At 39.1% G+C, this 72089-nt stretch overlaps 1 pseudogene; it reads left to right on the top strand.

Annotated features, from left to right (window-relative positions):
* The first annotated feature begins 14325 nt into the window (after positions 1-14325).
* On the top strand, positions 14326-50624 carry LOC132155962 (liprin-beta-2-like; annotated as a pseudogene).
* The last annotated feature ends 21465 nt before the right edge of the window (positions 50625-72089 follow it).

Genomic DNA, 72089 nt, shown 5'->3' on the forward strand with positions numbered 1-72089 from the left:
TGTTTGCACTGTTTTTATCAGTGGGACAATATTTATACAATACTATAACCTAGAAATAATTTAAAGGAGTCACTTGAAGGGCACAGCAGCACGAATTATGTGCCCAGCTACATCTGATTCAAATATTATGCTAATTAACAGTGAGCGGTGGTTTCAGACATTACAGTGCTACACTCGCACTGACTCTTTTTCTTTCTGAAAGAATGAAAAGACCGAGCTGAAGGTGGAGCAATTTGACCAATCAGATGAAAGCAGCGTTTCAGCTCCGCCCACAAGTGAGAATGAAATATTGAAGCCATAAACCGAAATGATCAAAATTTACACGGACCAACTGTCTTGTCCATGTTCTCTCACTTGAATCTTCTTGAGTCTTGTCCTTCTGCAAGCCCCGCCTTGTTCACGCAGTGATTGACATGGTGCGAGGGGGCAGAGACGTGATCGGCTCGGAATGCATTTTCAATGTGCACATTGAATTTTGCTACATTCATTGCGGGACATTGAATGAAAATGCAATCGTAAGTGTTTTGACGGTGAGTGTTAATGCAATTAAGAAAAATAGCATTTGAATAATAATTTTGCCACAGTTTTTCCTTGAACATGTTATACATATCTAATTATTTCTGTAATAAATTTTTATTTTAATTTTGCAACTTATAGAGCGTTAAAATAAGTATTAATTTTACATATTAAAACTAGTGTATGGAATGGCAAATGAAAATTATGTAATTTAATTTTCATTTTCATTTTGCACCAAACGTTGCACAAATGTATTGGAAAATGTAAATGTAAATACAGAAATGCATTGCCATTTTACATATTGCAATGTCATTTTGCATATTACATTCCAAATTGAATATTGCTACCCATATGCTTCCATACAACGAGTCATTGTTAATTGTAAATGTATTTTAAATGAAGAAGAAATTATATAGGCTATGAATAATTGAAAAAATAAAATAGAAAATATGGTACATATGGTATTTATTTAAAAAAAAAAAATTTTTATTGGTCTATACAGCTAATTTTTCCCTTCATGACAAGGGGTTGGTTTTTTTTTTATAAGTTTAAAGTTTAAATTATATTAAGCCTTAAAGTTCTGCATAATTAAGGATGTGGCAACTTGAGTGACAGGTGGATTGCTGCTGCTGACACTGCCACTGAGCTCGGTGGGCGTGGCTTCAGCAACCAGCACCCACCTTTTTGACCATTTTCGATGATCTGGGAGTCACGTGCGTTGACGCGCTGCCAAAATGGAGACGACACGCTCCGCCCAGTTTGAGCTTCAAAAATGCTCTTCAGAAAACTACAGTATGGGTGACACCATGGACACTACATCCATGTTTTTAATACAGTCTATGGTAAATTCCCATGTGAAACACATGTGAATGCAATGTGAATGCCATGTGAGACCCATGTAATCACGTATGAAAACATGTATATTCAAAGAACTTTACAATATTAAATGGTAAAATAGTGTCAATAATGAAAAATGACAATAGTAAACTCTCAATTTTTAGTTAATGAAAATCTAACACCAAGGACCCTTATACTGTATGTAAACCCTACTCGAGGGATGATTAAGGGTCAAGTGATGTCATCATCCAGCTCAGTTCAGTTGAAATTTTATCCGTGCAATCAAGTCAACGGTATTGCTGGATATTAAGTGTCCCCAACTAAGCAAGCCAGAGGTGACAGCGGCAAGGAAGCAAATCTTCATCGGTGAAAGAATGGAGGAAAAACCTTGGGAGAAATCAGGCTCAGTTGGGGGACCAGTTCTTCTCTGGCCAGAAGAAACAAGCAGTTAAATTCGAGACTGCAGCAAAGACACATTGTGCAGAGGACTCAACTGTTTCCTGTGATCTTGTCCCTGTGGCCATCTTGGGGACAAGGTCTTGTAGCGAATCAGCTCAAAGGGGAAATATAAAGAATTAATTATAACAAGTTTTAATTAATTATAAATATTTAGATCCGCAGTAAGTATTAAGCTGACATCTATATGTCAATATATATCCATATGTCAATTATAAGAATGTTAATTTCCTGGTTATGGAAATTACAACTCAGAGCATGTAGCAAAAATCTGCATGATTAGTTTCAAGATAAGTTTCTGAGTTCAAACACTTTTGTAACAACTTTGTAAAAGGTGCAAATAATAAATAATGTATCAATTAATAAAACTAAGTTTGATACTTGCACGTCTCACCTGTTTGAAGTAGAGTCCTGATACACTTTGGGGATCCAGTAGGCTAGCTGAAGTTAGGTGATGAGAAAGAACCATTTTGAGTCACAGGATCTTGATGAATGGAAAAAGTAGGCCAAAGCCTGGTGCAGTCTTAAAGGTGCCATGTGCAAAAATTGAGGTAAAAATATTAAAAAATGACCTACACGCATCAAAAGAATGAGAAGAAATAAGGGCGATGATGTCATTAAAAAAATGTCAAGTTATAGTGCTGCATAGATATCAACCGTAATTAGCATTAGCATTACTAGCCCCGGCCCGACAGGTGTCGTAATACCAGTTTCAGCCATGGGAGGCGGTATGCGGGCAACATAACCACCAGCCAACCTGTAATACACAAATAACTCGCACGGCTTGTGGGCGTACTTATACCTGATGTCAATCGTGTGGAAAGTACAGCCCACTACTTCATTTCAGTTCAGGGAAGAGAGCGGAAGGATGACTGAAGCCCTTGGCAAGAGACCACCACCCGCTACAGGGAAACAACCGCGCTCGGAATCATAAATCAAATCCGATAAGAAAAGGAGCCGAACCAGAGTAAACATCGGCACTGCTTTCAATCGCTGGAGACAACTGATGGACCTGAAAGAAATGAGGTTCGACACCGAACTTGCAACATTTCTTTTGGATTGGTAAGTTAGATGCTGTTATTATTTCGCTAGAAGTTTGCTTTATATGTTTGTGTATTTTTTTTCGGGAAGTTATAACATAGAAATGTATCGAAGGCTTTTCGATAAACGTGCTAATGTTAGTGATGGCTAACCGTAGCTGCGTTTGATTAATTAGCTAACGTTAGCTATAACTTACCCATTTTTTTATATCATAACTAACCTGCTCTGTCTAACTTAGTCTGCTGGTCTCCGTGTCCTCTTTGCTTCGTGGTTTTTCTGTACGTGAGAAAATTGATGTGTGGCGTGAAAGCGTGTGAAAAGAGTCAATTGCGTGTGTCTCACGGTGAATGCTTGAGAGTTGGCAGCTCTGGTTACGTTGGTTGGCGCTAGCTTGGTCAACATGATGTTGACCAATGATGTTGACAGAATGCTGTCTGTCAAATTAATTTAATTCAAATAATGTGTATATACAACTCAAAATGTAATATGAACAAAACGAATAGGAACATATTCACTGGTAAAGGTGAAGGGGAGTAGCTTGAAGATGTCATGTTTCAAAATCACTTGACATCACCCAACGTTCCTCTGGAGGCAAAACGTCCTCTTAGGCTTCGGCTATGGCTGTAGGGTTGTTGTGAAGGTAGGGGCGGAGCATAGAGACTTTGCCGTTTCTCGTTTGTTACTCTAGAGTAGACCAATTCACTTTATTGAGGCATACTGCCCCCATCTGGTATGGAATGTGGAGTATGACTTGATTTTTTTGCCAGACATGACAGATGGCACCTTTAAGGGTTGTAGAAGAGTTTCTAGCTCACATCCTTATCTTCTCAGAAACTAACAGAACCACAGACTGGGGTCGGGTCACTGTGAGGCCTTTATCTTCTATCAAGGTCATTCCTCTGGGATTTGAGTGAGCCAATGAGGAATGGTAACTTGGGAAATGTTACGACTGTTTGTCTCTAGCATGATGTTTTGTATTTGAAAAACGGTTGGGTGTTCAAGAGAAGAATCTTCAAGGTTTTTATAAAACTAATGGGTTGCATAGGTATCAGTATATAATATACACTCTCATTTATATCATGAAAATACACACTCATAGTTACCAAACATTGTATACAGTCATGGCCAAAAATATCGGCACCCTTGGTAAATATGACCAAAGAAGGCTGTGAAAATTAATCTGCATTGTTAATCCTTTTGATCTTTTATCTTAAAAAAATTCACAAACATCTAATCTTTCATTGAATAATGAAAATTTAGAAAGGGGGGAAATAACATTATTAAATAAATGATTTTCTCCAATACACATTGGTCACAATTAACAGCACCCTTTTATTAAATACTTTTTGAAACCTCCATTTGCCAGTTTAACAGCTCAAAATTTTCTTCTATAATGCCTGATGAGGTTAGAGAACACCTCACAAGAGATCAGAGACCATTCCTTCATCCAGAATCACTCCAGACCCTTTAGATTCACAGCTCCATGTTGGTACTTCATCTCTTCTGTTCTCCACACTCATTTTCTATAGGGTTCACGTCAGAGGACTGGAATGGCCATAGTAGAAGCTTGTGCTTAGTGACCTATTTTTGTGTTTTGTTTTTAAGGTTTGTGTTTGGATTACTGTATGGTTGGAAGATCCAAAAATGGCCCATTATAAGATTTCTAACAGAGTCAGGCACTTTTTTTTTTTTTTACCTGTTGGTATTTGATAGAATCCATGATGCCATGTATCTAAACAAGATTTCCAGGACCTCCAGCAGAATTATAGGCCCATATCATCAAAAATACAGCAGTATATTGCATTGTACGCATGGGGTACTTTTTATCCCTGTGTGCACCAAATCCATCTTGATTGTTTGCTGCTAAAAAGCTAATTTTTTAGTTTCATCTGACCATAGAGGCCCATTTGAAGTTTTTTTTAAGGTTTTATGACTCAATGATTTTCTGCAATTCTCGAGCTGTGGTCCTTGGAGAGTCTTTGGCCACTCAGACTCTCCTCCTCACTGTGCATTAGAACTATATAAACACACGTCCTCTTCCAAGCAGATTTGTAAGATTTTATGATGATTTGAAATTCTTAATTATTGCCCTGATCGTGGAAATAGGACTTTTCACTGCTCTAGCTCTTTTCTTAAATCCACTTCACTAATTTGTGAAGGTCAATTATCTTTTGCTGCACATCAAAAATATATGCTTTTTTTTTCTCATTGTGATGGATGGATGATTAAGGGAATTTGGGCTTTGTTTTCTCTCCTATTTATATTTCTGTGAAACAGGAAACCATTGCTGGACAATTTCATGTTTATGATCACCCTGGAGTGCTCAAAATTGTTAATATGAATGGCAATATACTTCAGAGATATTTTACTCATAAGAATTTCTAGGGGTGCCAATAGTCGTGTCCAATGTGTATTTGAGAAAAAAACATTTATTTCATTTAAGATATTTCCCCCCATTTTAAATTCTTCTTATCCAATAAAATGTTAGTTTATTTTGAAATTTTTAAAATAAAAGATCAAAAGGACTAACCACACAAATTAATTTTCTCTCCCGACTTTGTTCATATTTACCAAGGGTGCCGATATTTTTGGCCATGACTGTAGATGAGGTTATATTAACTAGTGATCTATCATGCATGCAAAAAACATATAAAATACACAAAACCATATACAAGAAGGTAGTAATCATACGCAATGACTTGAGGGGATATGTGTGTTCATTCAAAGAAAGGTTTTTCTATGGATTAATTAGATAAGAGTCCATTCTTTATGAGAGGCCTGTTCTGCCCTTTAGAGGTGTTAGTTGCATTTCTCATAGTCGGCCCTTTGGTTAGGTGAGGGGGCATAAGATATTATTTGTTAAATATATCAAATAGTTGTGTTCCTGATTGTGTCATGATTCTGCCTTCTTGTCTCTGATTTTTCTCTAGTCTTGTGGCAGGATCATGACAAGCCCATGTTTTATGCGCAAGCACATGGCCATTTGTTTGGGCCATGTGCTTGCGTTGTCTCGTTCCCTCGCCCCGCCCCCCTTGTTACCCTAGTTTTGTCTTCATTGATTAACCTGTTCCACCTGTTGTGTTCATTAGTAGCCTCCCTTTATAACCTCGTGTGTTTCTCTGTCCCTTTGTCGGTTCATTGTTTAAATATTGTCACGTTGTTTAAGATTGTCTACTGTTGCTACCAGTTGTGATTTTGTCAAGTCTTGTCTTAGTAATTGTTTGATCGTGTTTTAGTCATAGTCTAGTTAAGTGCAGTGTTAGTCTAGTTTTGTCTTCCTTCGTCTGTCTAGCCCTTGTTTTGCCTCCTCGTGGGTTTTGTTTTCCTGTTTTTTTGTATAATAAACTGTGTTGCTGTGACTATGCATTTTAAGTTCATCCCTCCACCACCCATCCTGACAGAATGAACCGACCAAGAAGGAACTCAGCAGACAGGGGGTCCTCCGAACTCCAGCGACAACTGGAGTTCCGCAAGCAGTGCTGGCTGTCATCCCCTACTGACAAAAAGAGGGTGACCCTCCCTTACTCGTCCGAGGGTGAGTGGATCCTGCGGAACTATGCCCAACTATGGGAGAGTATCTCCCAGGAGGAGCCGCAGGTCTCCCCCTCGAGGTCCCCACCTTCGGCCAAGCTGCCAGTGATCCCAGAGGGTCGTCTCCTGGCCGTTGTAACACTGGGGGATCAGGCACATCCCTCCTCGAGTCCTGAGGCACCTCCCACGCCTGTTAATCTTCATGGTAAACGAGAGAGACGGACTTCGTGGGATTCTTCGTCGGAGTCATCCTCGGCTGAGTCCGCGCTGTCTGAGACTGCCCATCAAACGCAAGTCACAGATCCCGCTGAGCTTCTCCAACCGGTCACAAGTCCGGCTATGACTACCACACCGCGACCTAAGAGGAAGAGGAGGAGAAAGGGAGCCTCTCGCCCTTCATCTCTGCCGGTCCCAGAGCCCGCTACTGCAAGCGCTGTCCAAAGCGTTGTCCCAGAGCCCGCTACTGCAAGCGCTCTCCCAGGTGCTGTCCCAGAGCCCGCTACTGCAAGCGCTGTCCCAGGTGCTGTCCCAGAGCCCGCTATCGTGAGCGCCGTACCCCAGTCGGCTGCCGTGAGCGTCATACCCCAGTCAGCTGCCGTGAGCGCCGAACCCCAGTCAGCTGCCGTGAGCGCCGAACCCCAGTCAGCTGCCGTGAGCGCTGTTCCAGAGACTGCTACAGACAACGCTACTGACAACGCTGTTTCCAAGGCGGAGATGTGGAGCGTGGGTTCTGAGTCAGATTCTGTGAGCTCCATTCCTCTCTCCGCTCCTCGGCCGCCTGCTACACCCCCAGTCATGTGTCCTGTTGTGTCCCCTGCTGTTTCCCCGGTCGGGCTTCCTGTTTCTTCGCCCTCTGTACCCCTGTGCGTTTCCCCGGTCACCCCTGTCCCCACATCACCCCAGACTGTTCCTCATGTGTCCCCATCGAAGTCTGCCCGGACCCCTCGCCATCAGCCATCGTCCTGTCCACCCAAGACCCCCAGTCCACCTGTTCACCCTGGACTGCCCCCTATGAACTTTGTTGTACCCCCACCCCCCCTCCCGTGTTTGTTATTTTTGTTGTTTAATCCCAACCCTGTTTTCGTGTCTGCCTTTATTGCTATTGGTCATGTTTTGTTGGTTTGTGTCCTGGTCTCAGTCTGTCATGTCACGTGTTTAGTGTTCCCTTAGGGAGCGTCTGGAAGCCGCTCCATAGGGGAGGGGTTCTGTCATGATTCTGCCTTGTCTCTGATTTTTCTCTAGTCTTGTGGCAGGATCATGACAGGCCCATGTTTTATGTGCAAGCACATGGCCATTTGTTTGGGCCATGTGCTTGCGTTGTCTCGTTCCCTCGCCCCGCCCCCCTTGTTACCCTAGTTTTGTCTTCATTGATTTACCTGTTCCACCTGTTGTGTTCATTAGTAGCCTCCCTTTATAACCTCGTGTGTTTCTCTGTCCCTTTGTCGGTTCATTGTTTAAATATTGTCACGTTGTTTAAGATTGTCTACTGTTGCTACCAGTTGTGATTTTGTCAAGTCTTGTCTTAGTAATTGTTTGATCGTGTTTTAGTCATAGTCTAGTTAAGTGCAGTGTTAGTCTAGTTTTGTCTTCCTTCGTCTGTCTAGCCCTTGTTTTGCCCCCTCGTGGGTTTTGTTTCCCTGTTTTTTTGTATAATAAACTGTGTTGCTGTGACTGCTGTCTGCATTTGAGTTCATCCCTCCACCACCCATCCTGACAGATTGGTTGAAATGCTACAGTCTTCACTGGGGATCTGTCTCTAGGGCTCATCTAGTTGTCCTAGTCCCCGCTGACATTCAGGGCTGTGTCTCACAACACAATCAAATACAGAAACCCACTACAAATTCTCACAACACAAATACAGAAATGCGCAAAAAAATTTCACAACACAAATACAGAATTGTTGTTGTTTTTGTTGGTGGTTGTTTTTTTTATTTATTTATTTTTGCAGTGCGTTGAGCTCTCTTAGACACTGTAGTTAAAGTAAAGTCAAGTCACCTTTATTTATATAGCGCTTTAAACAAAATACATTGCGTCAAAGCAACTGAACAATATTCATTAGGAAAACAGTGTGTCAATAATGCAAAATAACAGTTAAAGGCAGTTCATCATTGAATTCAGTGATGTCATCTCTGTTTAGTTTAAATAGTGTCTGTGCATTTATTTGCAATCAAGTCACATTATCGCTGTAGATGAAGTGACCCCAACTAAGCAAGCCAGAGGCGACAGCGGCAAGGAACCGAAACTCCATTGGGGACAGAATGGAGAAAAAAAACCTTGGGAGAAACCAGGCTCAGTTGGGGGGCCAGTTCTCCTCTGACCAGACGAAACCAGTAGTTCAATTCCCGGCTGCAGCAAAGTCAGATTGTGCAGATGAATCATCTGTTTCCTGTGGTCTTGTCCTGGTGGTCTTCTGAGACAAGGTCTTTACAGGGGATCTCTATCTGGGGCTCTAGTTATCCTGGTCTCCGCTGTCTTTTAGGGATGCAGAGGTCCTTGCTAGGTGCTGATCCACCATCTGGTCTGGATACATACTGGATCCGGGTGATTGCAGTGACCCTCTGATCTGGATACAGACAGGATCTGGTGGCTACGGTGACCTCGGGAATCAGAGAGAAACAGACTAATATTAGCGTAGATGCCATTCTTCTAATGATGTAGCAAGTACATCGGGTGGTATGGGAAGTGTTCCCGGTTCCGGTTTACCTAATTAATGCAGCCTAAAAATCCTTTAACGAATTTGGATATTAAAAGCATATTAGTATGTTATGTGTAAGCCAGGTTAAAGAGATGGGTCTTTAATCTAGATTTAAACTGCAAGAGTGTGTCTGCCTCCCGAACAATGTTAGGTAGGTTATTCCAGAGTTTAGGCGCCAAATAGAAAAAAATGATGTGCCGCCCGCAGTTGATTTTGATATTCTAGGTATTATCAATAAAGGAATATTAATTTTGAAGTAAGTGAACAAATATCCAATATGGAATGCAAAAGAAATAAGAAATTATATTTAGTTTAAATGCTTTATTTTTCTTTTTAATAAAATTAATTCCAAATAAACAGATACTGTAAATAAACAAATAAATATACCGTAATTCCGGGCCTCTTATAGTGGCCGGGGGCGTGGTCAACACGGACAAATAAAGGCCGGTCTTAAATAAAGGCCGGGGGAAAATCTGTGCAGCAGAGCCAGATAACGAATGTACATGCCCACTGCCGGAGCGTTTCTCGTTCTCGAGTCAAGAACCGGTTGCATCGGTTTTCGGATCACCAGTACACTGAACCAAGAACCGTTTCTGTCGGACGCGTCCGATTCGAGAACCGAGGAGCTGATGATACTGTGCATGCATGATTCAGCGTGACGCAGACTGACACAGAGCGCGTCTGAACCGAACTGATTCTTTTGGTGATTGATTCTGAACTGATTCTGTGCTAATGTTATGATCTCTGTCCACTGGAACGCTATCGCTTTTAATTTAAAGGGTAACTAAACCCCTGGTCAGAGCCTGACTCCAGGGGATGAACCGAGGGCGGGGCTGAGTGCGTGGGGCGTGAACCTGAGGCCCGCAGTGACGGATTGATTGACAGCTGCTGTCAGAGTCGCTAAAATGGAGAGTGACTGTAGTGACGCAAGTAGCTTTGCAATAGAGCGTTCATTTGAAGTAGAGGACTTTTCTCCCCCACCTTCACCTGAAGTGGAGGATGTCGAGGTGTCTGTTCATATCAATTCGAGCCGCTGGCTCAAACTGCGCTCTTAACTCCCGCACCGCGTCACTTTTCAGCGCGAGCTGTGTGGAGCAGCCCATTTCCACCTCCATTGCGTTGGAGAAGCAATCCCGCGTAAAATGCAGTTTGCACACTCAAGCAATAGGCGGGAACTCGCGGTCTTTCAGGCCAAGTGCATGCAACCACTGGCGCCTAATTTTAAAGTCTGCTGGAAAACTATGCAGTCCAGCAGTGCTGTCGCAACCAGCAACACTACACCTACGTACCATCCTGACCACTGTACTAAATACAGATAAATCTACGCCAACTTGAAGCTATCCTAACTGATGCAATACTATGCTACTAACTGACTATGCTTCAAACAATACTAACGTTCACTAACAACTATGCTAATTAACTACATAGGCTACATTAAATAATCTAAATTACTATATAAATGCTATGCTAAATAGATGCTATAATAGTCTATCCTGGTCGTTTTGAATACTCGCAATTCCAACTCCTGACTCACCACAGTGATTTCTTCTTCTTCTTCTTTTGTTGTTTTAATGGCGGTTGGCAAACCACTACAGTGATTTTGACGGAAAAAGATGGTTTTATACTGCCAAGGGCGTGGTAGCTCGTACCAAGGGGTGTGGTGAGCTGTAAACTGCTTACGTCACCTGTCACCGCTTACGTCACTTGCCAACGCAACATCCAATAGGAAAAATCAACTGCAGTAGCCACCGTTCAACCTGAAGAGGGCAGCACTCAGATGTTTTTACACCATATATTGTAGAATTAAAACACTTTATACTCAAATGACAAAATAGTTACTCGATTCAATGAACAGCACTAATAAAGCCCCAATCTTACAGATCATTAACTAAAAAAAGTTGGTTTAGGGTTTAGTTACTCTTTAAAACGGGTTATTCAAAACAATTACTTATTAAACAGATGGAATTAGAAATAAAGGCCTGCCTCTAATAAAAGCCTGCTTCAAATAGAAGCCTGTTACCTTCTGCAGTTCAGGTAAATAAAGGCCCCGGCTTTTAATTGAGGAATTACGGTAGACCCATTTTCTTTATGCATAATTTATTATATTTTGTCAGATTTTGGGATTAAATATTACAGTGGCATTTTATTTATTTATATATTTTTAGGAGATTCACTCTATTCCTTCTGTGTCAGGTCCTGTTTGTGTCTATAATTACAGCTGAATCTCAATAAATTTGAATGTCGTGGAAAAGTTCATTTATTTCAGTAATTCAACTCAAATTGTGAAACTCGAGTATTAAATAAATTCGGTAGTTTAAATTTTTACTTATTTTAAATGTGATGATTGTGGCTCACATTTAACAAAAAATAATAATAATAAAAATAAAATTCACTATCTCAACAAATTAGAATACTTCATAAGACCAATAAAAATACATTTTTAATGAATTGTTGGTCTTCTGGAAAGTATGCTCATTTACTGTCCTTTTGCTTTAATTACTGCCTCCATTCTGCGCGGCACTGAGGTAATCAGCAGTGGTGTCAAAAGTATTGGCATTCATTACTCAAGTAGAAGTATAGGGTTTAAAAAGACTTTTGTAGAAGTTGAAGTATCAACTCAAGCTTTTTACTCGGATACGCGTTTTGTGTCATTTTCTCCTGATAACCCCGAAAAGAACTTAAATTACACTTTCAGTTTTAATCGTACAGATAATAGCAATACATCAATCGAATCTGTAAAGGGTCTACTTTCTTTTGGATACAGACATAATAACAACAAAACTTTGTGCACTTATAAAATAAAGATAACAAACAAGGTGTGCTGTCTGCAGCCTTTGTCTGCGCTGATCTTCATTTACAAACACGTCATTAAATGAACTGTAACTCCGTGAATACTCAACGGAGAGACATGAGAGAGGTATCTATAGAAAGCTTGACATGTCTACTTTTAAACTAAGCAAGTGCTGCCGAAAATATTCTGAAGATATTCTGTGATAAAGTAATCCATATGAAAACAACGCCATGTCTGTTTTTCATGTCTCCCTTCATTATATCTAATGTGACCACGCCCCCGCGCTGAACTGGCTGTGTCCTTGCTGGAGTGTGATGTGATTTGTGTCATGTGCAGGTGCGATGGATCGCGTACAAACCAATAGGGTGTCGGAATGGTATATGTTTATACTTCTCATCCAACCACAATCCAATTCACTCCATCCGGATGGCGCGATTTATCTGGATAGGTTTTTTTTTTTTTTTTTGAATGATGACAAGCCGGAATGAAAACAAGCCGAAATGAAATAGCAGTAACGAAGCTATTTTTAAAATGTAAGGAGTAGAAAGTACAGATACTTGCATGAAAATGTAAGGAGTAGAAATAAAAAGTCGGCTGAAAAATAATTACTCAAGTAAAGTATAGATACCCAAAATTTCTACTTAAGTAATGTAATAAAGTATTTGTACTTCGTTACTTGACACCTCTGGTAATCAGTTTGTGGCACTGCTGAGGAGGTATGGAAGCCCAGGTTTCTTTGACAGTGGCCTTCAGCTCATCTGCATTTTTTGGTCTGTTGTTTCTCACTTTCCGCTTGACAATAACCCATAGATTCTCTATGGGGTTCAGGTCTGGTGAGTTTGCTGGCCAGTCAAGCACACCAACACCATGGTCATTTAACCAACTTTTGGTGCTTTTGGCAGTGTGGGCAGGTGCCAAATCCTGCTGGAAAATTAATTCAGCATCTTCAAATAGCTGGTCAGCAGAAGGAAGCATGAAGTGCTCCAAAATGTCTTGGTAAACGGGTGGAGTTACTTTGTTTTCAAAAAACACAATGGACCAACACCAGCAGATGACACTGCACCCCAAATCATCACAGACTTAAAAAACTTAACATAGGACTTCAAGCAACGTTGGCTATGAGCTTCTCCGCCCTTCCTCCAGACTCTAGGACCTTGGTTTCCAAATGAAATACAAAACTCTCATCTGAAAAGAGAACTTTGAACCACTGGGCAACAGCTTATTTCTTCTTCTCCTTAACCCAGGTAAGACACCTCTGACATTGTCTGTGGTTCAGCAAATTCCTTGACACGTCTCTGTGTGGTGGCTCTTGATGCCTTGACCCCAGCCTCAGTCCATTCCTTTTGAAGTTCACTCAAATTCTTGAATTGATTTTGCTTGACAATCCTCATAAGGCTGCGGTTCTCTCGGTTGGTTGTGCATCTTTTTCTTCCACACTTTTTCCTTCCACTCAAGTTTCTGTTAACATGCTTGGATACAGCACTCTGTGAACAGCCAGCTTCTTTGGCTATGAATGTTTGTGGCTTACCCTCCTTGTGATGGCTGTCAATGATTGTCTTCTGGACAACTGTCAGCAGTTTTCCCTATGATTGTGTAACCTAGTGAACCAAACTGAGAGACCATTTTGAAGGCTCATGAAACATTTGCAGGTGTTTTGAGTTGATAAGCTGATTGGCAAGTCACCATATTCTAATTTGTTTTTGTTAAATGTGAGCCAAAATCATCATAATTAAAAGAACCACAGACTTAAAGTGATTCAGTCTGTGTCTCAGTCAGCACTGAATCTATTTAATACACAATTTTCACAATTTGAGTTGAATTACTGAAATAAATAAACTTTTCCATGACATTCTAATTTATTGAGATGCACCTGCAAATAGATGAAGACTCCAATAATTTACACAAATCCTACAAATTTCTTTTCTATTGTCATTTATAACTTGTCTAAATGGGTGTTTTTTATTTATTTAGTTCTATTATAATCATTATTATTATTATTATTTTCCATCAGACATTTTGTGTCTGTTACAGAATACCGTGATGGTAAATTCATAACATATGAAGGATATTGTCAGAATTTTGACGCTGTCACATGTCTAATGCAGTGCAGGCTGTCTACTATCACTATAAGTTTTCAAGTGGACACTGTGGCCTCTGAGGGGCACTATGGGACACCAACCACATACTATCCATGCATACTCGCTTTTTCTCTTCATTTATGTTAGGGTGTTTCCTCTAAATAAAGCCCCTAAACACAACACTTCTGTGAGAGCGAAAGTGGGGAGAATAATTTTAGAAACACGTTAAATGGTTTGGCAGAGGAAAAAATTGTGGAGGAGGAGAGTAAATGAAGAGGAAAGGGAGGGGAAAAAAGAAAACGAGGGCAGCTGGCAGGAGTGAAGCATGATATTACAGACCACTGCTTAAAACCAGATGCTCAGGAACCCTAAACTAAAGACTAAATTCAGACAAAAGACAAAGAAGAAGAGAAAGGAAGTTCAGTATTTATGTAAAGGTTGGAAAGAAAGAAAGAAGCATTCACACTCTTAGATTGTTGTGACAGTATCAGACTGAACGATTTTATAATGGCCTTGGAAAATGGAATGGGATGTTTATTTTTACAAATATTTTGCATGGCTTAAAAAAGGTAAGCATGTCTGTTTCTGTTCTTGTATACTGACCTTTTTTCCATTTTGTTTTCCAATCTTAATACTTAATATATTGCATATGAAATACTGTGCTGTGTAGTCAAGTTCATAGTCCCTTTGAAGTAAGCCAGGTTGTGCTACTCAACTGCATCCTCTACGATCACCAATAATTAAGACATTTCAGCATGCTATTTAAAACTTTTTTGGGCTTTAATAAAGTTATTTTATCATTTTGTTTACTAGACATTAATTGTCTGAGGGTGCAATTACTTCTTAATGAATCTGTTCAATAATACCTCATGTGAAATGTATGCAAGGAAATTTGAGATGTGTGTATGGCATTAAAGGTTTATGAAGGATTATAAATGTCATACAGTGTATGAGGACAAATTGTTTACCTTTGTTTTAAACATGCAAATGTTTTTCATAAGAGGCTGTGCAGCCTTTTCTGGGGTTATCCAAAAACATATTTTTTGCATGCTAAGATGCCATGTAATTAGCAAATGGATAGTATATCTCAGCTAGTTACATCTGTATATGCTCTGTATAACAGCACATTTGCTAGCACATTTGCCACAATTGATTGTATTCAACAAGAATATCATATAAAAGTGTTCCCTTCAAATGGGAACTTCAGCACTGCATCTATTGAGATGCTATTAGGGGAATCCTCTCAGTGTGACGAGGACTGGTGTCTGAAGCATGTTATTAAACCCATTGGTTGAGAACAGTCCATGATGCCACTGTCAGTGCACCCAAGAGTATAAGTGAGATTCTGCAATGTACATCATCAGCTTTTTGTCTTCAGGAGTTGTTTGTTCATGAAAGGTATGTCTCTCTTGTGGTTCTCTTGTGGTCATTACCCCCTCATGTGATCTGCTGGATCAGGATGTTCTATCTCTTGAGTATTCTGATCCAGCAGATAGCACTTAAATGGTACCATCCAAACACGAAGAGGAACATACGGCTTAGAAAAGGCAAGGATGTTGCAAGTTAGCTTTCCCAGTCTCCGAGCCTTTTATATGAGAAGTTGCTGGATTTAATGCCCTGCACCAAAGTTAGATTAGATCTAGCTTTGAGGTGTGACAGATGGGAAGTCGCCTGTAGCAGACTTGACAGGTGCTTTCTATTGGGCCATAGCAGTCCTGCGTCTGTGAGTCTTCCGTTTTTCCCGATCTTCACACTGAGTTAGAGAGATTGTTGAGTAGGCAATATTCAGCCTGCATTTATTTCTTCCATTGTTTGAATTATGAAAATGGGCATTGAGCGAGCAGGGATATGCAAGGATGCCTCCCACAGGAGAGATGCTCGGGGTTAACTTTCTCAAAGTGATGCATCTTCTTTGAGAGTCCCAACCATCTAAACCAAACTTTGTTTGGATAAGATTCATGGACTGCCCACTGAGGTTGTTGCTGAATTGCGCAGCACCACAGATCTAGCCCTTTAAGCTACATAACTTTAAACTATATATAACAGAGAGCCACTGCCATTGGTCATTCTGTGGCAGTGATGGTGGTCTCCTCTATGTGCCGGTCTCACCTTCTTAGCTTTGTGGCAAATCTGTACACTCTAAAAACTGCTGGGTTGAAAACAACCCAATTTGGGTTATTTTGGCAACCCAGCGCTGGGTCAAAAAGGGACGAACCCAACGCTGGGTTATTTTAACCCAACCAGTTGGGTTATTATGTTTAACCCAGCATGCTGGGTTGCTTTTTTATGGTTTAAAATTACTACATTGCAAGTTTTCAAGAACCAGAGTGGGTGTTTCTTATCACTGTATTTCAGAAGCAAATCAACTGTATTTAAAAAATGTTTGATTTCATTTTGCATGTAATGCTTGATAAGGCAGCGTTTGTGAGCTGAGCTCTTCTTTGCAGCCGTTACCGGAGAAACCTCTACCTCTCCCGCTCTTAAAGCATGTCCTGCTGGCAGAAAATTAATTTGCGGAGTGCCGCCATGAATTGAGTTTAAAGCTGTGGGAAACACTTTTTTCCTAGATTAACCCAAATTGAGCTAGGCATTAAACCTACAAATCTTGTTCATTTTAAAAATCACTTTTACAAACAAATAATAACTATCAAAAGGTAAATATTTATTAGAAACAAGAGAAAAGTCACAAAGTAACATGCATGTAAGAAGAAATGCAAAAAAGTATTACATTAACAGCTACAGAGTTCATAAATAAATAAACTGTTGAATATAATTTTAAGATCAGATTGGACTTTGTTAAATTTTATATATTGTACAAAAATATATGAAAGCACTATTATACAATAAATGTACAATTAGTTAAGTTCTTTACCAACTATTCTAGCATGACAGTACACAAATAAACCACAGCATTTACATTGATATTATTACATTTATGCATTTAGCAGACACTTTTATCCAAAGCGACTTACATTGCATTCAAGCTAATAATTTTCTCCTAACGTGTTCCCTGGGATATTTTGACATTTAACAGACTAATTGTACATTTATGTGATATCGTTTGAATAAATATATTGCTTTCAGAAAGCTTCTTTACTGAAACATTAAAACAATCATGACATTCACATACCTCTCAAATGTTCATGTACATGGAGGGCTGCTCTTCAAAGGGTTAAGTTTAACAAAAAAATAAAAATGGTCATAATTTACTCTCCTCCATGTTCTTCCAGACCCATACAAACTCTGCTCATTTTTGGAACACAAATAAATATATTTAATATTTCCTTAAATTTTGTCCTCCATTGCTAGTCTGGGAGACCAATATTTTATTTTGAACATACAGGTCAATGTGCAAGGCTCAGGCAATGGTGAGAGCTACCAGAAGTGATTCTCTCATCTAGAAGGAGATAAAGAGTCTCTTGTGTTACAGGTAAAACATGGTGACAATTTCTTACAATTAATTTGTTAAGGTGCATCTAGACAGCATGATATTCTTTTAGCTTTATAGAACATAGTATTTATGGATTGATTACATTTACATTTATATTTTTTTTTATAAAAATAAAAATAAAAGATATATAAAAAGATATACAGTACAGACCAAAAGTTTGGACACACCTTCTCATTCAAAGAGTTTTCTTTATTTTCATGACTATGAAAATTGTAAATTCACACTGAAGGCATCAAAACTATGAATTAACTATGAATTAACTATGAATTATATAATAATAATAATAATAATTCATTACCTTTATATAGCACTTTTCTAGGCACTCAAAGCGCTTTACATTGTCAGGGGGTATCTCCTCATCCACCACCAGTGTGCAGCATCCACCTGGATGATGCGACGGCAGCCATAGTGCGCCAGAACACCCACCACACACCAGCTTACTGGTGGAGAGGAGACAGAGTGATGAAGCCAATCAGCAGATATGGGGATTGTTAGGAGGCCATGATGGTCCGAGGCCAATGGGCGAATTTAGCCAGGATGCCGAGGTCACACCTCTACTCTTTTCGAAAGACTTCCTGGGATTTTGTAATGACCACAGAGAGTCAGGACCTCGGTTTAACGTCTCATCCGAAGGACGGTGCTTGTTGACAGTATAGTGTCCCCATCACTACACTGGGGCGCTAGGACCCACACAGACCATAGGGTGAGCACCCCCTACTGGCCTCACTAGCACCTCTTCCAGCAGCAACCTAGTTTTCTCAGGAGGTCTCCCATCCAGGTACTGACCAGGCTCAGCCCTGCTTAGCTTCAGTGGGAAACCGGTCTTGGGCTCCAGGGTGATATGGCTGCCGGCAGTTGTGGAATTATATACATAACATTATATACATATATGGAATTATATACATAACAAAAAAGTGTGAAACAACTGAAAATATGTCATATTCTAGTTTCTTCAAAGTAGCCACCTTTTGCTTTGATTACTGCTTTGCACACTCTTGGCATTCTCTTGATGAGCTTCAAGAAGTAGTCACCTGAAATGGTCTTCCAACAGTCTTGAAGGAGTTCCCCGAGAGATGCTTAGCACTTGTTGGCCCTTTTGCCTTCAGTCTGAGGTCCAGCTCACCCCTAAACCATCTCGGATTGGGTTCAGGTCCGGTGACTGTGGAGGCCAGTTCATCTGGCGCAGCACCCCATCACTCTCCTTCTTGGTCAAATAGCCCTTGATGCCTTCAGTGTGACTCTACAATTGTCATAGTCATGAAAATAAAGAAAACTCTTTGAATGAGAAGGTGTGTCCAAACTTTTGGTCTGTACTGTATGAACTGCATAGTCATAACTGGCTGCAAACAAAACAACAGTAAATCACATACTGACTTTGTAATGTGAATTCATTTCCAAAAGTTAAAACAGGTTATACATATATAACAGATATAAAAAGACATGGCAAAATATACAGTTCTGCTCATGTATACCTAATGTACCTGCTACTATGTGCCTTGAACAAAAAGGATTTACTATTACTAGCCTGTCAAACTTTGTCAAATCCAATGTATGGGTTCTTACGTAAAAGCACTTATTGCTTAAAACATTCTGAATAAATAAATTTAATTATTATTATTTATTTATTTACATTTTTTACATGATCGGCATATGTTTGGAACGAGATTTAGAATTCTACAGCTGTGATATGCACCTGGTGACTACTGACACTTGAAATCCATCAAATTGCTTTTAAGTTACAGTAACAATAGTTCTCAGGAAGATATTGCAAATTCTGGAATCTGACGTGGACAATAAAAGAGGAATAAAAGAATGAATTTATATTAGCAGTGCATACAGATCTGTTCAAATTGCTTACAAAACTGAACATAATGCTCATAAATGTACTTTTTATGAAGACAATTTGCAGATTTTTTTTTTTTTTTTTTTTTTTTAGCACAAAATAACTTAAATTAAAGCTGTTCATAGCCAAGCCAGTACAATTGCAGTGTTTCATGGAAACAGACAGGGCTTTACAGATTAGTCCTGTTCTGGCTTGTTGGTTTTTTGACAGTAAGTACATGTGGGTGTTTCCGGATCAACTGGGTTGAAGAGAATATAGATTTCTTTAATTTGTTTGAAACTATGAATAATGCAATGTTTATATATATATATATATATATATATATATATATATATATATATATATATATATATATAAATATGTGTGTGTTTAGTCTAACTCTGAATAGAATAATGTGAGTTATTACACTGTAAGTAATTCATACTTTACTCATCATATGCCTCAAATGAACAAACTTAATTTAAACCTGTTTCTTAGGTGAGTTTGTTGACAGATCAGGTGGACGCTCAGTGAGAGAAGATTAGAGACCTGAATAATTCTCTTGAGGAATATCAACACAAGCTCAGCTCTATGGATGAGATGCTTCAACAGGTATTGGTAATATTTATAAAATAAATAAATAAAAAAAAATACCTTGAGATGATTTTCATATTTTTATTAGAACTTATTTCAAGCAATGATAAATTGTGTTAAATACAAAGTATTTGCCTCTTTGCAAAGTCCGCATTAGACTATGTCAGATTCAACAAGCATAGGATACTTAAGAGCACTGAAACATTTAAATATTTACAACATTAATCATCTGCTGTTTATGACTACCATACCTGTTTAAAACCTAAAACCTGCTTACATTGCTTCACCCTAACTGGGAAGGCCCGGTTTCTTAATAGGCTTGGTAGATGTGTAAATGAGCAGTCATGCATTAAAAGGGTTGGTGTGACAGTGAGTCTATTTCCAGGGACCTGAGCAATGTATAGAGATCTATATATCAAAGAGACTTTACATTGGGCATTCTTCTGAGATTTGTGATTCAGAAAATATAAAAATCTGGTTGCTCTAGTTTTGGTCTTTAAACTTTAAATTATTTTAAATTAATCAAATAGCTGCTCTAGGGAACCAGCTCACATTAGTAAGAATCTGCACCTGATGTACCTGAGAAGGAAATTTGGCATCTGTGTGGAAATTATTTGATGGGATTCCAGGAGACTGGCCATTACATCACCTTGGCAACTCAAATATTTAAGTAGCGGAGGTATTCCAGGGCCGACATCGACGTGGACATTGAAATTGAATTAGTTGAAAGCAGGTAACCAGTTTTTTCTTCTGTTATCAGTCAGACAAGGATAGAGTAGGGGGAAGGGAAAATAAATATTCATGTGTCCTGCTAAAAAAAAAGAAAGAAAAAATTTGTAGTATGAAAGTAAGTGAGAGAAGCAGCACAGTCTTGAAGCTTTGGTGTTTCAGTAGACCTGCTAAAGACATTAGGACCATTTATGAAAATAAGATATTTCAAGGCATGGTAAGACTCCTGTACTTATTCATACCATTTTCAAGGGCAAAATTCACATTCCGCTGCTTGTAAGTCTCATTTTCCTCATAAGCTAATTGCATATTTCTGTTTAACTTCCCTTTGCTTTGAAAGCTCTATGGTTGATTAAATCTCCAGCGTTCAGATGGGAAGCGTTTTAGGGCATGTGCCTGTGGTCACTGAGGTTTTGGCCTTCAAAGGCAAATCTAATTCCAGTGACATGGGCCTAATAGTTTCCATATGCCGTCTTTAAAAGACTCAAAAGCTCACATAAAACTCAGCACTAGCTACTTACATTTTGAAGTGTTTTTCGGGCTTCTGCATCATGAAATAGATTCCTGTTCAATGTCTGAGTTTAATTATCAAGATCAAAGAAGACAATATGCTGTTTTTTTTTCTTCTTTTTACACACAAAGAGTGCTCAAAGTTTTATTATAAGAAATCAACCACTTATTCAGTCTATTGTAATCAAGGCTGCAGCTGCCAGTGGCATATTCCAGGCAAGCATTTAGGTGATCATTACTTGGTGCTGATATGTATTTGGATTTCATTGTCATCATTTGGGAAAATATTGTTTCACACAGGTATAATGTGCCAAACATATGCCAAAAAAATTCATTTATTTTAGTTTTTAGCATTGATTTGGAATTTGAGATAACATGATATTTAAATCACTGCATTTTCACACCCTGTCTGTTTACTATACTCACATGTTATGCACTTTTCCCACTATGATGAGAACACTCAAGCTCTCTCTCATGTGTCAGCCCCTGCGAGAAGTGGGTAAATATAGCCCTCATAACCTGTGTATATTTAGCCATTGTGGGACAGCAAAGTACAGAGACTCTGTGCCTATGATTTCCTTCGTTTCTCTTATCTGTCTGTGTTTACATATACATTATATATTTCTATGGACTCTTATAGGAGCTTCTGAACAGGAGTTCTCTGGTGTCACAGAAGCTAGGATTGATGGGGGAAGTGTCTTGTCTAAAACAGAAGCTGGGGAACATGGAGGAGGAACACATTAACGGTGCTGAGAGACAACATAAAGCTGAGGTAAAACTCTGATTCAGCGTCTTACCCCCTGAAACTTACTACTCAGTGGCTGTGTGCTGTACCGTATTTTCCGCACTATAAGGCACACTTAAAAGCCTTTAATTTTCTCAAAAACCGACAGTGCGCCTTATAATCCGGAGCGCTTTATATATGGATCAAGGAGCTCTGTCATAATGTTGACATTCCCTTTAGCACAGCTCCATCTAGTGGATGCATAACGCAAACCCAAGCAATCGTTTGACTGCAGTATCTTCTATTCTATGCGCCTTATAATCCAGTGTGCCCTATATATGAAAACAATTCTAGAATAGGCCATTTATTGAAGGTGCGCCTAATAATCCGGTGCGCTTTGTAGTGCGGAAAATACGGTATATATATATAGAATCAGAGCCTTGCAAACAAAGTCTTGTAAACTCTACTATAAAGTAATTAAATGCAAAACAAAGGGCTACTGGCACAAAAGCATGCTTGTGTAAGCCTGTATAAGTATTCAGACTTATGTCAAATAATATGTCAAATAATTTGTGTCTTGTGTCTTTTAATTTAGAGTGTGCTTTTTTCAGGTAATTACTATGTTCAAAGTGACTACTGTAAGACAGAACTGGTTGATCTAAAATATACCTTCCATCTGAAATTACAATGTTAAGCTGCATGTGTTTGTGCAGCTGTGTACCTTTCATTTGACCATAATGTGCCTCATTAAATACAAGCAGGACAAATTTCAGTGTAATGGTCTTGAGCAGTCTAGTCTTTCTGATGAACAGCCAGAGTGTTTTTAGCATGGATAGAGTGTTAAGAATGACCTCAGCGTGATGTCTGACAACTGCTGGACTACACACAGTGAAAGAATGGCCCCAATTCAACCGTGAGAATTTCAGTTGATCCTTTCTCTCTCTCTCTCTCTTTCTCTCTCTCTCTCTCTTTCTCTCTCTCTCACACACACACACACACACACACAGGCACACACACACAAGTTCTTGGCTTTCTACCTGCTATAGATAGGCCAGTTTACCATCTAGTTTACCATGCTGTTGGTTAACATTTAAACTAGTTTTATTAAATTTAGCCGATGCTACAGGAAAGCTGTTTGACATTTTAATTTATTTGTATATACTTTATAAATGTTATAAATGTCATCCTTGTCTTTGCAGTTGTTGTTTTTTTTCTCACAGCTTTTGGTGCATGACAAAGTTTTTTGGTTATTATAGGTAATGAAGCCATGTTGGTTCAAACATAAAAAGCCAACTTTCTCAGCTAATGACAGCTTTACGCATTAAATTGTGAGTTAACTTGATATGTTTTTAAAGATTAGTGCACAGATGATGGAGATATTAAAAATGCCACATTGGAAAATGGTTTGTTTACCCACACAAAATACAATAAATATATATTTTTTTCTTATTTATTTAACCAAGCTCCTATAGTTGAGACATTTGCTTGTGTGAAATATCAGTGAGATATCTCTTTCTAAAAGAATTGTGGTTTGTTTAAAGTCTAGGTGGGCTATTAAATGAAGTTCATGAACGATACTGAAATGTTCCATTGTATTAAACCAACCCAGTAACTCTCATGATCATCACTTTTAGTTGTTTCTTTTATTTCCTGGGTCCCATTCTCCATACCTCGCTTAATACTGTACATCTGAGATGATTTGAAAGATGCAAGATCTTCTAATCTTGATAACTGATCTTGGTTGGTGTATGACATTATATAATTAAAAAAGACATCTGATGAAAATTGACAAATTTTAAGACCTTTATAAGGCAACAGCCAAGTTTGAAAAAACCTTGCCTGCCCACTGCCATTGGATGGAAAGTAAAGGTTGTTCAACCCTCCAAACCCTGCAGGACGACTTCTGCTCTTAATGGACGAATGTATTCCTCTGCTTGGCAGGCCGCCTCAGCTCTACACTCCATGGTTGTGCTCCAGGTATTTCTGGCCAAACTCCTCCAGGCCACAGATGAGTCAGGACCTGATGATGCAGCTTTCAAGGAGCTGCACAGTGCTATGGACCTGGCTCTAAGGGCTACCAAGGCTGTTTTGATCTGCTGTCGAGGGGTTTGCAGACCGAAAAGCCCTCGGTTGTGCCCTGAAGCACTACGTTCAGTTCTGCCATTGAAACAGTTTCACCAGCTCAAAGCAAAGTCAGGCTTCCACAGCCGTTACTTCCTTATCCCCAAAAAGGATGGTGGTCTTAATCTCAGATGCCTGAACCGTGCCCTCATGAAATGGACATTTAAAATGACTGCACTGAACCAGATCCTTTTGCAAATCATCCCAGGAGACTGGTTCTTTTTGCTGGATCTGAAAGATGCTTAATTTAACATCCAGATAGCCCCCCATCACAGATGATTCTTGAGATTCGCCTTTGAGTGAGTGGCTTATCAATACACGGTCCTGCCCTTTGGACTTTTATGAAGTGCATAGACTAGGCCCTCTCCCCTTTGAGACAGATATAAATCCATATCCTGAATTACCTCGATGACTGGCTCATTTTAGCACAGTTGGGGGCTGAGCTAATAGCCCACAGGGCCATCCTCCTTGGCCACTTAGAATGCCTGGGACTCAGGATAATTTTTGCCAAGAGCTCTCTGTCCCCCAGCCAGCGAACTTCGTTCCTGGGGGCAGTTTTAGACTCAGTCCACATGAAGGCTATAGTCACGCCAGACCGTGCACTAGCTATAGAGAAGTTCATGGCTTCCTGCAGAACTGGAGCCTCCTACCATCTCAAAATGTTTCAAATGATGCAGGGCCTCATGGCCATCAGGTGGGCCTGCTCAGAATGAGACCCCTTCAGTACTGGTTGAGACCTCTAATTCCGCTCCTTGAGTGGCATCATGAATGCATCCGCATCAGGGTGGGGAGCTCTGTGTGAGGGCAGATTGTCCTATGGCTCCTAGATAAACGCTGAAGTACAGCAACACATTAAGGAGGACACATTGGCACACAAATGGCTCAACCTCCTCCTGTATGCTTTTTCCCTGATCACCCTGATCCTCCAGGTAATCAGGTGATTCAGGAAGCACTGGCACAGAGTGCTTCTGGTGGCCCCGTTCTGGAAGAACCATCTCTGGATCTCAGAGCTGTCTCAGCTGCTGACAGCAGCTCTGTGGCTTATTCCCCATGAGGCAGGACCACCTCCCTCAGGTGAACAAAATTATTTGGCACCCTCAGCCTGAGGTGTGGGGACTGCACCTATGTCCTCCCAATCAGAATCAGTAGATCTCCCAGAGACCATCCTGAATACTATCTGAAAACACTGTCACTGAAAAATGCTCTGCCGCTGGCTCTAGCATCACGTTCACGACACTGCAGTGACGCTGCTGACTTACGACGCTGCTGACATGTTAGCTGGTGCACCCGAGCACGTTTACGTCGCTGTGGTTGTTTTTGGCGTTTAGGACATCCGCGACATGCACACTTATGCACCATTTAAAAAAATGTAGAATAGCTTGTATACAGTGTGCGTCTCCCTCAGACTGTAAACGAAGCTTGGGCGCACCAGATAACATGTCAGCAGCATCGTACGTTCTAGGGGAACTAACCCTTTAACATTGAGAATTGGTCCCTAAAGTGTAACCTTTTTATTTTAATGTTCAAGTTTAAGATGAAGTCTGCTTTATTGTCAATTCTTCCACATGTACAGTACATACATACAGAGAATTGATAAATGGACATGTTCTTTTAATCTAGTATATTAGAGTTTTTTTTTTTTTTAAGAGTTAACGAATTGACACCTCTTCCTGTGACTGTATGTGAAAGTTCCAATATGCAAAATATATTAAAACGTATATTTAAACTATGAACCTCATGTTTGTAGTGGTACTAAACAGTGTTGATGTGTAATGACACTGACTGATAGTTATTATTCTTATTATATAATGTTGCTATGCTTGATTGATAATGGTTTGGAAAAGAAAAGGACATGAGTAAAGGATATATCAGGACTTACATTTAGAAAACACAAAGGTGATTTTATAATCAAATTATTGAAGTAATCTCAAGAAAGCAGATAGGAAGGAAACCACTGTATGTCTTCCTCTCATAATCCATTCTTTCCACTTTCTCTTACCCTTTTTTATCTGTTCTTCTCTATCACTATTCCATTCTGACAGAGTGTAGTGAATCTGATTAGCGAGCTTCAGGAGCAGATGTGTAGGATTCGGCAAGAGATCTCTAGTAAGATCCAAGAGAAGCCAGCGGAGATGGTCCCAGAGGAAGGTTGTGGCAGTGAGCCAGCGATTGCCTATCTGACTGAGCCAAAGCCAGCGGTGGGTCAGAGATCTTGACACAATTAAACACTGTGGAAATATGGTCACTGACATCTTTAAAGTCACAGTCTGTAATCTGAAAAAAAAAAAACCTCTATGTGCTTATGATTTGGTGTCTAAATTGGTAACACTTTGACTGTCTATTTTAGACATTATGGTCACTATGAAACTTAATATCAACTACCAGTCAATATGAGTATTAGTAGACAGTCTGCTTAAAATATCGTCTAAAACTTTATTTTAATGGTCCCTCAACAGACATTCTGCTAACTGCAAGTAACTTTACAAGTACTTTTTCAACTTATTCTACTGACCATAAACATAAATTAACAGTCTACGTATACCAGTGAAATAAATATATAATATATATTTAAAAAAATAATAAAATATGATATAAGATCATTGTTCTCCACCATATTACTCAAATTTAACTGTGTTAAGTAAAGGGAAAATGAAAAGAAAAATGACAGCCATATGCCAGTAGAAACATTAAACATAATGTATCCTATGGGAGTGTGTGTACCATGTGTGTGTTTGTGAATGTATGTGTGTGTGTGTGTGTGTGTGTTTGTGTGTGCGCGTGTGTGTGTGTGTCTGTGTGTGTCTATGTGAGTTTTTTTCTACATTGGTGATATTCTCAGCCGTTCGTCTGGGTATAAATCTTTACTAGATTGTCTCAGATTTTGTGTACATACAGGTGGTGGTCATATAATTAGAATATCATCAAAAAGTTGATTTATTTCATTAATTCCATTCAAAAAGTGAAATTTGTATATTATATTCATTCATTACACACAGACTGATATATTTCATTTTTTTTTTCTATTAATTTTGATGATTATAACTGACAACTAAGGAAAATCCCAAATTAAGTATTTCAGAAAATTAGAACATTGTGAAAAGGTTCAATATTGAAGACACACAGTGCCACACTCTAATCAGCTTATTAACTCAAAACACCTGTAAAGGTCTTTAAATTGTCTCTCAGTCTAGTTCTATAGGCTACATAATCATGGGGAAGACTGCTGACTTGACAGTTGTCTAAAAGATGACCATGGACACCTTGCACAAGGAGGGCAAGACTTAAAAGTTCAGTGCAAAAGAGGCTGGCTGATCACAGAGCTCTGTGTCCAAGCACATTAATAGAGAGGCGAAGGGAAGGAAAAGATGTGGTAGAAAAAAAGTGTACAAGCAATGGGTATAACCGCACCCTGGAGAGGATTGTGAAACAAAACCCATTAAAAATGTGGGGGAGATTCACAAAAAGTGGACAGCAGCTGGAGTCAGTACTTCAAGAACCACTACGCACAGACGTATGCAAGACATGGGTTTCAGCTGTCGCATTTCTTGTGTCAAGCCACTCTTGAACAACAGACAGCATCAAAAGCGTCTCGCTTCAAAAAGGACTGGACTGCTGCTGAGTGATCCAAAGTTATGTTCTCTGATGAAAGTAAATTTTGCATTTCCTTTGGAAATCAGTGTCTGAAGGAAGAGAGGAGAGGCACACAATCCACGTTTGTCCAGTGTAAAGTTTCTACAGTCAGTGATGGTTTGGGGTGCCATGTCATCTGCTGGTGTTGGTCCACTGTGTTTTCTGAGGTCCAAGGTCAACACAGCCGTAAACCATTAGGTTTTAGAGCACTTCATGCTTCCTGCTGCTGGCCAACTTTATGGAGATGCAGATTTCATTTTCCAACAGGACTTGGCACCTGCACACAGTGCCAAAGCTACCAGTAACTGGTTTAAGGACAATGGTATCCCTGTTCTTAATTGGCCAGCAAACTCGCCTGACCTTAACCCCATAGAAAATCTATGGGTTATTGTGAAGAGGAAGATGCGATATGCCAGACCCAAGAATGGAGAAGAGCTAAAGGCCACTATCAGAGCAACCTGGGCTCTCATAACACCTGAGCAGTGCCACAGACTGATTGACTCCATGCCATACAGTATCGATGCAGTAATTCAGGCAAAAGGAGCCCCAACTAAGTATTGTATTATGCTGTACATGCTCATACTTTTCATGTTCATACTTTTCAGTTGGCCAAGATTTCTAAAAATCCTTTCTTTGTATTGGTCTTAAGTAATAGTCTAATTTTCTGAGATACTGAATTTGGGATTTTCCTTAGTTGTCAGTTATAATCATCAAAATTAAAAGAAATAAACATTTGAAATATATCAGTCTGTGTGTAAATGACATTCATTCCTATGTGGGTCAAAATGATCAACACAATTTTTAAATTTTTTGACAGATGAAGGTTATTGATAAACTATGTTAGTTTAAGTATGAGGTCTAATAGAATTGACCAGTGACCACCCACTTTTTGTGAACTTTTGTTCTGGAATTATTTTTCCATTTATGTTTGACCATTTGAACATTTTGTAAACAATATTTAGAATGAAATGCATTTCAGATGTTGCATTTTTGATTTTTAATTTCAGATAGGCTGAAATGAGCTTATACAGCAGCATACATTATATAATTGCTTAAGACGTTCTGGGTGGGCCTGGACTTATTGGTAGTGCATAAACTGTCACGGTTCATGAATGCACCGTTTCCTGCTCGTCTCATGTTACGTCATGTTGATTGTTTCATGTGGGTGTTACCGCTGATCAGCAGCTGCAGCTGCAGCTCATTCCACCAGCCTACTTAATGCCCTGTCTTTCGTCTCTTGTTTGTCATATCGTTGTTTGAGGTCCTCCGTGATTCTTGTCTGTGCTCCATCTGCTCAGCTATGTTTGTGTCTTGTTCCTGTTCGGTCGCTATTGGAATTACCAGTCATCATACGGATCCCTCACCATCACCCACCTGCGCACTCAATCACCTCCTCACCAGTCTGTGCTGCCATCGAGGTCCCTGCATCACCCACCATCAACCCAGCCTGGCAATACTTCTCTAATAAACATCATTTACTTGGAACTGCTTCCTGTCCTTAATTCGAATGTGACAGAACGATCTGACCACCCATGGAAGCAGCGAGTGACCCATCGTCGGCGTTGGAAGAGTTCCTCAGCGCCAGTGCTCGAAGGATGGACTCCCAGGAACGGAATCTTAACGACACTGGTCGCGCTGTTCAGGTTTTGGTGGCACAGGTGTCCGAGCTCACCCAGCAATTACAGCTTCTGCGAGCCCCCACTGCGCCGCTCACACCGCCCGTTCCTCCCACACCATCGGAGACCCCCTCCCAGCCGGAACCACGCCTTCCTATTCCGGAAACCTACTCGGGTGAGCCAAATTTCTGTGGAGCTTTCTTAACACGATGCGATATGCACTTCTCTCTTCAACCCAGGACCTTCTCCAATGAACAAGCCAAGGTGGCGTTCGTATTGACACTGCTCACTGGGAGGGCGGCATTATGGGGAATGGCGGTGTGGGAGAATCAAGATCCATGCTTGGCCTCGTTCCAGACACTCTCCGCTGAGATGAAGCGGGTCTTTGAACGAGACGTCACCGGGAGAGAGGCGGCTAGGAAGCTAGCCGAATTACGTCAAGGAGAGAGATCAGTTTCAGACTTTTCTATCGAGTTCCGCACCCTGGCAGTGGAGTGTCAATGGAACGAGGAGGCGCAGTGGGACATGTTCCTGCATGGGCTGGCTGACCGCGTCCAGAGGGAGATCTACGCCCTGGACCTTCCAACCTCACTCAATGGGCTCATTGAGCTGGCACTGAGGGTAGATGCACGAGTAGAACGACGTAACCTACCCAATCCCACACCGAGAGCCCATACGGATGTTCGAGTCAGCGGCGGGGACGCGCCCAGCCCCTCCTACGATCACGAGCCCATGCAGGTAGGGCGAGCTCGGCTTTCCCGTGAGGAGAAGGAGAGGCGGAGGTCCCTGGGTCTGTGCCTCTACTGTGGGGGGACCGGTCATCACGCCTACATCTGGCCGGTAAAAGGCCAAGCCCGGTAGTAAGTATGAGGCTACTATCGGGTGGGATCTCCGTCGAGAAGACCTCATCATCATCTATGCTCCTCCCGGTAAGACTAAGATGGTCAGCACGACTTCACGACTGTCAAGCACTTCTGGACTCCAGGGCTGAAGGTAATTTCATGGACTATGCACTCGCACGCAGACTTCAAATTCCCCTCAGACCCCTCACTCACCAGATCACAGTTCACGCCCTCAATGGACAGAGACTGCTGGTCATATCACACATCACTGAAACCATTACCCTCATCACATAAGGCAACCACTTAGAAATCATCTCATTCTACATCCTTGACTCTCCCCTTTCACCCATAGTACATGGTCATCCCTGGCTCCTCCGTCACAACCCCAAAATAGACTGGCAATTGCATTCCATCCTGGCCTGGAGTAACAAGTGTCAAGATGGAGTAACAAGTGTCAAGAGTCTTGTCTAGTGTCTGCTTGTCCGTCTGTTTCTATATCTGTGTTTCAGGAGGAGGTTGCCTTCGTGAGGGTTGCAGGGAGCGTCGATCTTCACGAAATTGGACTTACGTAATGCTTATCATTTGCGTACCACCAGCTTACAGGAGAATTCATCCCACCTTTCATGTATCTAAAATAAAGCCTGTATTTCATTTCATTCTCCGATTAACCCCCCCCCCCCTCGACTCGTAGATGGGGAACCTACTTATTCGGTCAATCGTATTCTGGACTCAAGACGGAGGGGACGCGGATTTCAGTACTTGGTGGACTGGGAGGCTTACGGTCCGGAGGAGAGAAGTTGGGTGCCTGCTAGAGATATCCTGGATCTCTCTCTTATCGATGATTACAATCGACAGGTAAGGGAGTCTGGGGACGCCAGGAGGCGTCTGTAGGAGGAGGGGTACTGTCACGGTTCATGAATGCACCGTTTCCTGCCCGTCTCATGTTACGTCATGTTGATTGTTTCATGTGGGTGTTACGGCAGCTGCAGCTCATTCCACCAGCCTACTTAATGCCCTGTCTTTCGTCTCTTGTTTGTCAGATCGTTGTTTGAGGTCGTCCGTGATTCTTGTCTGTGTTCCATCTGCTCAGCTACGTTTGTGTCTTGTTCCTGTTCGGTCGCTATTGGAATTACCAGTCATCATACGGATCCCTCACCATCACCCCCCTGCGCACTCAATCACCTCCTCACCAGTCTGTGCTGCCATCGAGGTCCCTGCGTCACCCACCATCAACCCAGCCTGGCAATACTTCTCTAATAAACATCATTTACCTGCAACTGCTTCCTGTCCTTAATTCGAACGTGACATAAACGTTTTTCTTTCTGAAGATTTGAATGTCAGTTTTATTACAGAACATATTATCTGTATGTAGTTTTTTCGATGTGGTTATGTTAACATTTCTTAAAAATAATAATAATATAAATAAATAATCTATTGCTTAACCTTTTCTAATGTTTTACGCAATGGTGCCCAATCCTGTTCCCAGAGATCCACCTTCCTGCAAAGTTCAGCTCCAGCCCTAATTTAATTAAACACACCTGAACCAGCTAATTAAGACGTGTGTTAGGGTTGGATCTAGACTCTCAGGATGCATGAAACACGGGAAAGAACAGTCAAGAAGAATGCAACAATAATAGACCACTCAACTGAATCAAACAAAAGGTTTAAATACACATAGAACTAATCAGGGTGAACTGAAACAGGTGTGAACTTATCCAAAACTATAGAAATTAACTGTTGGCGGGAAAATGGAAACAAAAGAAACTCGGTGGAACACAGGAACAAGGGAAACTACAAACAAAAACAAAACAGAACCGAGAAAGCACGTGATATTATTGAGATTTTAGAGATTTAGGGCTTATTGGAACAATCAGACACACAGGAGATTCAGGGCTGGTTAGAAACACCAGTGATACAGGAGATACAGGGCTAGGCATAGCCAGCACAGATTTAGGGCTGGGTGGATCCAGCAGACACACAGGAGATCCAGGGCTAGGCAGAATCAACAAAGACAGGAGATTCAGGACTGGGCAGATCCAGCAGACACATAGGAGATTCAGGGCAGACTCTAGTGCTTGGTGACACAGAGTATATACAGGGAAATATTTACTCCGAGGCGTTCTGTGGCTCTGGCTCTCATATCATGGCAGGCTCAGCCTCATGGTCTGTGGTGGACTCAGGCATTGCTGGTGCTGGGCTTGTGGCAGCGGCTTGAGTGCTAACCTCCTCCTAACGCTCACAGATATTGATGTGACATATAGCCAAGTATGGTCACCCATACTCAGAATTCGTGCTCTGCAATGCATTAACCCATCCAAAGTGCACACACACAGCAGTGAACACACACACCGTAAACACACACCTGGAGCAGTGGGCAGCCATTAATGCTGCAGCACCCAGGGAGCCGTTGGGGGTTCAGTGCCTTGCTCAAGTGCACCTCAGTCGTGGTATTGCCGGTCTGAGACTTGAACCCACAACCTTAGTGTTAGTAGTCAAACTCTCTAACCATTAGGCCACAACTTCCCCAATATTGAGGGGGAAACAATTGTGGAGGAGCACCCACTCCATGTACTCCATGAAAGTCCTTAGAGGCTTGTTTCTGGGAAAGTGCAGTCTTTATTTTGCGTTGAGACATGTCTGGAATAGCGCACACATAGGCAGACATCATCATAAGGGTCAAGATGACAAAGGTCCAAAAAAAGTCCTGTGTGTGCCTCTCTAGAGACTGGTTTCCCTGTGAGAGGAGGAATATTATCTTCGCTAATTAAGTACTTTATTCTGCTACAGCTGGTTGCAAAAGTAGTAGCTGAAGCTGGATCTATTTACAGCATTATTACAACTTACTGAACAAAACTCAGGATACATGAAACAACCAAGTAGAATGCAACAATAACAGACAACTGAACTGAACCAAACAAAGGCTTTAAAACACAAATAACTAATCAGGGTGAACAGAAACAGGTGTACTAATCAGAAAGTACAGATACTATCAATTGGTGGCAAATGGGAACAAAAGAAATTGGGTCAAACACAGGAACAAGGAAAATTAGAACAAAACCTACACGTGACAGCTGGAAGGTATTTTTCCAAGAAAAGGAAAATGTTGTTATTAATCACTTACCCCCATGTCGTTCCAAACCAGTAAAAGCTCAGTTCGTCTTCGGAACACAATTTAAGATATGTCAGAAGGATGCCCTGTTTTTTCCTTGTGGCGCGGATGACACAGCAGAGTATACACAGCATACAGTGCTATTGAGAGACACAGAGGAGACCGTTGACAAAGGAATTATTGAATAAAGTCGTTATTTTTGTTTTCTTCACTTACAAAAAGTGTTTGTGTTGCTTCATATAACCCATATTGCACGTCTGATGACAGATGGAGTATTCTGACGACAATATTATACATTCATTCATACATTTCATAACTTTCCTGGACCTTGTCACTGTTATTTACCTGGCAGTCAATGGTACAGTCTCAAGCCTCCGGCTTTTCATCCAAAATACCTTGAATTGTGTTCCTAAGATGGACAGACCTTTTGCGGGTTTGGAACGACATGGGGGTAAGTGATTAATGACAAAATTTTCATTTTTGAGTGAACTAAACCCTATAACCATGGAAACCATATTACAGTAATGTAACACAATTGTGGGAGATTAGTATGTACGTCATGCCATATCATTTACAATATAATGCATTTTTTAAATATTTACTTGACAAAAAATATAATTTTGCTGTTTTCTTTTTTAACATGGGAACATTATTTTGGTGTGTGCATTATTACACAGAACCTGCATCAGGAGCTCAAGATGCTCAAGCATCGAGTTAACGAGCTGGAACAGGAGAAGATGCAGTATGTTCAGAAGCTCAAGGTTACACAGGTACTGCCACACAAATGTGATTCATAAGTCTTTGTATCCTCTATGTCCTCACTTATGTATCACAAAGGCCCAGATTTTGGCTCAAAGTTGTGGTTCACTTGACAAGCTTCCAATGTAGTGCCGAAATACATTTTTGGCTATACCACAATGAAGTGTTTCTTCTTTCTTAGGCAGAGATCATGAGTTTACAACAGCTGTTGAGCTGTAAGAACTCTGAGATAGAAAGTCTACGGGCTCAACTGATCTGCAGAGCACCAGTGTCTTTAGACAGCACAGAAAGCGGTACTGCTTTTTCTCACAGATCTATCTAAAGGCCTGTCCTGATGCAGTCAAGACTAATGTTTAGAGCTTTGTGTTTTTCACAGCAGTGTCTATTTAGTTGTGCATGTTAATGCATGTTAATTAGTGATTGGCTGATATTTATCAATTTGATATATTTTTCCCATAACTGTGTGAAGTTGACTAAATAACAAAAATATTAGTTCTGCTTTTTTAAAATCAGTTGTTTGCCCAACTAATGACAGGCAGTGAGAGTGTTTAGGGAATGCATGCATTCCAAATGCATTCAGTTTTGCTACAGTACTATGTGTATATAGCAGTATGTCTGGAGATGCAGTATTCATAAAATAGTAAGTGAAACATAACTAAGTGACCTACTGCTACAGCAAGGTTCTGAAAAGTATGACTGATGCTGAAAACTTTATAGAGCATATGTATTAATGGTTGAGAATGAAGTTCTTCATCAAATGGTGGTATTAAGATACAAACTTAACCTAAATTTAATCTTCATTACATCGGCCATTAGCTGCCCTGCTGTTTAGATTTTGGTATTAGCTTTTGAAAAATATATATAATTCATGTACTAATGTTAACAGCAGTTATTAGCAATTGCTGTATGTGTTTGCTGTGTTTTGTGGTAGCTAACAAAGGTTTTTTTCCTTACTACCATTCACTTACCATTAGAGGAGATATACAGAAGGAGACTCAACACCAAACGTAAGCTTGTTTATAATACACATCCTCACACAAATTGCTTGAAAGATTAAGGCAGAATTGATACTTTGTAGATTGTGAATAGGTTTGTGCATAGCTGTACCATATTTCACATACATATATAATTGTCTATATCTCTTTTTTTCTTTTTCTTTTTTCTTTTTTTTCTTTCAACAGATCAGGAGCTACAGAGGTTAAACACAAGAATGGATTCACTTATTGCAGCAAATCATGTAAAGGTATTTTTTTCTTTTTTGAATGGTTTAAATGCTTAAAAAAGTATATATATATATATATATATATATATATATATATATATATATATAAATATATATATATATAATTTTTCAGGATCGTCAAATAGAAGAGCTCACTCTCCTCCTGAGTCAGTTCAGACAGACGAATGACATCATGACTTTAGTTCAAGGTAAATTCAAAAACATTTTTACCTGTTTTATTAGATATTCAGAGGTCATATACCCATCAAAACTATTAAGATTTTTGAACTGATCATTAAATGAAGAATGATTTGTTTGTTGGAAATGCCAATGTGATTAAATTATAATCAAATTAAATCGTACTTGTAGGGAGTTATGATAACATTAGGTGTTGAAATACCAAATTCCAGGAAGCTGTAGCATAATGATATATGTACTGTATAACTGATGTCTTCCTCAGGCCCTGAAGACAAATCATTACAGATCAGCAATGAAGATGTAAAGCAGAACGGGACTGTAAAGACGAAGACTGTAATACACAAATCTCACTCTGAGGTGTGTGTATGTGTGTGTGTGTGTAGGTTCATGAGTGTAAGTGACTGTTGACTTTGATTCATAATTTCCTGAACCATTTTTGATTTTTTCTTTTCCTTTTTTATCCTCTGGTAAAGTTGACCTTTAGTAGTTCAACTCCTCTACTGTCATCTTCAGTTTCTTCTCAGAAAGATGCAAACTCCAGGTAACATCATCTGTACATCCTCCACATTTCAACCGGAAAATTACATGTGACATATAATTATTCACACTGTTTTACTCAGGTCCGTGAGTGTGGAAGACTTTAAAGGCAGCTCAACACAAAAGGTTTGGCAAAACAACCAATATAATTTATTTACAGCTGTTTAGCTGTTGATAAATAATTATTTTTTAATGGTCTGTGTGTGTGCTTTGCAAGGAGCTTTTGAAATCCTAAATTATGTTGACATGACAAGGTTCCTTCCAGTGATTCACTCTTTTTTTCAGGCTGTTGATGGGAAACTGGTAGAGCCTGTTCTTTCAGAGGAAGTATAGAAATCATCATCTTAAGTTATTAATCTGTCATCACTATATTTACTCTTAACCTTCTAGTTGAATTAAAACTAAATAAGTTGGTATGACTGAAATCATGACCATGTTGTTGTTGGCAGTGATGTAATGCTGATGTTATAATAGGAGACTTTTGAAGATTAAACATGCTAAACGTCTACAACAGACAACATTACCTATTCACTTCTCACCCATTTTTATAGACTCAACCTGCTGATAATAGACATCTGACCCTCCCAATAATGCTGAGTCACCCAGAGAAGAGAGAGAGTGATATGAGTGACACATCAGACCAGAGGACACCAGAAAACAAGGATGGAGACATCAACCTTAGTATGAGACCCTTTCACAATACCTTGTCCTGTAAAGATTCACTGCTGATTCTTTTAAGCCTTTCATAATAAGGCAGTATCAACCTGTTGATGATGGAGGTAAATGTCAGAGAACAGATCATCTTAATTTGACTATTACCATAAAGTCAGTTCCATACTGGAGCTTTTTCAAGCAAACTACTGTCTTAGAAAAGTCCATCTGAATGACTATTTTGACTCTTTATGCAACTTTTATTAGAGCTGGTACTATGTCTTGAAACATATTTTAGGTAGTTACCCATCCATCTCTGGTGAATTTTAAAGTTTGAATGTATTTTTGTAGTCTTTCCTCCACCCTTATTTTGGAGCAAAACCACTTCTACCATTCCTGAAACCCTGTGCCTTTAATAGACTCTAATGAAAGGATCTTCATCAGGAGCAAGAGCTATCATATGGGCCCCACCTGTTGTTCAGGACCCACCCTGTAACTGAAGCTTGACTGAAGGGAGGCAAATCATTGCCAGATGCCCAAACATGTTTTGACAGGCAGGGAGACTAGAGACTGGCCTTTGAAAACCTGTTCCGTTAGTCTCTGCTGCTCCATTAGCATAGCTGCTTAAATTAATTTATTTTAATCTATAAAAAGTAGCTAAAAAAACACAAGAAATTAATTGTCTTTAGTAATTGCATGCACATTCATGTGTATATCATAGCTAAAACTGTGTAATAGGGCTGAATGCCACAATCAAATCTCTCCCTCATTTAATTCCTTTTACTCACTGTGTTAAATTTTAAAAGACACATTGACTGTATTTAAAGGAATAGTCCAGTTTATTCACCACTACTATGGTTTTCTGTATTACTGTATACAATAAATTCAATCCATCTCTTAGCTTGTAAAAAGGAATGGAAACAATGTTGACAGTAATGTTCTTTTAGTTGAGGCCATTGCGGTCAAGCATGCAGTACTGCAATTAAATATCAAATTGTTACACTATTACAAAAGTATAAACAACACTTCACTTTAACATTACAGATGTTAACATAGGATTAGAATCACTCTATTACCTTGTCTTTCTAAAAACATTTCCAGTCTTTGAAGACATGCTATTATTGCTTGTTCAAGATATGCACAAAAATAACAACCAGCTATAATTATATATTATTATATATATTATTTATTATATTATATTAATTATATATATTATTTATTTATTTGCTCGCTGCATGTGTGTCCCCCACAGGAATTACAGAGAAAATAAAGGACACAACCAATTCTGATCTTTCTTCAGTGTCTTCAGGAGTGGACTCTGGCCAGCAGTCTCCCGTGTTACAAGAAAATGTAAAAAATAGCAGCATACGCAAACTTTGGGGAAAGTGAGTTAATTATGATGAAGGGCAATTACAAAATTAAATTATGAAAATGCTACAATTACTTGCGTCTTCCCTGTTTCTAAGTGAAACCAGTGTAAACCAAACATCTGACAGGGTGTGTTTGTTTTGAGGATGAAGAGGCCAGGTGTGCTTTCAGATGACATTGAGCCCATTCAGTTCAAGAGAGGAGGCTTCAGGGCCACAGCTGGGCCTCGTCTAACACGGGCCCCCGATTCTGGACGCTCATCCCGGTAAAGTTCCCTTCATGAACGGACAGGGCCAGAGGCGCAATAGACTTTGGAGGTGTAATACCTCCTTCATATAACAAATGAATGTTATTGCTTTAATTATGTTATTATCTTCTTACTGTTAGTGCACACACGTCTTTCTCTAAGTGGACGACAGAGCAGGTGTGTGGTTGGCTGGAGGACAGTGGTTTGGGGCAGTATGTCAGTTTGGCGCGTCAGTGGGTGGACAGTGGACAAACCCTTCTCTCTGCCACTCCACGGGACCTTGAGAAGGTAATTTTTACTAGTATAATTTTATTTTGGATATGTAGCTGTTTACTGCCACTTTACACTTTTAAATTGGTCTGTCACTATGGATTGTATTTGCAACAGGGTAATCTACTTGGAAAATGTTTGTAAGATAATAAATCTTGAACTCTCCTATCATAATATCAACAAAGCTGTCATATAATGAAAACTGAACAACACAATACAACAATGTAAAATTATTAACCATGTCTATCTATTGTATATATATATATATATATATATATATATATATATATATATATATATATATATATATATATATATATATATATATTTATATATGTATATATATAATTTGCCATTTAAAATCTAAAATCAACCACACAAAATATGCTGGTGTGCATGAAAGTCTCACAGAAATGGTACAGTTCCGGTGACTCTAATGTTCTGTTTTCAACAGGAGATTTGTATTAAACATCCTCTGCACAGAAAAAAGCTGCAACTGGCTCTCAGAGCTTTTAGTAACAAGACAATGGAGAAATCTTCAGAACTGGATCACATCTGGGTTACACGTATGTACTCAGAAAATACTATAGCTAGATTTTCACTTCCCGAAGAAAAGCAAAAAGGGATCATTAAGGTTTAAGGGTTTAGTTCTGTGAAATTACATGATATTTCAGTATTGAAATAAGGGCATGTATTCTGCCAAAATGTTTCCACTGCCCCATTTTCCATCTGCAGACTGGCTTGATGACATTGGTTTACCACAGTACAAAGATCAGTTCTATGAAAGCAAGGTTGATGGCCGCATGCTACAGTACCTAACAGTGGTAAGATCAAAAGTTTCCTCTACCCCTGTGTTAAAAATGCAATGTAACAATATTTTTCAAATGCACATATTTAACCGCTTTAGAAATTAATGTTCTTTTCCAACAGAATGATCTCTTGTTCCTGAAAGTCACCAGTCAACTCCATCATCTGAGCATTAAATGTGCCATCCATGTCCTCCACGTTAACAAATTTAACCCAAACTGCTTGAGACGCAGGCCAGGGGATGAAGTAAGACAAATTGCTTATTAAAAATTAATAATTTCAGCTATACTGCAGACATGCAGAATTATATGGGATACTTACATCAGCACAAACATACGCAAGTGTAATCTATGTAAATATATGCTCATATAAATTCAAAACATAAATTTACATATGCGACCCTGGACCATATAACCAGGCTTAAGTCGCTGGGGTATATTTTTAGCAGTAGCCAAAAAAAAAAACATTGTATGGGTCAACATTATCGGCTCAGAAGAAACTCCTCTCATTTAGAGCAGTTTACATCACTGGGCACCTGAATCAGGGAGCAGACATCCTGTTGAGATAGGGGCTGAGTCCCAGTGAGTAGAGGCCCCACCTTGATATGAAGGAGCAGGTGGTGGGTTTTTGTGAATCTTGAGAATTCACACTATCCACTCTGGTTCTCCCTTTCATATCCATTTCACACTTTACATTTCACGCCCTCTCACATTTTACAATCTAGATTTGAGTATCACTCCAGACTCTCAGGTGCTTCTGTCTGAACTGTGCTTATCATGATTTCACACTAGACAGGCATTTGTCTGTGTGGCAGAGTAGGCATTGTCATTCCCAAAGCGTTTGTGACACAGCTCGAGATTCCTGAAGGGGAACGTGTCTAGGTTACGTATGTAACCATGGTGCCCTGAGGGGAACGAGATACTGCATCTCCCTGCCATACTTCCTACATCCCTATGAGCAGCTTTCTTTGACCTATCAGAAGCTAATACAGTTTGTTTTGAATTCGCTTTTAAGCTTCTTAGTCTCTACGTCACCCCACCCATGACATCTTGCCATTCCATTGGACTGATTTCATCCTGCCTCTCCATCCTGCCCACGCGCTCACCAGTATAGAGAGTTTGTGTGTGGAAAGGAAGAGGACGAGGGGTTGGCTTTGACTGCTGATGATAACTTTATTATTTAAATACACTTTTACTGGCCACTTTGTCTCACACCAACATAAACACGCTATCGTAAACACTTCCGGGTTACTTCTTCCGGATCAGATTCACTCACCAGCAGTCATTCTCTCTCTCACCTACTCCTGTTTCTCCTGGCGTTACATACTCTCTCCACGCCAATTACTGAAACAAGACACAGGTGTTGATTATTTCCGTCCAAACCACTCACTCACCGTTCCCCTCCTAATTCTCTCTCCTGCTGCCAAATTCTCCAGGCAGTTAAATGCTTAAATGCATATATACATATATATATATATATATATATATATATATATATATATATATATATATATATATATATATAGAATGAAGATAGATATAAATACAGAGATAGCAAGTGGGTACACAGTGAGGTAGTGCAAAGCAAAGTATATTGCAGTGTAGAATATAGTGGGTGGGAGAAGTCATTGCACTTTCTTTTCTTTGAGGTAGGTGTTTATTTAACAGTCTTAGGTATTGGGTGGGGCTGGGGGTATGCATTTAAGCATTTATCTGCCTGGAGAAATAAACTATTTTTCAATCTGATTGTTTTGGATTTTATTAGTCTGTATCTTCTCCAGGAGGGTAGTGGGGAGAACAGATGATTTTAAGATGCAGTTGGCCTTCTTTTGAAGTCGGCCAGTGTAAATGTCACTGAGTATGGGTAGTGACAAACCAATGACACACTCAACTGCCCTCACTATTTGCTGCAGTTCTTTCCTGTTCTATTCTGTCCAACTTAAACCACGCCGTGTAACAGTAGGTTTAGAAGCTCTCTGTTGCTGACTGACAGATGTTGGTCAGTAGATTTTGAGGGAGATGGGCATACTTAAACTTCCCAAGAAAGTAAAGTCTTTGTTGGGCCTGGGAGATGCATGTAGACCAGGTGAGGTCAGCCAAGATGTCTAGGCAAAGAAATATAAAAACTCTTTACCCTCTCTACCTCCTTCTTGTGTATGCAGAGGACAGAGTGGTCAGTGCGCTTACAATTTCTTAAATCTACAATCATTTCCTTGGTTTTAGTGAAGAGTAGGTCCAGATTATTGTGAAAACACCATTCTGTGAAATTCTGTCACATTATTTTCTGTTATCAGTCATACTATAGTGGTATCATCAGCAAACGTGACTATGATATTGGTAGTATGATAATAAAACATTCTTCCAGAACCTCACAGGTCTACCCAAATGAATTTTAACATGCTCAAGTTGGCCTTTTATGTTCTCCTTGGTAGAGAGTGGCATTCAGCAAGATGACCCAACACGAAAGCCATGCTTGTCTACTGTTCATCTTATACTCTGCATTGGAATGTTTTTCCTCCTTTCTCTTGGGGTCATCTAGCAAGTCTTTGGCTGTACATTGCATGTTTTTCTCAGTGGCTTTGATCAAATTTATGATGATATTGTTTTTTTTTTTTTTTTTCAACATTCTGAAATGTTTTCAAGCTAAGGACTAAGGCTGCCAGCTGTGTCTCTAGGAACTATTAATGTCACTTTAAAACAGCAATGTTGAATGGGGTTGAATAATTGTGACACAGATGTGTTATTAAAAAAATCCTATAACTATAATATAATAAAAAATATTATTGATAGCAGCTGTATATTATGTTGTTTACATTTATGGTCTTAACATCATATAACATACATTTGCATATGTAACATATACATACTCTCTCTCACACACACACACACACACACACACACACATTTTACTATGGTAGGTCTATTTCATATATGGTATAAGCCAAGTCAAGTCAAGTCACCTTTATTTATATAGCGCTTTAAACAAAATACATTGCGTCAAAGCAACTGAACAACATTCATTAGGAAAACAGTGTATCAATAATGCAAAATGATAGTTAAAGTCAGTTCATCATTGAAATCAGTGATGTCATCTCTGTTCAGTTAAATAGTGTCTGTGCATTTATTTGCAATCAAGTCAACGATATCGCTGTAGATGAAGTGACCCCAACTAAGCAAGCCAGAGGCAACAGCGGCAAGGAACCTAAACTCCAACGGTGACAGAATGGAGAAAAAAACCTTGGGAGAAACCAGGCTCAGTTGGGGGGCCAGTTCTCCTCTGACCAGACGAAACCAGTAGTTCAATTCCAGGCTGCAGCAAAGTTAGATTGTGCAGAATAATCATCTGTTTCCTGTGGTCTTGTCCTGGTGGTCCTCTGAGACAAGGTCTTTACAGGGGATCTGTATCTGGGCCTCTAGTTGTCCTGGTCTCCGCTGTCTTTCAGGGCAGTAGAGGTCTTTTCTAGGTGCTGATCCACCATCTGGTCTGGATACGTACTGGATCCAGGTGTGTGCAGTGACCCTCTGATCTGGATACAGACTGGATCTGGTGGCTACGGTGACCTCGGAATAAGAGAGAAACAGACAAATATTAGCGTAGATGCCATTCTTCTAATGATGTAGCAAGTACATAGGGTGTTATGTGAAGTGTTCCCGGTTCCGGTTTACCTAATTAATGCAGCCTAAAAATCCTTTAACGGATTTGGATATTAAAAGCATATTAGTATGTTATGTGTAGGCCAGGTTAAAGAGATGGGCCTTTAATCTAGATTTAAACTGCAAGAGTGTGTCTGCCCCCCGAACAGTGTTAGGTAGGTTATTCCAGAGTTTAGGCGCCAAATAGGAAAAGGATCTGCCGCCCGCAGTTGATTTTGATATTCTAGGTAATATATAAGCCTATATTATGTAAGCATACTAAATATTTGCATATGTTATTTAAATAAGCTTACGTATATAAATTACCCATATATTGCTCACATACAGTACAGACCAAAAGTTTGGACACACCTTCTCATTCAAAGAGTTCTTTATTTTCATGACTATGAAAATTGTAGATTCACACTGAAGGCATCAAAACTATGAATTAACACATGTGGAATTATATATGGAATTATATACATAACAAAAAAGTGTGAAACAAATGAAAATATGTCATATTCTAGGTTCTTCAAAGTAGCCACCTTTTGCTTTGATTACTGCTTTGCACACTCTTGGCATTCTCTTGATGAGCTTCAAGAGGTAGTCACCTGAAATGGTCTTCCAACAGTCTTGAAGGAGTTCCCCGAGAGATGCTTAGCACTTGTTGGCCCTTTTGCCTTCTGTCATCGGTCCAGCTCACCCCTAAACCATCTCGATTGGGTTCAGGTCCGGTGACTGTGGAGGCCAGGTCATCTGGCGCAGCACCCCATCACTCTCCTTCTTGGTCAAATAGCCCTTGATGCCTTCAGTGTGACTCTACAATTTACATGGTCATGAAAATAAAGAAAACTCTTTGAATGAGAAGGTGTGTCCAAACTTTTGGTCTGTACTGTATGTATTTAAAATAATTTAAACACCGGTAATTAATACAGTCATGGCCAAAAATATCGGCACCCTTAGTTAATATGATCAAAGAAGGCTGTGAAAATCCATCTGCATTGTTAATAACCAGTTAAGCCCAAATGCTATTTGGGAATTTCTGCCTGGAATTTTCCTACCTAAATTTAAAAGCTTGCCATACCTACAGACAGAGGTGTACATGCAAAAGTTTGGTATCATTTTACAAAAAACCCTTTGAAATTACATAAAACGCTGTTGAAATGGATACAAATGATTTTATATGTTGTCTGGGTTATAATAAATAGGGAAAAAATAAGGCGCTTTTTGATTTTTTTTGTTTTTTTTATAAACTGAAGTTTGAAATTGTATAGCTCAGGCAATGAAGGGCCTAGGAGCTTCAGACCTATTTTATGTGTTTCCAGCAGAGGAAAACTAAAAGAGGAAAAATTTTGAAATTTCTTTCTATCATAATCTATGCAAAAGCCTGCCCAAATTTGTAGTGTCCCAATGCTTATTTGCCATGGAATACATGCAATATCTTTATATCATTTTACAGAAAACACTTTGAAGTTACATAAAAAGCTGCTGTTTGTGACAAATAGTATTATTTATGTTGTTTCACATATGATGAACCACCTCAATACAAGCCACTTTTTTGTGTGTGTTCTAAACACTGTCTTTGAAAGTGGATAACTCAAAACTGCAAACTAGCAAACTGCTTTAAATTATAAAACATATCTGGTCCATCACAATATAAAATAGAATCCACAATCTCCAGCTTCATATCATTTCATTTATGTCCATTCTGTATTGGTATAATGATTATGGCCTATGACCTAGTCGTGGCCAAAAGTTTTGAGAATTACATAAATATTGGAAATTGGAAAAGTTGCTGCTTAAGTTTTTATAATAGCAATTTGCATATACTGCAGAATGTTATGAAGAGTGATCAGATGAATTGCATAGTCCTTCTTTGCCATGAAAATTAACTTAATCCCAAAAAAACCTTTCCACTGCATTTCATTGCTGTCATTAAAGGACCTGCTGAGATCATTTCAGTAATCGTCTTGTTAACTCAGGTGAGAATGTTGACGAGCACAAGGCTGGAGATCATTATGTCAGGCTGTTTGGGTTAGAATGGCAGACTTGACATGTTAAAAGGAGGATGATGCTTGAAATCATTGTTCTTCCATTGTTAACCATGGTGACCTGCAAAGAAACGCGTGCAGCCATCATTGCGTTGCATAAAAATGGCTACACAGGCAAGGATATTGTGGCTACTAAGACTGCACCTAAATCAACAATTTATAGGATCATCAAGAACTTCAAGGAAAGAGGTTCAATTCTTGTAAAGAAGGCTTCAGGGCGTCCAAGGAAGTCCAGCAAGCGCCAGGATCGTCTCCTAAAGAGGATTCAGCTGCGGGATCGGAGTGCCACCAGTGCAGAGCTTGCTCAGGAATGGCAGCAGGCAGGTGTGAGCGCATCTGCATGCACAGTGAGGTGAAGACTTCTGGAAGATGGCCTGGTGTCAAGATGGGCAGGAAAGAAGCCACTTTTCTCCAAACAAAAACATCAGGGACAGATTGATCTTCTGCAGAAAGTATAGTGAATGGACTGCTGAGGACTGGGGCAAAGTCATATTCTCCGATGAAGCCCCTTTCCGATTGTTTGGGGCACCTGGAAAAAGGCTTGTCCGGAGAAGAAAAGGTGAGCGCTACCATCAGTCCTGTGTCATGCCAACAGTAAAGAATCCTGACACCATTCATGTGTTGGGTTGCTTCTCATCCAAGGGAGTGGGCTCACTCACAATTCTGCCCAAAAACACCGCCATGAATAAAGAATGGTACCGTGCCATAAGGCAAAAGTGATAACTAAGTTGCTCGTGGACCAGAATGTTGAAATTTTGGGTCCATGGCCTGGAAACTCCCCAGATCTTAATCCCATTGAGAACTTGTGGTCAATCCTCAAGAGGCGGGTGGACAAACAAAAACCCACTAATTCTGACAAACTCCAAGAAGTGATTATGAAAGAATGGGTTGCTATCAGTCAGGATTTGGCCCAGAAGTTGATTGAGAGCATGCCCAGTCGAATTGCAGAGGTCCTGAAAAAGAAGGGCCAACACTGCAAATACTGACTCTTTGCATACATGTCATGTAATTGTCGATAAAAGCCTTTGAAACGTATGAAGTGCTTGTAATTATATTTCAGTACATCACAGAAACAACTGAAACAAAGATCTAAAAGCAGTTTAGCAGCAAACTTTTTGAAAACTAATATTTATGTAATTCTCAAAACTTTTGGCCACGACTGTACATCTTCATCACTACATCCTTTGTTTACATACATCCCTCTGTTTGTTTGGACGCGCAAATCCGCTCCCCGAAGCTTGTACACGACCTTCGGAGCATAAACAAACAAATATATGTTCATCCACACAGCACTGTAATAATCCATGTGTATTTACTGTACTTTCACTGAGATGCATCATGTACTGTACTTTTCTGTCAATAAACAGTTTCCCATATTGTTAGCGGAGCTTCCACGCTTCAAAATAAAGATTCAAATATATAAAAGTAACTAACATGCATAAAGCCTCACCAGATGCGCGTCCTGTCCTCTCTACGGCGACGGTGGTCATCCATAACTTGTAGTATGATTATTATACATTATTATAATCACCGCGACGCATCTCCTCAGACCTTTCCGCGTGTGATCTGTGTTTACAAACAGCCGAGAACTCAATATCCCATCGGCCACCGCTGCCCCAGCGGAGCTGGAAATGGTCACTCACTGCACACTCCCTCCCCCCGCTGTTGACGCAGAGGTGTGAAATTCAGCACCTCTAACTGGAGCACACGGCTCAGACTGACAGCTGAAGGGACAAATAGTGCTTCACAAACCAGATCCGATCAATATATTATAAGACAGCCACTCAGGCTCCTCATCATAATAATATGGAGAGCGCGTCTGGCTCAAGAGCGCGTGTTTTCTGTATGTGCGCACTTGGACAAAACGCTTTATATCTTTTATAGCACGCAGAAACGTAAAAATGGTCTTGTTTGAAAGAAGACATTCTAATCTAAAATATTATATTGAGTATATAGGTATTTGTGGGTGTTTGCGACTGAATGAAACGGTGCTAAGATGGATAAATAATAATTTGCACTGAGGTGAGAAATTTTACATCGCGATTCTGTTGAAGATCGTTCGATCTGTGATTGTCACACAATAAAATGTCTACATCGTCAAATTCCTGAGAATGAGAGCTTTCTTGTGATATATGACTTGACTGTTTTGTGAAAAACATTTTAAATACACATTCTTATGAATAATTATTCGCAATCGTTAGACGGAAATTATTTTTTCGCTTAATCTTACTACTTTATGTAAGATTAACCCAATTAATGGTATTCTCTGTAAAGAAAACACTCTAAGCTTTCAAATGAACCCATATATGGGCTGATACCATATAAGGAAGGCTTTGCAAGTGAAGCAGAAACATTTTGCATGCTATTTTTGGACCCGGTACTGGGTCCGCAGAGTCAATGTGAAGGTTTAACAAAGAACATTTCGAGGATGTTTTGAGGATGTATTCGAGGTAACAGATTATAAAATGTTGTCAGTAAAACACTGTGACAATGTTTCAAGACAACAAATTAAGAACATTCTCTCAGCCACATTAGGAGAATGTTATACGAAAACATATCGGCACAATGTTTCTAGACAACAAAAGTAGAACATTCTCTCAGCCACATGAGCAGAATGGTTTAAGAACATAATTTAGACTTGAGGTGATCAAATGTTTTGTTTAAAACGTTTTTCTAACAAAGATAGAAAATTTTTTCTGCAACATTTTGAGGTTGTTGTTGATGTAACACATTATAAAATGTTGTCAATAAAACATTGTGACAATGTTTCAAGATAACAAAAGGAAGAAAATTCTCTCAAACCACATTAGTAGAACGTTATAAGAACAACACTGAGGCTTGAGGTGATAAAATGTTTTAATAAAACATTCTTCTAATGTGATGGTTTAATAAACATAGAACATTTTATCCGCAACATTTTGAGGATATTTTGAGGATGTTGTTGAGGAAACAGATTATAAAATGTTGTCAGTAAAACACTGTGACAATGTTTCAAGACAACAAAGTAAGAACATTCTCTCAGCCACATTAGGAGAATGTTATACGAACATTGAGGCTCGAGATGATGAAATTATTCAATAAAACCTTCTTCTAATATGATGGTTAGACAAAGAAAGAACATTTTACCTCCAAAATTTTTAAGATGTTGTTCTGGTAATAATAATTATACAATGTTGTCAATACCACATTTGCACAATGTGTCGAGAAACAATGTTTTCAAACAATAATTGACTGATTTACAGAAGGGGAAGAAGCACTTCCAATCGTGTTATTTTTAGCATTGGTTACCTGCATAGAAACACATGAAGCCATCATCGCGTTGCATCAGAATGGCCTCAATTCAAGTGCTGTTTGACAATTTTTTTAAAGGTTTTCTGACCCCGAGACTCAACTAATATCTGCAGTTCTCCAGCTGTGATCCTTGGAGAGTCTTTAGCCACTCAAACTCTCCTTCTCACCTTGCATTAGGACGATATAGACACGTCCACTTATAGGCAGTTTCGTAACATTTTATGTTGATTGGAAATTTTTAATTATTGCCCTGATGGTGGACATGGGAATTTATACTGCTCTAGCTCTTTTCTTAAAGCCACTTCACTTAATTTGTGAAGCTCAATTATCTTTTGCTGCACATCAGAAATATATTCTTTGGTTTTTCTCATTTTCATGGCTGATTAAGGGATTTTGGGCTTTGTTTTCCCTCCTCTTTATATTTATGTGAAACAGGAAACCATGACTGGTTCATTTAATTTTTATAAACACGCTGGTGTGCTCGAAATTGTGAATATGAATGGGAAAATCCTTCAGAGATATTTAACTCATAAAAATTTCTGGGGATCACAATAATTTTGTCCAATGAGTATTTGAGAAAAACCTTTATTTCATAATGATATTTCCGCCTATTTTAAATTCTTATTATCCAATGAAAGGATACATTTTTGTGATTTTTTTTTTTTATAAAAGATCACAAGGATTAACAATGCAGATGATTTTTTACAGCCTTCTTTGATCATATTTACCAAGGGTGCCAATATTTTTGGCCATTACTGTATATGGTATGAATTTATAACTTCATGAGGATGTATACATGTATAATAATATATTGTCTTAATATAATACAATATATTGGCAATATATGACAACAGCACTTGTGATATAGGGACATATGTCATGTATTACATTACTGTATGTACAAAGCATTGATAAATCTTGAAACACTGTGAACACTCAAGACACTGAAAGACTACATTTCCTTTGGTTCTGCAGAATAAGACATCTCCATCTGAGGTGGTGCAGTGGTCCAACCATCGTGTGATGGAGTGGTTGAGATCAGTGGATTTGGCTGAATATGCTCCGAACCTGAGAGGCAGCGGTGTTCATGGAGGCCTAATTGTGAGTCAGCATTACTACTGCTACTGATGCTTAAGTATTTTAGTGCATTACACACACACACACACACACACACACACACATATATATATATATATATATATATATATATATATATATATATATATATATATATATATATATATATATATATAGACACACTATGAGGTGCCAAACAGGAAATAATTATATAAAAATCTGAATATATACTTAGAATTATAACTATATATATTCAGATTTATAACTATGTTCACAATTCACATATATATATATTCAGATATAAATGTGATATTCATATATATATATATATATATATATATACACAATAAATGACTGAGCCACACAAAAAAACAAACCAACAAACAAAAAAAAACCTCTTTCAGTGTCACATAGTAGAAACATTTTATGCATGGTATTTTAGCTATTTTAAGTTGTCGTTTTGATCATATTAAACAAACTGATTTTATTTTAGCTGTAACATTACAATATCAAACATGACTATTTGGGGTGAAATATCCCTTTAATTTGTCTGTATTTGCTTATCAGATCCTGGAGCCTCGCTTTCATTCTGAGACCTTGGCAATGCTGCTAAACATCCCTCCACAGAAGACCCTCCTAAGACGCCACCTCACCACTAACTTTAACACACTGGTGGGACCTCAGGCCCAGCAGGAGAAACAGGAATTTGCAAACGCCAGTGGGCATGCACACCTTACCACCACTGCCAAAGTCAGGGTAAGATATTCCAAACAAAATAATACATTTTATGCTAGATGTAAGTTGCAAGTATATTTTTTGTCATGTTGTAATTTTATTCATTTCTCTGTCTTAGCCAAAGAAGCTTGGTTTTACTAATTTCCGACAACTAAGAAAGCTCAGGATGGATGAATCAGCTGATTATATCTGCCCCATGGATACATGGAAACCACCAGCCATGAGTGGAACACCAAAGCGGCCATATGGAAGCTTCAGGGGGATCAGCCCCATCTTGGCCAGAGATTCAGACAGTCTGGAGCAAGTTGGGTCTAAAAACTGATTCACTGCTTCTTCAATTCAGCCATTCTTAGCCAAACAATGACATACTGCCAGCACTGCTGTAAATCCACTCTGCTGTTTGAAGAACCTCAGCATTAACACCATCAGGAGAAGCTGATTCTTCATTGTATCATCTGGGAATGCTGGAAATGACTTACCATGGGCTCTTAAAAACATGAGTATTTTATTATTATTTTATTTTATTTTATTTTTTATTGTCTGTCTTTAGGTAGTTCCAATGCTGAAATACCACATTGACACTTGATTTGAGTTTCTTGATTTTATTACTTTTAATAAATCATGTATACCTATCCTTACAACTATAAATTATTGTATTACCTTAAAAAATGTTTTGAAATGACCAATAAACTGTTTCTTTATTTTTCTCTGGCTTTTATGCTATGAAAAGTCCTCTGTATAGTAAAACATGTATTCCATTTAGAAATTATGCATCATAAGATCAGTAACACTAGAATGCTGTTCCATCAAACTACACTGGAACAAGTGAGTAATGCAATATCAACATTCTAATTACTGAATTAAGAATACATGTCTGTTACTATGAATAGGGAACTAGATGCTGTGTCATTAGGGGATGCTGTGGAAACACACCCCAGATGTGGAGTTTTCTAAAGCCTGTATAGAAACTAGGGATGGCTCAGTACAAACTTTTTTATGCCCGATATTGCAATGTTTAGTATCTGCTGATGCCAATCTGATACCAGTACTGTTTTGTTTTTTATCAGTTTACTATACACGTTTCCACTTTTTTTTTTTTTTATCTTGACAGTAATAATCATGGGTAATGTTATGTACACTATCAGATTTGGATTGATCCCATCTGACTGATACCCGATCTGACAAAATGGTTAGTGTTGGACCTTGGATCAATGCATACCTAATAGAAACAAACCAATTCATTGGCTGAGAGATCTGACACCACACCTCAAGGCACTGTGCCACTAGCGCTTACAGGGATCATGAACTGGCTTTTTAGGTCCACTTACGATGTTTGTGTGTTTTTTTAAAACAAAACAAAACAAAAAACCATCATAATCAACAAATAATGGGCTATTTTCTACCCTGGCTATAAGGCCGGCTCAAGAAATGCTCTTTTTATTATTATTATTATTATAACTACAAAATAACATCATAGTTGGAGCCTTCCAATAGATTCTGGCTGCAGACATGCACTCTCAGACACATGTACGCTCAGTCACACACACTCTACACCAGTGTTTTTGTATGTCTCCATTAACTGACACACTACTAATGAGCTTAATCAGGTGTGTTTAAAAAGGGAGACATACATAATGTGCAGAGTGAGATTGGCGACAGGGGGTCACAGATTACACAACTTCTTAATAGAAGGAAATGCCAACAGCTCTGTCTGGTCTACAGTCATCTGGTTTCACAACCAAACACATGTGAGAAGCAGTGTTGGAGGTAATGCATTACAAGTAACGTGCGTTACATAATCAGATTTATTTTTTCAAGTAACTAGTAAAGTAACGCATTACTTTTTAATTTACAAGAAAATATCTGAGTTACTTTTTTCCCCATTTATTGACTGACAGTTCTCCAGTCCCAATGTTTAGAGAAATCGGAAGTACAGAGGCATTGTATGCGCTGAATGAACATGATATTACTGTAGTTTTAGACTAAATGTGAATGTGCATTAATTCATACCACTCGCAAAAAAAAAAAAAAAAAAAAAAAACACATCAAAATTAATTATAAAAAAGTGAAATGCAAACTTAGAATATGATGCAAACCTGCAATTATTAAATATGTAAAACAACACAGATGTATCTAATCTCATTTTATTAAACAGTGTCTTTGCTGCTGACCTTTGATGATCCAGTTCAACCATAATAAGCAAAAATGACTTAAGATAAACTAACAATTGCGCTTCATTGTTATTTTATTGCTGAAGAGTGTTGAACCATCTTCTCCTGTTTTACTGTACAGACATGATTTAAAAAATAAATAGCACTGTATAAACAAAAGTGAGAGATTCCAGAGATAGAAAGGGCACATAAATAGAGACAACAATTAAACTAACAGCTAAAGCCAATTCAAAAGACAGTGTTATTGGAGTCATATAAAAATATATAATGGCAATACGAAATGTAACGTGTAAGTCCATTAGGTTCCTTCAGCCTGAGGTTTATTCATTACACTTTTTGGTGTGAAAGGGCTTCTACACCCTGCTAATATTTAAAAAGTAATGCAAAAGTAACGCAACACATTACTTTCCATAAAAATAACTAATATAACTAGTTACTTTTTTAGGGAGTAATGAAATATTGTAATGCATTACTTTTAAAAGTAACTTTCCCTAACACTGGGGAGAAGTGATGCAGGAAATAATGTAAGATAATGCATGAGACAGGAGATCTTGCACAAGACTGGATTTCTTCCTGATAGAAATTGTATCCTGCAAGAAACTGGTGATACAAGTTGTCTCTATGCTGGTTTGCAGCAAACAAAAAAAGATTACAACCTGTAAGAGTTTATGAAAGCGTATAATGCGATGCACTTGCCTCAGATGCGATCTCCTCATTCGCCAGCAAAAACCAGTTTACTCCATTTGAGCTTGTTTTTCATATAGCCTCATGTTAAGTGCAAGTGTCCGATAAAATACCAACACTGATGACTCACTGACAGTGTTGTTTAATTATTGATTTTTTTCCCCCTTTTCTTTATTTTTTTCCCCATGTGTTTAAGTATAGAGTGTGCCATGAAATTGTTTTGTTTTTCAACACCCACAACAAACTACGAAAAATAACTCATATAATAGGCTACTCGCGAGGCGGCTTTATACGCGTGAACTTTGGATGTGACTGTGAGGGCACATAATACAGCCTTCGGAGCGCGCGAGTACCATATGGCTTAAAATACTGAAAAATGTGTGCAAATTATACATTTTTGTGACAATGCAACAATGACCCGATTAGTCAAGTGACTGTTCTGTCAGCTGTCCCGAGATGCGAGTGAAGTCGTTTGTCGGCGCGTGCTGCAGGTCACTGTGCAGACGAGATGCGCTGATGAGAAGCGCGCGAGAGAGTTCATGGATTCGAAGACTGGTTTCGAATGAATTATTTAATCTTACATTTTGCGTGGATTAATTTTATTATTCAAACCTACAAGCTATGTTGAATAAATGCAGGAATTTTCCTCATTATAAACTTGAAAGCTGCGAGAATTATTAAAACCATGCGGCATAGCTACACAGTCCCCCACCAAAATTTAGGACTCTATTATACAGAGATTTGTAAAATAAAATTCCACAACTTTTTCAAAACGTTTTTAGGCCTGGAAATTGTTGTTTTAAAATTGCATGGCATTTCCATGTTATTCATGAACATACAGACCCTAAAAGCAACTGATGCATGCAGTCAATCACTTAAACTGCTGACCAATGTGATTGCGCGAGTGCTCCGTCACCTCTCCCTCCTGTAATCACATGCATCCGGCATCCGTTACCCCGCTTTGTTCCGGGACCTCGCAATTTACAAATTAAGCACTGCAGAGTCCCTGTTTCATGTTTGTTAGCCCAGGACATTTTACAAATCCAGACCAAACGATGTTCTACGGCCATGTCCGGAATAAAGAGTAGCCTATCCATGTCACACAGTAAGATTTAGGGTTTTGACCATATACCTCGCAGTCACAGACCGTATCAACGTCAGTGAGCTATACTAATTGTATTTTGCCACACAATAGGCATCACTGTGGCCTCAACCCTTCGCCTTTGCTTACTCTGAGCTCGATTGCTATGTCTGAGGTAAACCACGCCCTCCTCATTACCCTACGCAGGAAGAAATGTAGGAAGAAATAAATGAAGAAATAAATAAATGAAGAAATAAATAAATGTATAAATAAATAAATGTATAAATAAATGTGGAAAAAAATAAATATATATACATAAATATGGAAATAAATCTATAAATAATTATTTATTTTCGTTTTTTTGTTTTCTATGTATATTTATTTATATATTTATGTATTTATTTATTCTTATTTACATTTATTTGTATATTTATTTATGTATTTATTTATTTTTAAAATTGGCAGCTCTGGCATTCCATAGGTAGCAGCAAGGGGGCAGAAAAGTTAAATGTGTATATAAGGAACAGCTGGAGGACCAATTTGCAACTTATTAGGTAAATTGGCAACATGATTGGGTATGAAAAGAGCCTCTCAGAGTGGCAGTTTCTCTCAAGTCACCAATTCGCCAATGCTGCGGCAAATAATAGTGGAGCAATATCAGAAAGAAGTTTCCTAGAGAAAAATTGCAAATAGTTCGAAATTATCATAATTTACAGTGCATAATATCATCCAAAGATTCTGAGAATCTGGAACAATCTCTCCGTGCTCTTCGGGCCCTTACATAGATGGCACTGCATCACATACATGATTGCTACTGTAATGGAAATCACAACTTGGGCTCAGGAATACTTCCAGAAAACATTGTCGGTGAACACAATCCACCGTGCCATTCACCTTTGCTGGCTAAAATTCTATAGGTCACAAAAGAAGCTATATCTAAACATGATCCAGAAAAATGGACTCTGGCAAAGTGGAAAACTGGTCTGTGGTCAGACAAATCAAATTTTGAAGTTATTTTTGGAAAACTGGGATGGCATGTCATCCGGACTAAAGAGAACAAGGACAACCCAAGTTGTTATCAGGGGTTGCAAGAGTGCATGTGGCATGGGCAGATTACACATCTGGAAAGGCAACATCAATGCTGAAAGGTATATCCAAGTTCTAGAACAACATATGTTTCCATCCAGACATAGTCAATGCCAGACCACATACTGTATCAATTACAGCATAATGACTGTTTAGAAGAAGGATCCATACTGAAATGGCCAGCCTGCAGTCCAGATCTTTCACCCATAGAAAACATTTGGCGGATCATAAAGAGGAAGATGCGACAAAGACCTAAGACAGTTGAGCAACTAGAAGCCTGTATTAGACAAGAATGGGACAACATTCCTATTCATAAATTTGAGCAACTTGTCTTCTCAGTCCCCAGACGTTTGCAGACTGTTGTAAAAAGATGAGGGGATGCTACACAGTGGTAAACATGGCCTTGTCACAACTTTTGTGAGATGTGTTGATGTGTTGTCCCTTACAGAATAAAGTATGTGCAGTCTCTCATTCTCTTGTGACTTAAAAAAGCAGAGGATAAAATGACTGCAGCTCCACAACTTGAGAGCAGTGGAAACAACCTCAGGGATATACCCTATCTTTGGCCACAAAAAGACTTTTACCAAACCAGGACAAGGACCAGCATACAACCCCCTTGTGGAGGGAGCACTTGCATTCAAAATGGTCTCTTTTGACCGAAATCCACTGAAGAGCACTGTTAACAGGCCAAATCTTAAAGTTTCCACATACTCTGTCTATTATGCCATACTCTGCCCCAAACCCACTGAATCGTATCACACCATTGAATCGTATAGACCGCTGTGCATTAAAACCAATCACACATGATTCTGCTAAGTTTATGAATGCAATTACCAATCAGAGGCATTCAGATAAGTCATCGTCAAAATGCTGTTTTTTTTTTTAGTGTGTGCGCTCGCTGACTGATTTCTGCTCTCTGGTGAATTTTCTCATCAAAAACAACAAAGTGCAGATGTGCAAACAAATTTAAGTAAGATATTCATTTCACAATGTAAACAGCTTCAATGATTTTAATGGGAGCTTTTGAGAGTGCTTGAACTCTGGCTAGACTGAAGTCAGTGATAATGTTTGGTAATGTAAATGTTCTTTACACTCTTTCTGTACATTGAGAGTGTTATAATTAGTAACACACAATGTTTTTTTGATTAAATTCACAATAAATACAAAAATAGTTGGCATGACAACCATATCTACTAGAACCTGGCCGATATATCATTTAGCCGATATTATCAGCCGATATGAGCCGGTCACCGATATATTGATATCAGCAAATGTACAGGTGATATGATAATTTATTTATTTATTTTTTTCACATAACATATTAAGCAGATTAAATGATTTTGAATGGTGTGATTACTTTGTTGGTTCAGCAAAGCGTGCTCCATTGTTTGCTACTGGCGACTCAGGTCAGTGTAGTGTAGAAATGTGTGGATTAGCTCAAAATTCACCTGAGTCCCCTGCTTCAGATTATCTGCCCGCCACACACCCGCATCTAAATTTGATTGTCATATTACAATTATTCTAATTCTTGGTTTTGCATGATGGGTGGTTAATTTTTAACAGCAGATTCAGTGACATTAGAGCTGACCTCCGCATCACAGAATGCATCTGTGGCGCATTAAAGCCTGTGTTACAGCCTTCGGAGCAGATTGCTGCAAATCAGTCCGTACTGATTTATGGTTTATATCGGCCATAAATCAGTATATACATATACTCATTTACATCATTCTCTTCACTCTCTGAGGCAGATGTCTCCAAACAGTTGTACCTGCACTCACTCACATCATTAACACATCCCTCCACACTGGAGTTTTTCCCTCATCATTTAGACAGGCTCATATAACTCCACTACTTAAGAAACCCAACCTCAACCCATCTCTTTTAGAGAACTACAGACCAGTTTCCAATTGCAAAAACACTTTGTGTGTAAATAGATCTTATATAAATAAAATAAATCTTGAAACACTGTGAAGAAACTGAAAAACTACATTTATTTTTGTTCTGCAGAATAAGACCTCTCCATCTGAGGTCGTGCAGTGGTCCAACCATTGTTTGAAGGAGTGGTTGAGATCAGATCATAATATATATTATATACTGCGTTTGGGAATATTAAACTGCAAGAAGATTTAAATACAAATGTTCTGCATGTTCATTTGTTTATCACAGAGTTTGTAATTTATTTATTTTTTATTAATCATTGTATATGTTTGCATTTGGAAAACCTGCCCCTGTTGTTGTGGCAGTAGCTTGCTTGCCCTGCACAGTTAATTTCTTAATTCAAGTTATATATACACACATTTTGTTCTATTTGTGTTAATTTATAATAAGTGAAGTTTACTGTTAACTACACTGATGTCAGACTCATTTTAAATAAAAACAATATAAATGTATAATGTTTGTAGGCTATATACTGCATTCTATATGAAGTACCATCAAACGTTTGGACACACGAATGGGACTACGGTTTACTGATTACTGTACTATAATATAGCCTACACGTGAATATCAGCCCATATATCAGTATTGGCAAGACTTTAATATCTTGTACAAGTAAAGCACTACAAGTACAAGATATTAAAGTGTACATGTACAACTTATGCATAGTTAGATTACACTATTATGCTACTTTGCCAACCGCCTATTAGATCAACTAAGGTGCAAAATGCAGGAATTTGCTTACACGTACAGTGGGTACGAAAAATATTCAGACCCCCTTAAAATTTTCACTCTTAGTTATATTGCAGCCATTTCCTAAAATTATTTAAGATTTTTTTTCCTCAATGTACACACTGCACACCATATTGACAGAAAAACACAGAATTGACATTTTTGCACATTTATTTACAAAGAAATACTGAAATATCACATGGCCCCAAGTATTCAGACCCTTTGCTCAGTATTTAGTAGAAGCACCCTTTTGATCTACAGTCATGAGTCTTTTTGGGAAAGATGCAACAAGTTTTTCACACCTGGATTTGGGGATCCTCTGCCATTCCTCCTTGCAAATCCTCTCCAGTTTTGTCAGGTTGGATGGTTAACGTTTCAGGTCTCTCCAGAGATTCTCAATTGGGTTTAAGTCAGTGCTCTAGCTTGGCCATTCAAGGACAGTCACAGAGTTGTTGTGAAGCCACTCCTTCGTTATTTATAAGCTCTGTGCTTAGGGTCATTGTCTTGTTGGAATGTGAACTTTCGGCCCAGTCCGAGGTCTTGAGCACTCTGGAGAAGGCTTTTGTCCAGGATATCCCTGTACTTGTCCACATTCATCTTTCCCTGGATTTCTCCACACATTCCCCTTAGAATTAAGGTCAAAAAGTTCTATTTGGGTCTCATTAGACCAGAGAAACCTTCAGGTGTTTTTTAGCAAACTCCATGAGGGCTTTCATGTTTCTTGCACTGAGGAAAGGCTTCCGTCGGGCCACTCTGTCATAAAGCCCCGACTGGTGGAGGGCTGCAGTGATGCTTGACATTCTACAACTTCTCCCACCTCCTGACTGCATCTCTGGAGCTAAGCCACTGTGATCTTTGGATTCTTCTTTACCGATCTCACCAAGGCTCTTCTCCCCCGATAGCTCAGTTTGGCCAGACGGCCAGCTCTAGGAAGTATTCTGGTTGTCCAAAACATCTTCCATTTAAGGATTATGGAGGCCACTGTGCTCTTAGGAACCTTAAGTGCAGCAGAAATTTTTGTGTAACCTTGGCCAGATCTGTCAACGTGATCTCATGAGAATACGTGTGTATTTTTACGTTTAATGTGGTTCTACCACACGTACATTTACTTACGTTTTCATGCACATAAAAAACGTACAACTTAGACGTATTTATAGCAGTAAAACGTACAAATACTTACGTGTTAGCAGCTACAAAAATGTAAATAATCTAACGTAAAGTGTGAATTTATATGAATTCCCATGTATTAATATTAAAATTGTGGCTTTAATGATTCAAATCTGTTGTATTTAATTGTCATATCAATAAATGTTTTTATTTAATTTATTGAAAGCAGTTTTCTCATCTACTTAATAGGAAATAACATTTCTGTGCATGCTGCAACACATAGATACACAAAAGCACAGCATACAATTACAAATCACATCCATTTTATTTGTTTGCTGTACTCCATCTTTAGAATCCAGATGTTTGCAAGGAACATAACCATATCAATCGATCTTCATCTTCATTCTCAGCAACAGCGTCCGTCACAGTCAAAGCCTGCGCTCGTTATGATTCGAATTATGGCGCGTTTCCACCGAGTGGTATGGTACGGTACGGGTCGGGTCGGTACCCTTTTATTTGCGTTTCCACTGCCAAAAGTTGAGAATAGTACCAAAAAGCCGGACCGTACCGTACCACTTTTTGGGTACCCTTCCGTTGGGGTACCTAGCACAGTGGAAGGGTACTAAAGGGTGGAGCTAGACTCACTGCAGAACGTTGATTGGTTGACAGAGAATCGTCATTTGCGCGTGCCGCAAGGGGAAATACACAACACACCAAGCGCCATTTTTAAATTACAACAACGTCGCAACAATGTCGCCGCGCAGCATAACTTTACCGTGGTCGACCCAGGAGGTGCAGACCTTCTTGGGTATCATCGGTGAAGAAAGGGTGCAAAGGGAACTCGATGGCATGGTGAGAAACGAAAAGGTTTTTCAGCATGTTTCTGAGAGGATGGCTGTCGAGGGTTACCAGCGGACGTCCGAGCACTGCCGCATTAAATGCAAGAAACTGCGGAGTGACTATCGTAAGGTGAAAGACCACAACAGCCAGAGTGGTGTTCACAGAAAAAATTGGAAGTGGCTAGAAATGATGGACGCCATCTACGGGCACAGACCGGCGAGTTTGGGACGAGAAGGAGCCATCGATACGGCTAACTCGTTGCTGGAGTCAATGATGGAGCCTCCCGGTAAGTTTGTAATTGTGAAATATAACGTTAGTATACATCGATCACGGGAAAGCTTACGTTCAATGCACAACTTCTGTGCAATTCTGTTGTTTGTCTGTCAGCCAGCCAGTGTGGTATCAACCGATCATTTGCAAGCTAGCAAAACGCTAACGTTAGTTTATTAGCCTGTGGTGGACGGAGTACATGTCCAGTAACGTTACTTGTAGCCTACAGATACCCTAATAAAATACAACTGTTTTATTACTAAACATATTCTACTAAATATATATTAAAGAGAGATGGGTCCAATGATATAGCTTAAGGAAAGAGTAAGAACTCCGTCTGAAAATTATGAAATATCAGAGCAAGGTGAAAATGTCCACATTCAATAGGCTTAAACAGTACAGTAATGTTGGTAAAAAGTACAATATTATGCTTTGGAATGTAGTGCAATAAAAGTTACTCTTATAAAATTATAGATACTTGAAAAAAAAAATACTTATGTACATTATACAAAGTTAAAATGCTTTGTTTGGCTACCCACTCAGTCCTACTACGTTGTATGTTCTGTATTTATCTCAACCGCATTGTTGCCGTTTGTGTTATTAACGTGACTTTTGTAAATTTTCAGTTGAGCATCCTAGCTGTCAGGAGGAAATGGAGGCACTTGATGAGATTTCCACCCTTGAAAGCTCAAGTTCGCCTGCCAGGACATCAACCCCGACACCACCACCAGAATCTGCTCCATCAACTTCGAGTGAACCTCGGCGTATTACAATCGGTAAGACATGAAGACCAGAGTGAAAAGAAATGTATAATACTGTAATAATATATACTAGAGGTGTAACAATATATCGTGCCATAATATATTTCGCAATACAAAAGCGCAACAATACGTATTGTGGATGTTGACAATATGTATCATGGATAGTTCTCCCAAAATAAAAATTACTGTTTGAGAAAAAATTCATGTTTTCAGAGTGTCAGTACTACATTAAATTACTATATAATGTTGCTTATGATGTATACTAATGCAATGGGGGAATATTTGTGGGTCCTCATAATGGCAAATGTCTTATTACCAGAACGTTAAGAATATTCGTCTAAAATAATTCAGTATTTTCAGCTTCAGAATCATGAATATTTTTATTCTGGTGTCACCATTGTCCTTGGGTTACAAGCACCAAGTCCAAGCCTATCCATTTAAACCCACAATGTAATATCCAAGTTTTCATTTTAATCGACAATAATTTTTTTTTTTTTACCTTTTATCATATGTCGTGGAGAATCGCAATATTGTATCATGAGTTCATTATCGTCATATGTTAATATATACATGTCCAATTTAGACATTGTATTGTAGTACTGTAGATATCTCCCCATAATATTGGTTGGCTCAAATCACAAGGATCAAAATGCTTCGCTAAACAAACCAACATTCCTGTCTCTTTTGCATTCCAGGCAAGAGGAAAAGGGGGCAACAGGATGTTCATGCGGCCCTGGTTGAGATGCAGGCAGCTGATGAGAAGCAGCAGGAGTGGTTGGAGAGGATGGAGGAACGCCGTGACCGGCGCTTCGAACTTATGCTGGAGGATGCACGTGAGGCAAGGCGGCATGAGGCTGAACTAACTCGCCAACACATGGAGCAGTCTGCAAGCTTCAATCAGGCCTTCCTAGGCACGCTCAGTCAGCTGGTGCAGGCGTTGAGTAGTCGCCCCAACCCTGTGCCATGATCCAGCCACTTGTGCTCTTTTGCACACAGCACTTTAGACTTGTTTACTTTTTTGGACTTGTTTAATTTTTTTGGACTTATTTAGTTTTTTGTTTGCACTCGTTTACTTTGTTTGCACTTTTAATTTTTGTTTGCACTTGTTTACAAAACCTTTTTTCTGTCGCACAGCTCATTTTTTTGTCAATAGCATTTGTTTGACTTTTTAAATTAAAGTACTTTTTCATTACCTCATGTGTCCTGTGTTCAATGGCCATCTCACACAATTCCTCCCTTACCCATTCTATAAATTGAGGTCGTTTTATTAATGTTCCTGTCATCTGGTGTCAATGACATCTATTGTTTGCTACCTTGGCCATAATGGCCATTTGGGAGATTATGCTTGCCTTAAATACAAATTAGTTAGCAATGTGTTACTTTACATTTATTGCAAACAAAATCTGAATTTATTTATTTTTACAGTCATAGGTATTGCAGAGTAATAAGTCCTTTACCCCAAATATTATAAATTAATATTATAAATATTATAAATTGTTCCCTTATATTTACACGTGTACTTATAAAGTATGTATAATAATTACAGAAAGGTACGCTGTAAATTCGGTGTACTTACGCAGTACTTTCCGGGCTGTAATCATGAATTACTGCATAAATTATTTGTAATTTTCCATGTTTTTTAGCATAATAGGTCATAAGCTACATACCATGTAATATTAAAATAATTAGCCCTTAGTTGGGTAGCTTAGTTATGAAATACTGCATTTTATTTGTATTTTTCATGGTTGTTACTCCTTTACTCACCAAATATTATAAATTGTTCCCCTAAAATTACATGTACACACTCTATAATTACCAAAAGGTATGCTGTAAATTATGTGTACTTGCGCAGTATTATCTTAAGCGTTACCAGATTGGCCATTTGATATAGTTAAATTTCACAAAATATGAAGAGGCAGGGTAAAAATAAAAAGGATTTATTCATGTCCATAAAATCAAAACTTAGCGTTTACACAGGTGTGCCTTTGCTATCTGTACAACAGATTTAACTGTTCAAATAACGCATCAGACCCTCGCGTACATCCCTGCCCTCCTCCTCTGCACCCTGTGCCAGTGGCACCACAGGCTCTGCAGCAACAGGTGTATCCCATTCGTGCTGGTAATCCTCTCCATGCTTTTCACAAAGATGAAAGTCGTGGGAAGTCGTGGCCTGGTGGTTAGAGAATCGGACTCCCAATCGAAGGGTTGTGGGTTCGAGTCCCGGGCCGGCAGGAATTGTGGGTGGGGGGAGTGCATGTACAGTTCTCTCTCCACCTTCAATACCACGACTTAGGTGCCCTTGAGCAAGGCATCGAACCCCCAACTGCTCCCCGGGCGCCGCAGCATAAATGGCTGCCCACTGCTCCGGGTGTGTGTTCACAGTGTGTGTGTGTGTTCACTGCTCTGTGTGTGTGCACTTCGGATGGGTTAAATGCAGAGCACAAATTCTGAGTATGGGTCACCATACTTGGCCGAATGTCACTTCACTTCACTTCACTTCACTTCACAAGATTGTGCAGAGCACAACAAGTCAACACCATGGACTTCACCAGTTCGATGTCGCTGTCATTCCTCTTCATAAGGCACCGCCACCTTCCTTTGAGTCTCCCAAAAGCATTTTCTACCACCACCCGAGCCCTGCACACTTTTTTGTTGTAGGTCAGTTGTTCTGCTGTCAGCCGGCCATTGTCAGGGAATGGTTTTAGGAGCCAATTCTGCAAAGGGTAGGCAGAGTCTCCTAGCACATAAGCCAGCATTCACCCCACTGATGTTCCTGGTGCAAGCTGGGTAGAGGCTTCCACGCTCGACCAACTCCCACAATGTAGATAGTCTCAGAACCCGAACATCATGCAAACTTCCAGCCATTCCTGCATATGCACTCCAAAATAGTCCTTTTCCGTCAACTACTCCTTGCAGGATGATGGAATGCCAGCCTTTTCTATTAAAGTAATCGCAGTGGTACTCCTTTGGGGCTATTATGGGTATGTGTGACCCATCAATGGCACCAACACACTGTGGAAGCCCCCACCGGTTCTCAAAGTAGGCTGCCATCTCTTTGAACTTCTGCTGGTCAGGGAAACATATCTGTTCTGGAACTAACAACATGCTAGCGGCCTTGCAGAATTCCTGGACGCACCGACACACTGTTGTTCTGCTGACACCAAAAAGATGGCCAATACTTCTGTAGTCGCTGTTGGTTGCAAGCTTCCATAGTGCAATGGCAACTCTTTTCTTAAGGGGAACACACTCTCTGTAGTTTGTGTCCTGCTTTTCCATTGCTGGATGCACCATGGCACAAAGGAATATAAATGTTTCTTCAGACATCCTGAAGTTGTTCAACCACTGTGTGTGTGTGAATCCTGGAACGATCACATCCCACCAGTCATTTGAGCGGCTGAAAGTCCAAACGTTTGGTCTGCGGCGCTGATTTTGCACCAGATTGAGTATCTAGAAAACAAACAAACAAAAAAGTTAAGATTAATACAATGTCGCAGTGATGGTGGGTCATTTAATTAAAAGTGCAACTATCATACGCCGGATGAAAAAATACATAAAGTATTATAAACATTGTAAGAGTTACCCTTGGACACGATAGAATATATAAATTTGTTAAAATATCTAATATACTGCACCAGAGAGGGAACTTTGGTGTCATTAAAGCACAAAGAAAAAATAGCTTACAGATATAACTATTTTCTCAAAATTATACTTCTAATCTATCATTAACCACAACTAGTATTGCACTTGTAATAATATAGGCATCAACAGATTCATGTAAAAGTTTAATGATCTTAAAAAGTAACCTTCATAGTGCTTAATGAATAGACTGTAGTTTACAGTTGGCACAGTTAAAATCTGGTTTCACAGGCAGGGCTTATTGTACTTATTTATTAGGGTTATTTAATGTGTAGGGTTATTTAATCTATAACAATATTGCTTAGTTAGCACATAAGACGAAATACATTAATACATGACATAAAAAAGTTAGCTTAGCTCAAGCTTACCCGCCTGCGCCGTCGTGTTTGTCTTGCCTTGTCTTTACTCGCGCGGTTGTCTGTCTCGTCCCAGCTCCTTAAAATTTCCCAAATTCCCCTGTATTTTTCCACTGTGTTTTTCCTTGCAGCATGTAGCCTTTGCTCAAACAAATATTGTCTCTTCCTTGAGATAAACAGCCACACACCGAGAAGCAAGAATAGGATCTGCTGTATGTCCTCCATTGTTGTTTGCGGTGAACTTTCCTCTTCCCGCGCGATCGAATGACGTCAAGCTACTTTCCGTCATACACCACGCCTATCAAGTGACGTTATCACTACTTTCTGGAATACACCACGCCTATCAAGTAAGGGTACTGTTGGCGGTGGAAACGCTAGCCAAATCATGGTTAACAGACCCGACCCGTACCGACCCGTACCGTACCGTACCGTACCACTCGGTGGAAACGCGCCATTAGTGATGTGTCGTTCTTGAACGATTCGTCCATTTTGAACGAATCTTTAATGTGACTCGGGAAGAACGAGTCGTCTCGGGGAGTGATTCGTTCAGTCGCGCATGCGCATTATTCTATAGGTTCTGTTCTAGTAGTAGTGATTCACCTGTCAGTCAATGCAGTCTTGAGCCGGAAAGAGAATTGATTAGTTCATAGTTCGGGTCATTCGGGTTTTTGACTCGTTCCTTAATCACGTGACAGCCACATACGCTAAACCCAATGCGCTCCTTGCACATAGCAACCTGACGTCATATCCGCAACGGGTAGATGCGGCCCGCTCTCTTCCTGTTTGTCGAAATATGGCGGCGGCGGTGGTGTAAACAGCGGAAAATGAGCAAATGAAAATATTTCATGATGTAGTTAACATATTTTGGAATATTTAGAATACAAAGGTGTGTTTTGGCAAAGCTCAGTTGTGACTTCATGTAGCCTTTCTTGAGGAGTGGATTTTTTTTGTAACCCTCCCATACAAGCCATTTTTGTGGAGAATTGTGGAGATATTGTTGTCACATGCACACAATGACCACTCTTTGTCATAAATTCCTACAACTGCTTCAGAGTTGCTGTAGACCTCCTGGTTTCCACTCTGACCAGTTTCCTCCTGGCTGTTTCATCCAGTTTGAAAGTCAAATGGCTTTGTGTGCCATAGAGAAGGTGAGTAGCTACACCTGATTGAGTTTACAAGTCATGTTTGAAGTGGGGGTGATGCTTTTTCCAATTCAGTGTTTATGTTTCTTTTTTTCTTTCTTTCTTTTGTTTTTCCTGACATGTTGGTGTTATATATCTTTCACTTGGATGTTATAAATACAGCTGAATAAAACAAAAACTGTCTTCATTTCAGCCTGCAAAGCAACAAACATGATTATTTTAAAGGGGGTGACTCTTTCCTATACCCACTGTACAGTATATTAACTATGCATTTATACATTGATGTACTAGTTATTAAAGTAAAGTATTAATTGTTGATGCAAATTATTTCATTTGAGCCATCTGTACATGTAGTACAGGGAAACATTTATGTGATGTAACTGCTGCTGGAGGAGTAGGCCTAATCATATTCTGGGTTACATCCAAAAGAGGATAATGCATTCATTCATGCATCTATGATGAAATACTGCCTCCATCTGGAGGGACAATTTACATTTATCTAAAAATGTAGGCTGAATAGTGTCAGGCATTAGGAAATGGGAATTATGTACTAATCTTAGTAAACAAAAATAATCTCTTCAAACAAAACAACAAGAATAAAAGTACATCTTCATTATTTTGCAATCTGTATGGTCAACATTTTCATTTGAAATTACAAGCCATGTACAATAGCTGGGCTTGAATTCAGCACACAAGACTGCACACAAACATTTGTGAGATGTTACCTAACTTTTCCACCAAGGCATTTGCAAATTCTCAAACACATTTTTGGAGAAACACATGGTTACACCTATGCTCTGGCCAAATCTGCAGTTCTCATGACTCCATGCAGGACTAGGCAGGACTATAGCATGTTCATGCAGGTAAGCATGAATCCTGGCTCTATCTTTAGAGTGTGTAGAAAGGTCTCTTCACTGTCCTAAACTATTGCAGCTGTGACTTCCATTTCCTACTTGTTCCATTGATGCCTGCACAGTAATTGTTTATAGTTCTTTAAACAAGCATGAAGAAGAAAAAAAAAAGAAAAAAAAAACTTTAAATCCTTTCCAATAAAATCTGCAAAGTTTATTTGCATTTACAAAATTATATTTAATAAAGTATCCTAAAAAAAAAAAAAAACTTGCCGCAGTATGACATGACAAATATGACATATTTTATATGATATAAAGTACAGGGAATGATATATCTCTTCATCGGATGTAATGTTTGTTCTGTATGTCAGCGTCAAAGAAAAACATTTATATCATCTTTGCGGTAGTGAAAGCTGCATACACACAGAAATGTTTAACTCTTAATAATTAGCATTTCTGTATACAGTATACCATGGTCCTAATAATTGTAAGATATTGGCTACTTACTGCTTGCTCTATTTCTACAAATACGTTTTTGTAAATAAATGTCTCTGCCGTTTGCTTTGGTCTTTGTCAACATCCACTTGCACCATCTGCTGGTGAAAACGACTAACAGGAAATTAGATAATCTGTACTTTACTTCAATTCCTGCAGTTCCCGGATGTGCACTGTTGAATATTCTAATCAGGGGTGCAACTATCCAGTGTTCCCTTTCATAGGTTCAGTTCAATGCTGCGATGACGTCATCACTTTGGGGAACACCTGTGGTGTGACGAATGTCTGAAGCCCTTATACCATCACGCCAATTTATTGCCCAATAGCGCTTAGCACCGCCCATACGTACGTATGCTATATATGCGTGCTGAGCGCCATTTCATCAGATTTTAATTCCTTCAGGAAGCTAATCATCTGTTGCCCATCGGAAATAGATTTTTGTGTTCTAAGCCATCTATTTATATAGAGCAGTTTACTCCTCTAAGGTGGACACAATGAGTTTTCCATTATGTATGGATCACGTTACACGGACTCACGAGGAAACAGGTAGGAAGACCGCTTTGCGGCCTTTATCTATTGTTGTATCCGTGATATCTGTGTTTGAAAATAAGTAAGTTGCACTCTGGGCTCGCTCTCTTTCTGAGGAAGGAGAGATGTTCGTTCAACCCCCGCTGTTCTAGTTCTGCGGTTGCCGAGGCGCCTCGACGCTTGGGGTGACTGCGATGAGCCCGAGTGTTCAGTGAGTGAAAGAACGGAATTAATCCCCTTTTTCTCTCGCTCTATTCCCCGGACTGCGTGTGCTCAGCAGAAGAGCGCTTCGTGAGTCAGGTGGTTAGTCATATCTGTTTCCAGCTCCGGAAGCTTGTAGCACCAAGCATTAGTTTGCCCGACTAATTACTATTTATTTCCGCTGCTGCATTGAGCTGAAACAAATAAGAGGAAGAGCTCATGTATTTCAGAGTATTTCATATAGCAAGCTATAACAGTGAGCAGGCATGTTTCCCCTTTTTTCTCTGTTATCTGCTTAGCTGTACTAATGCAGACACGTTCATTTGATTTGGCGCTTAGGCTTCCAAACATTAATTTACCCGACTACTTACTATTTATTTCAGCTCCACTGCTGCATTTAGCTGAAACAAATTAAAAAAAAAATTAAAAAAAATCACGTGCTTTAGAATATTCTCTATAACGGTGAGTAGACAGGTGGTTAAAAATTTCCCTTTCTCCCTAACGTTAACTGCTGCACTGTACTAATGCAGACACGTTCATTTGGTTTGGCGCGTACGCTTCCAAATCTTGTTCGTGTACTGTTTTTAGATGCAGACTCCGAGCAGTCCTGCAGCAGGTGTGTATTGTGCACTATTATTTTGGTGCTTCGTGCTACCAATAATAGTTGCCTGACTACTTCATTCAGCTCCGCTGCTGTGTTGAGCTGAAACAAATGGAAGAACTCACGTGATTATAGCAAGCTATAACAGTTAGATGGTGGATTTTTGCGCTCTCTCTCTGTTATCGGCTGCACTGAACTGATGCAGACATGTTCATTTGATTTGGTGCTTACGCTTCCAACTCTTGTTCGTGTACTGTTTTAGATGCAGACTCTGAGCAGTCCCACACAGACGTGTTGTGCACTGTGATTTTTTGGCGCTTCAAGCTACCAAACATTATTTTGCCCGACTAATTACTATTTATTTCAGCTCTGCTGCTGCATTGAGCTGAAACAAATAAGTGAAAAAAATTCACGTGCTTCAGAAAATTTCTTATAGCAAGCTACAGTATAACGGTGAGTAGGTGGCTAAAATTCCCCTTTCTCCCTTACGTTACCTGCTGGACTGTACTAATGCAGACATGTTCATTTGATTTGGCGCTTACGCTTCCAAATCTTGTTCGTGTACTGTTTTTAGATGCAGACTGGTCACCACCTCAAAGAGCATGCACAGAGGAGTCCAAATTAAACAATTCCCCATCGTAAGTACACACTGATGACCTAAGACACGAAACAAGTGGTTTGTGTAAGAAAACGAACAGTATTTATATAGTTTTTACCTCTTGTACACAACCACATCCAACTGATCTGAGGGCGCGAGCGCTTCCTGATGTGACACACAAGCGCGGAAAGTGCCGGAAGTGATCTCTCGCGCGTGTACATCACTCATTGTTTACACTTACTAGTAGAAGTTTTACCTTTCACTGTGAAGATCTGAACATATTTAGACGTACAGGAAATTGCAATGGAAGACGATTTCAATATATCAACAGACAACGTTAATTTTTTTTTATAACCATATTTATTTGAACCAGAATACACAGATCAAGTACTCAGGAGCGATCCGCTGCAGCAGCACGTCTTCAAGCCTCAGAGAGATAGATATCTCTTCAAAATTGGTAGTGTTTTAGTAGCAAGTGTTGTGAGATGCCAACAGAAGTGGAGAGCATATGTTGTCATGAATGGAACAAAGCAATGCCACAACTACAAGATGACGACGAGGACATTGACAGTATCGCATCACACACCTGCCTGACTGAAGATCCTGAGTTTTCTCCGCTGTTGAGACGCAGCGTTTTGCACGTTGTGTTTAGTTTGCCATGTATAAACTGGAGGGGACATCCAATGCCAGAGGGACCCAATGGCACGCTGGCAATAGAGTGAGTAATGTGTTGTATTTTTATTATAATTGCAACGATTATAGGGTGCATTATAAACAAATTAATTAATTACAACTACTGCATTATATTTCAGACAGTGCAGATTAGTGGTGTACCGTGTGGTAAACAGTAAACAATGAGTGACGTTCACGCGCGAGAGATCACTTCCGGTGCTTTCTGCACTTGCGCACACGTCACATCAGGAAGCGCTCGCGCCCTCAGATCGTGGTTGTGTACAAGAGGTAAAAACAATATAAATACTGTTCGTTTTTTTTTTTTTTACACAAACCGCTCTATTCGTGTCTTAGGTCATCAATGTGTACTTACGATGGGGTATTGTTTAATTTGGACTTCTCTGTGCATGCTCTTTGAGGTGGTGACCATAGACCTCCATTATATGAGTCACAGACAAGAACGGTTTGACCTAAAAATATAAAAATGGGAAATACTGCCGAAACAAAGAACCCTATATCTTGGATGTCCTTGAGGTAAGCTAAAACATACCAACATTTAATTTGAAAGTGAACTATCGCTTTAAACTGACAAAACTTAAATTAATTTAGATTAAACACAGATATCAATGTGGGCTGTTCAGGTGTCATCTGTGCGCACGCGCTATCAGCACCCAGGTGATGACGGAATAAATTACAGCTTTTACAGCATAATCTGGAAAACAACTTTAATATCTCTGGTATATTATACCAGAGATATTAAAGTTGTTTTCCAGATTATTGTCATTTATTGTACATGCTACCTTTCAGTTTTCAGCCCAGCAACCTCGATATTGCATATTCTAAGCAGGCTACATATTCCGTCTGCTACATTTCCCAGTGTTAGCAAACACTAACTAGTATGTTAACCTTTTTTTACTGTCTATGGTTAACATGAATAACGTATTTGCAAGCCTCCAATCATAGACGTCACATTTTAAATCCTTCCTGTTGCCTTTCACCATCCACTTATTTAGCTGCTGTTGCATCCCATCTCTTTCTTTTTCTATTTTCTATTTATGTATATAACTTTTATTATAAAAGAAAAAAAAAAATCAACTATTGATCTAGCGCCCCCCATGGTGCGGTGCCCCTATGCGCTGCATATATAACGCATACCCACTTTTTGCGCCACTGATTCTAATAATAATTTGAACAACTGAATCTGTGGAAGCAATTTTATAGATAAAACATACCAAACTGCCTGTTAAATGTCCCATATTGTACACTTTTCTGGAGTTTTATTTCAGGTTTCGATGTCCTTATGAATATACATTTACGGTATAATTACCAAAAACCATCTCATATTTTTACAGCTCCTGCTCATGATGTCTGCTAAGAATAGGTCGATTTTAGCATGTCTAATTAATATTCATTAGCCTCTCTTCTGAATGGACTATTGTTTTCTGAATGAAGCACATCCAGGCCAACCACAGATAATAGGGTCAGCCGACGTAACAGATTTGGCTTTGTAAGGAGCTTAAAATATCATCTTATTGTGATGTTGGGTCCCAGAATCGACAACAATACAGCCTCAAATAGGAAATTTGATCACATATCTGCTGCCACTGCCAGACAAACAAAATTATGACAGCTATGGTTAAACGCGATAAAATGAGCGAACTGGACAGAAACGATCGTCAAAAATGCTCGTGTTTGCAGCGCACACTTATTGAAAAGGTTCAATAAAGTATCGTCTTTTGTTGTTATGGACGAGTCTACAAATTTCTTGCCATATGTTTCTTGGAACAATAATGTAGCTGTAAAAATAGTTGCCTGCTGAAATCGAAGTGAATATACATCTTCAACAATACATCTTTTTTTAATATATATATATAACCTAAAGATAACTTATAGAGAACGTTCCCTAATGGTTATTTTTAAGTTATTATTATTATTATTTTTTTTTTCAACCAAAAAATTATTTTCCCAGAATGTTGCAGATTGGTTATTTATAAATAACCTAAAAATAACTTATAGAGAATGTTCCTTAATAGTTTTTTTTAGGTTATTATTTTGCTACCATAAAATAACGTTCCCAGAACGTTGCAAGGTGGTTATTTTAAAGGTTTAGGCCTTTCTGGAGATATTTATAAAGCCCTAGCAGATACTGTAGCAAACTTTTAAAAACCACAAGCATGTAGATACAGGAAATCCTGGACAGTTTTGTAGAAACCTTTTCCAGGCAACTTAAAGTTAGGTTAAGTTTTCAAGCACATCTTACAGCTCAAGTTGTAGTTTTTAGGACAAATTCACAGTTCTTTAAACCCAGTTGTGTCTGTGTTTCAAGAAATTGACTACTGAAACACTAAAGAAATAATACGCATTCCCTAATGTTAAAAAAAATAAATAAAAATAAAATCTTCCT

Source organism: Carassius carassius, chromosome 13, assembly GCF_963082965.1.
Source record: "Carassius carassius chromosome 13, fCarCar2.1, whole genome shotgun sequence".
NCBI classification, from domain to species: domain Eukaryota; kingdom Metazoa; phylum Chordata; class Actinopteri; order Cypriniformes; family Cyprinidae; genus Carassius; species Carassius carassius.